Genomic DNA, 64355 nt, shown 5'->3' with positions numbered 1-64355 from the left:
CAATTGTACATTAAGAATCAGCTGTATAAATTTGATAATTAAATAATTAACCAACAAAGCCATAAGCTGCAAGGGAAAAGGCACGGGTGAAATGCTCTGAAGTCTGCTACTGGTTTGCTTCATGCATGCATGCGCGCTTTATTTATTTATTTATTTATTTATTTATTTATTTATTTATTTATTTATTTATTTATTTATTTATTTATTTATTTATTTATTTATTTATTTATTTATTTATTTATTTATTTATTTATTTATTTATTTATTAGCGTTTATATACCGCCCCCTCTCCCGAAAGGGACTCGGGGCGGTGTACAGTCCGTAACAAAATACAACAAATTAAAACATAGTAATAACTACATAAATACATGTATAAGAGGAGGATAAAATATGCCAAACTGTACGGCTAAATAAATAAATCGATACAAAATTTAAAATCCCAATGTCATATCAGGTTAATTTAAAACACTATCCCTCTAAAAACCAGTAAGAATGTGTATGCCAGGAGGTAGACGTTATAAATTATGCCAGACCAGCCAGTCGGAACAGGTGTGTCTTCAGTTTCTGTCGGAAGGAGCGGAGATCAGTAATGGTTCTAATGTCGGGGGGGGAGGTCATTCCAGAGGGTTGGGCCCATCACAGAGAAGGCCCTACTCCTCGGTGTCGCCCGTTGGCATTGCCTCGTGGACGGCACCAGGAGGAGGCCCTCCCTGTGAGAGCGAATTGGCCGCAGGGATGTATGTGGGAGGATGCGATCCCGCAGGTAACTAGGCCCTATGCCATGGAGCGCTTTAAAGATGGTGATCAGAACCTTGAAACGCACCAGAAAGACTACAGGCAGCCAGTGCAGCTCACGCAGGAGAGGTGTTACGTGGGAGTACCTAGTACTCCCCATGACTACCCGCGCGGCTGCGTTCTGGACTAGCTGCAGTCTTCGGGCACGTCCCAAGGGAAGCCCCATGTAGAGAGCGTTACAGTAGTCCAGGCGAGACGTCACCAGTGCATGAGTGACTGTGCGTAGGGCATCTCGGTCCAGAAGGGGGCGCAATTGGCGCACCAGGCGAACCTGGTGGAACGCCCCCCTTGCCACGGCTGCCACATGATCATCCATTGACAGCCGGGCATCTAGGAGGACGCCCAAATTGCGCGCCCGTTCCACAGGGGGCAATTGTTCGCCCCCTATGGCCAGTGATGGAATCAGCTGGCTGAACCGAGGTGCCGGTAGCCACAGCCACTCAGTCTTGGAGGGGTTGAGTTTGAGTCTGTTGTCCCCCATCCAGACCCCGACGGCTTCCAAACACCGGGACATCACTTCGACAGCCTCGTTGAGGTGGCTTGGGGTTGAGATGTACAGCTGAGTATCATCAGCGTACAGATGGTACTCAACCCCAAAACCACGGATGATCTCACCCAGCGGCTTCACATATGCGTTGAACAAAAGGGGTGAGAGGACCGACCCCTGCGGCACCCCACAAGAGAGTGGCCTCGGGGTCGACCTCTGCCCCCCAGTCAACACACATTGCATCCGGCCGGAGAGGTAGGAGCCGAACCACCGTAAAACGGTGCCTCCGACTCCCATCCCCTCCAGCCGGCGCAGTAGGATACCATGGTCGATGGTATCAAAAGCCGCTGAGAGGTCTAATAGGACCAGGATAGAGGAGCAACCTCTATCTCTGGCCCTCCAGAGATCATCCACCAACGCGACCAAGGCTGTCTCGGTGCTGTGCCCGGGTCGGAAGCCGGACTGGCGTGGGTCTAGATATACGGATTCGTCGAGGCGACGTGGAAATTGCTGCGCCACCACATTCTCAACAACCTTCGCTAAAAAGGGGAGGTTGGAGACTGGACGGTAATTAGCTAGCTCCGTTGGGTCAAGTGAAGGCCTCTTGAGCAGGGGCCTCACCACCGCCTCTTTCAAGGCAGCCGGTAAGGAACCCTCGCTCAATGAGGCGTTCACCAGGCCCAGAAGCCAGCCTCGCGTCACCTCCCAGGATGCCAGTACCAACCAGGAGGGGCACGGGTCCATTGAACATGTGGTGGGTCGCAGCCGTCCACGCAACCCGTCTAAATCCTCGGGGGCAACAGAGTCAAACTCCTCCCAGAGTGGGCTCACAAGACTCACTGATGACGGCTCGTCCGGTCCACTGGGGGGGGGGGCCATCCGCTCCGGATCTGAGTGACTTTGTCCTGCAGATATTCCCCAAACTCCTCTGCTCTTCCCTGCAAGGGTGCCCCCCGCGTCTCCTGCGACAGGAGAGAGCGGGTCACCCTAAACAGGCGGCAGGGCGGTTATCCGCAGACGCAATGAGAGCGGCACAATGTCTACGTTTGGCCGCTCTCAATGCCACAAGGTAGGTCCGTAAATAGGCTCTTACCTGTGTTCCGTCAGATTCGGAGCGTGAGGACCTCCACCTGCTCTCTAGACGTCTTCTATGGCGCTTCATCACTCTAAGCTCCTCGGTGTACCAGGGAGCCCGGGTGGGTCGCTGCCGTAGGAGAGGTCGCAGAGGCGCAACCCGGTCCAAGGCCCCCGCCGTCGCCCTATTCCAGGCGTCGACTAGGTCCTCCGACCGAGCGCGGGTCAGGGCTACAGGTAAAGGCCCAAGCTCCGTCTGGAACCTATCCGGTTCCATCAAGTGCTTGGGGCGGTACCAGCTTGAACAAACTGGCTCCGCCTCCTCGCGGTGGAGGGTAGCGCCAGGGAAGTCCAGCCGGAGACATGAGTGATCTGACCATGACAGGGGCGTAATCTCTAAATCCCCTATTCCCAGATCACTCGTCCACTGCTCAGATACAAAGACAAGGTCCAGTGTGTGGCCGCCTTCGTATGTGGGGCCCTGAATTAGTTGGGTCAGGCCCATGGCTGTCATGGAAGCCATGAACTCCCGAGCCACCTCGGACGCTGCTCCCGTCGACGGCAGGTTGAAATCCCCCATAACCAGAAGTTTGGGTATCTCAACCGCCGTCTCCGAGACCAGCTCGAGGAGCTCGGGCAGGGCCGCTGACGTATAGCGAGGAGCCAAGTATACAATCAGCAGACCCCACTGCCTCCCTGGGCCCCATTTCATACCCAGCGACTCACACCCGGGTATCTGAGGAACAGTGAACTCCCTCGGAGTTCTCAAGCATCCTAAGCAGCCTTTTCTCAAGCATCCTAAGCAGCCTTTTCTGAGCCTGCCAAGGTAAGTAGAACAGTGAGGTGGGGGAACACCTGTGCTGTGCCATTTTGATTTGCTAGAAAGCAGGATTTTCTGTTTTCTTGCGAATATATATTGCGTGGCACAGCTGATTGTCACACAGCTGATTGTCGGAACTTTTTAAAAACTTTTTAAAACCATTTTTTTACTACCTAACAGGTAGTAAAAATGCTTTAAAGTTTTTTAAAAGTTCCGATGATCAGCTATGACAATCAGCTGTGCCGGGCGATTTGTTGGAATCTTTTTTTTACTTTTTAAAAGCATTATTTTACTACTGGTTTGGGCGGACTGGCCTGAACCGGTAGCATTTCATCCCTGGGTAAAGACATAAATGGGTGCAAAACGTTGTGAATCAAAGCAGATGATACTAAAGCCTCGTAGCCAAAATGGGTGAATCATGTTTAATGCTAGAAGAAGACATAAGAGAAAGATGATGGCATAGAGAGAGTATTACTGGGATACAATTATTTCTAAGGATGCTTACAAATAACTGCCATTTTTTCTTCTGATTCCAATATTTTGCACTCAAAATTGAGTTGCACTCTTTTGTCTTTTTGTGGATTTATTCTTTATCTCCCTTTATTTTTCTGCATATACAGTATCCCAGGCAAACTACTCCAAAGTGGTTTCCTCCAATAATGTGATTTACTGGTCCATCCACTTTTTTATTTGATCCAAGGTTGCAACATTGATCATGTTGCCCTCTGCCCCACCAATGTTCTCGTCCCACATGCTTCCGCGCTGTGCTCCCTGGACCCCAATTTCCTCTTTGCCTGGCTGTGCTAAGCACATGATTCCCAAACCAACATAAATCTACAATCCATAAATCTAGCAGATGTTTTTTTCTTCTTCCTTTAATAGTGCTATCTGTGGTGATGGACAATTAGCTAGATGCATTTTTTATGTTTCCCTACAATTTATCAGAGAAACCTGCATCAATTGAGCAAAGGTGGTATTTCAAAATAGAGAAATATATAAAAGCCCAGCCAGTTTATTTGCAGCCTGGAAAAAACCAACACAGACCTGCCATGTTAAGCATTAAGTGTTGGAGAGGAGTGACAAGAAGATCCTTGTTGGAGAGGAACCCCAGAGACTGGCAGCAAGCCACATTGTCAGGCCTGTAGTTCTGTTCCTTTTAGGATCTTTGGCCTGCCACACTTTTTATTAATTTCTTATGCTGTTTCAATAGTGTAGTAGTTGGGAGGGGGGAATAGAAAGGAGTAGGATTGTGGAATGTATTGTTATGGATTTTCTTAGAAGCTCAAGGTCGCCTTTTGTCTCCGCACCTCGACATCTGGCCGGAAGCAGAGGGGTGTACATGCCAGCGTGGAAGATGAAGATTGGACCATGTGATGAATTATGGGGTGTGGGGATAGATGATGAACTTTCAACTGAGTGAACCCACAGGATGTACATTAGAGTTGAAATTTCATAGCATAATGCCAACATGTCTGTCTTATTAAATTGGAGTTTTAAGGATAACTTTGCTTTGGACAATGATTTAATTCTGCATGATATTTGGAACGCTGACACACATCTTTATTGAGACCTCAATACAAGTTATCTCTGGGGGGGCTCCTTTGGAATTGCATTGGGGGAGAATGTCTGGAATGTTTTTTTGGTGCTCCAGAAGAAGCTGATTTTGCACGGTAGCTATCAACCTTCTTGTGGGGGTGAAATGTTTCATGATCTGAGACTTTCATGGACATTTTTCTATGACCATGGGAGTGTCCTTGTTTTGAGTGTGTAGTAGTCACTGCATCTTTACGAAGAGAGTCTTGCTTTTGGTGCAAAATGCCTTTGGCTTGAAAACCAGAAGTAGCTGGAGGATCCACCAGAGTGGGAGAAGAATCTGCTTTCTGGAGGGATGTCCTAGAGCTCCGCTTTGTGGAAGGGGGTTCTGTCCTCCTCCGCACCTTTGCCCAAACTTTCTTGATGCATAACAAGAGCTTTTTCAGGATGTTGGGAGGCTTCTGTGGGGACTTGGGTTGGATTGCCTCTGGGGTTGGTTTTCGTGGCTGGGACTCCATTTTAGGTGAACGTGGAGAGGATCTGGGTGTTGTTGCTCTGGATGGCCTAGGACCAGCCCTGTGCCGTCTGGCTCTCAGGTCAATTGCCTCTGTAGATCGCTGCCTGGCTAGGCGAGATGGCCTCTCTGCGGCCCTTGATGGGGATGCTGCTTCATGGGCATTCCTGCTTCTGCTCCTGCTCCGGCTCCTGCTTTGACTCCTCTCTTGCTTGGAAGGATGCTCTTTGCTGTGTTGTAACTTTGATGCATCCTTTCCTTGCACCACACCCCATCTGCTGGCCTCATGCCTCTTGATCTTAAGGAGGAAGCCCAAGTTCATGTAAACCTCCCCGTCCTGTACACTTAGCCGTGGATAGACAAGGAGGCAAGGGCCGTGCTGTGGATGGGGATGAGGGCAATAAGGAGCGCAGCGGCCACATAACAAGCAAACCGGATATTCTACACTTGGCTGGCTACGCCCATTCTCCAGGCCTTTAGCCAGGCACATGTGTAGATCCCGTGTAGCTTGCTCTGTATCCAATGATTCCACAATGGCATGGGCCAGACACTGAGACTTGAGAGGGCTCTTTGCAAGTTTGAAACTTTCCTGATGCAGTTCTATTTGTGCTTTGTGAATGCAAGGCAATTCCAGTTGGTTCTGGCACATGAAAGTAGAGTCTAAAAATGATGTCTGAGCAAAGCTAGGAAGATCTCCACTCTCTTTAGGGACTTCTGTCATGTCATCAGCCCAGCTCAATCGGTGTGTCTTTCGGTCAAACATCAGGCTGATCTGAGTCTCTGCTGGTTTGCCTTTGGGACTGCCTGATCTTCCTGCGCCTTCCTTGGAGGTACTTGGTTTTTTGCTATGAACGTCTTTCTCCTTTTTCTTGGGAGTTCTGGGTCTTCCAGGCTGCTTTGTCAAAAGGCTCTTGTTTTGTGCTAGCAGGTTAAGTACCTCTGTTAACTCCTCCTCGGGGGTCATGCCACTCAGATTTCCATTTGTCGGTTCCTTGAGACTGCTGTGGCTAGTAGCCTGACAGATGATGAATGGGGGAGGCAGCAAATCTTTGGAAGAAGGTAGAGGAGTTTGAGTGCGGGGTCCGGGACTTCTTGCCCTGACAGGTGGAGGTTTGGGTGGAGTTTGACGACCTTTGGGGCTGCTTGAAGGAGGTGTGCGGCTACCTGATCTTTGACCAGTGGGGCGCTGCTGACTTACCCAATGGACCACCTCATTTTGTGGGGTGATGCCAATCTGCACATTGGTCGGTGCCTTGAGATTGCTGTGGCTAGTAGTCTGACAGATAATGAATGGGGGAGGCAGTAAATCTTTGGAAGAAGGTACAGCAGTCTGAGTGCAGTGTCCCGGGCTCCTTACCCTGACAGGTGGAGGCTTCTGGGGCGTTTGACGATGTTTGGGGCTGGTTGAAGGAGGTGTGTGGCTACGTGACCTTTGACCAATGGAGACCTGCTGACTTACCAATTGTACCACCTCATTTTGTGGGGTGATGCCAACCTGCACATTGGTCTCTCTGCTGGGCACCTGACAAAATGGTGATCCTTCTTTCTGCCATTGTAATAGTGGTGCTTCCTTCTGCCACTGTAATGGCGGTTCTTCCTTCTGCCAATATAATGGCCTTGCTTCTTTCTGCCACTGTAATGGCGGTGCTTCTTTCTGCCACTGCAATGGTGGTTCTTCCTTCTGCCAATATAATGGCCTTGCTTCTTTCTGCCACTGTAATGGTGGTGCTTCTTTCTGCCACTGCAATGGTGGTTCTTCCTTCTGCCAATATAATGGCGGTGCTTCTTTCTGCCACTGTAATGGCGGTGCTCCTTTCTGCCATTGCAATGGTGGTTCTTCCTTCTGCCAATATAATGGTGGTACTTCCTTCTGCCAGTGTAGTGGTGGAGCTTCTTTCTGCCAATGTAATGGCGGAGCTTCTTTCTCCAAATATAATGGTGGTGCTTCCTTCTGCCCATGTTTCTTGTGGATGTGCCAGTCAAGCAGCTCCTGCTCTTTGTAATCCAGAAAATAAATCCTGCCTCCAAGTCTCTGAATGTGGACAGGGCTGCTTCTGACTGTTGAAGGAATCCTTGGCGTCAGTTTGGTCAAAGATTCAGATGTTGGAGTACTTCTTCTCCGCTGCTTTGGCTTCTGGTGCAGTTGGAAGTCCATTGGGGGATAAGAAGAAGATCTTTGGCGTGACTTCCGGAAACTAGTCTTGTAGGGTCTGGTAACCTGACCCTGCCACACTGGAATTTCTTGTGAAGCAATGGGGACTGAGGAGGGAGGTGTTCTAGATCGGCTATAGCAGACATCTCTGGTTGATGAATGGGCCCAGCTGTACAGAGAGGTGATGGAATTCAAAGTGGTGTTGGATGCAGAGCGTGAGATTCTAAAAATGGGATGGGAGGCAGGAAAACAAAGAAAAATGGTCAGAGCAGCCATTTCCCATGAAGCTTAATTATATAGCACCCATCCCATCCCTTGCTACATTTTTTTTACTTTTTAAAATTTGTATCCTGCCTTTATTGTTTTTACAAATAACTTGAAATGTTGAACATGTTGAGCAGTAAATTAACCAGTTTAGCTTCCAATACCCCCAGCTATGTGAAGGATGGAGGGGTGTAAAGCTGGTAGGTACCATTCCCACATTGAAAAGAAAGACCCATATTTCTTCCAGCTAAAATGTACTGGATCCCCTACTTTTGGCAGGGCATGTTGAAGATGGGTCATTGGGAGAGCAGATCAAATGTTACTTACAATCCAAATGTTATTCTCTTCCTCTAAATCAATGGTTCTCAACCTGTGGGTCGCAACCCCTTTGGGGGTCGAACGACCTTTTCACAGGGGTCGTCTGAGACCATCGGAAAACATATGTTTTTGAAAAAATACAGAAAACATAAAATAATTTTATGGTTGGGGGTCACCACAACATGAGGAACTGTATTAAAGGGTCGCAGCATTAGGAAGGTTGACACCCACTGCACTACATAAAGCAGGATGAGCCCCTGCCTTATGTAGACGAAAGCAGTTGCCTCAGGCCACAAAAGCTAGGCGTTCAACGGTGATCTTAAATCCAGAGAACCTAAATTAAAAGTACTAGTGAGGGTGAACCTTTTTTCCCTTGGGTGCCAAAAGTGCACACCCGTAATTAAATGCTCCCCCCCGCGTTGTGCCCACCTGTGCATGAGTGCGCAACAAACACACCCGCGCATGCATGCATGGCTTTCTCGGAGCCTGAAGAGGGCAAAACAGCCTCCCCCACCTCCCAGGCCCTCTGGAGGCAGGAAATAGCCTGTTTTCCGACTTCCGGTGGGCAGGCTTCTTTCCTGAAGCCTGGGGAGGACAAAAAATGGCCCAACAGCCCTATCGGAAGTTCATTTCCAAACTTCCAGTGGGCCTGTTGGGGATGTTTTTCACCATCCACAGGCTTCAGGAGACTTTCCTGAAGCCTGGGGAGGGCACAAACTGCCTCCCCACTCCCTCCGGAAGGCCAAAAAATGGCTGGTGCACTGGAGCTCACATAGGGCAATGCCTCGCATGCCCTCAGATATGGCTCCGCGTGCCACATGTGGCATGTGTGCCTTAGGTTCGCCATCACGGGCATATAAAAATACTTACAGGCCAGAGGTTCTCTAGCTGACACATTAAAAGTGGCTGGTGACTTTGAGCCAGTCACTCTCTCTCAGCCCAATTCCCCTCATAAGGGTTTTGTGGAGAAACTATCAGGAGGAAAGAGCATTCAGCATGCTTGCCGCCTTGAGTGGTATATGAAAAGTGGATCTTTGGGTGGAGTTTTGATCCCATGTCATCATCGTGACATTTAAACTCTCCCTGCAGAACCCTGGCCTGTAATCTATGCGATACAGTATTGCTTTAAAAACTGGAAAATGGGGAGAGGTGGGTAAAGCTACCCAGGGGAGCATTTTTCCAGTTGTACTTCAGTTTTTGGACTTCCCTAATTAAAATTATGGCTTGCTTCATTCCCGGCCCTTGAATATACTGTGGATGGGTACTAAAATCAGTTACAAATAGACCTTGTGTTTGCTGCCCATATCTAATGTGGGAAGAAAGTGACTTCCATATCGCTCATGACATATTCTATGTTATTTGTGCCATGCAAATCACACACTAACCTTGGTGATGCCTGATCTCAGTAAACCCCAGGTCACAAATAAAGAAACAGAACCTTTTCTGCCCATATTGACACCTGGACTGAACTGGCTAAATGCATCTCTCACCACAAAATTGGCAAATATCAGCAACTCAATCAAAACTATAAAAAAGCCCTCAGTACATGGAAATACAAAGAGGATAAATTGGCCTAAAGTGACAGCTATTCAGGTAAACATTCCTTCCAGGACGTGAGATTACACCTATTAATCAACAAAAGATCCCGTTCTCTGATTTCCCCTTCCAGTCTCAATGTTCTAACTCCATGAGGGTGAACCTAGGGCACACGTGCCCAAAGTGGCATGTGGAGCCTTATTGCCTGGCATGTGTAATGTCGCCTGTTCCTCTACCGGGTTTCTGGCGCGCATGCGCACACAATGATCGGCCGGCCTTTGTGCGTGCGGAAGAGCTGATTGGTGTGTGCCCATGTGCGGAACCTCAGCAATTTTAAATAAATGGACTTCAATTCCTAGAATTCACCTACTCAAAAGGCTAGTTGATCTTAAAGTAGAGAAATATTGCTGTGGACGTAGGGTACAATGGTCACAAAAATGAGATTTGTTTAGCTATAGTCTCTTTTTCCTTGTTACATTTTCCCATGCTTTGAGGGAGGAATACATATGTAAAATTGGGAGGAAGGAAGCCTAAACCCACACCATCAACAGTGGCTCAATGCCATCAAAGAAGTAAGGCAGTCACTGAACACGAGTTGTAGAAAGTTAGCACCCAGACCTCTCCTAGACGTATGGAACATTTTAGGAAATATTAAAAATTAAACAATATTAAATATTGTTTAAATTTGCCATGTAAACCATCTTTTAAGGAAGTTTGTAGCTCTAGAGGACATTTTTATTGGACATGTTGTTTTGATTTGATTTTTGCTTCTTTGAAGGAAGAGTTATCTTAACATATTTTATTATTTTATTTTATTATATTTTATTAAGGTTTACATTAAATTAACATATCTGAAAGCCTTTTTTCTGGTTGGCTAGAGGAGTGTCTGTTTGCTTATTTTTTATCACAGTACCAAATGTTAATAAGAAGCAAAAGCAGAAGAAAAAAGAATGCAAATATGCCTGCTAAGAAGACTACAGCATTATCTGCTGAAAAGAGGGTCTCAAGCAAGGTGATTTTTTACTAATGTTATGTAGTTCAGAACTTTGAATTTCTTGAACAGAAAGAGATACATATCCAGCTACTTGTTCCGACTTTTTCCATCACCATCTGCTTATTCAATTAGGAAGCTTTAGCTTACTTTTATATTTTAAAAAAACACTCCATTGCTTAGTAGAAAGTGTCTCTTCTAGCCCTAACCCCCTCCCTCAGAGGTGGGTTCCAGCAGTCGCTACTGCCGGTTCTCTCGTGGCCGCGCCATGCACACGCTTTGCCCATGCTGCGCGCAAATGTGCAGTGCAATAAAAATTGCTCTGTGCATTCGCAGAACCAAAAAACAAGATGGTGGTGTCTATGGCACCACCAGGAGAACCGGTTCAGGGGTGTGGCAGGCCTGGGTCGCTGCCTGTTCCAGCGACCCAAGCTTCCAAACCACTACCGGTTCAGCCAAACCGGTTTGAACTGGTAGGAACCCACCACTGCCATCCCTGCATAGGTCTTCGCTTTCAAGAAGTTCTATCAGGGTCTTACGGTTTACTGATACGTTGCATTTGCCAGGTGAGGTACTCAATTTTCTTGTCCAAAGCACACAGAGTTCGATAGAAGTTCAAATTGTTGCAGGACCTGGCAAAAATGGAAGAGAGAGGCATATGTACATTGGGAATAATCTATCACATGCTTATAACCAGTGTCTTCTTTTCCTGTTTTTTTTTTAGGGGGAGGAGGGCGAGCTAAGGTGGCAATAGGGCATCCTTATGATATTTGATTTTTTAATTTGTTTTTATAAATAGCCTTTATCTTTTTCAGAAAGTTCATTTGGCTCCCCTTCATTACAATTATTTTACAGCTATTTTTTTGCTCTGCCTCCCCCATTATTCTGTAATTCCTATTCCCTTCCCAGAATTCATAAAACATGGAAGATCTTTCAGAGATCCTGGAGCACTGGGGAACTGCCAGATGACTGGAAAAGAGCTGATGTGGTTCCCATCTTCAAAGAAGGAAAAAAAATAGATCCAGGAAACTATAGACCTATCAGCCTGACCTAAATTCCAGGGAAGATTCTGGAAAAGATAATCAAGCAATGAATTAGCGAACACCTAGAAGTAAACAAAGTACTAGCCAAAAGCCAACATGGGCTTGTCAAAAACAGATCATGCCAGGCTAATCTTACTGCATTCTTCGACAAAGTGACAAAATTAGTGGACTAGAGGAATGCTGTCGATATAATTTACTTAGACTTCAGGAAGGCATTTGATAAAGTAGACCGTAACCTACTACTAGACAAAGTAGAAAAATGTGGGTTAGGCAGCATCACCACCAGATGGATTCGTAACTGGCTGACCAACTGCACTCAACATGTAGTCCTCAATGGAACTGCATCTACATGGAGGGAGGTATGCAGTGGAGTACCCCAAGGCTCTGTTTTAGGCCCAGTACTCTTCAATATCTTCATCAATGATCTGGATGAGGGGATAAATGGGGAACTCATCAAATTTGCAGATGACACCAAGCTGGCAGGAATAGCCAACACTCCAGAAGATAGGCTTAAGATACAGAAGGATCTTGACAAACTTGAACATTGGGCACTATCTAATAAAATGAAATTCAATGGTGAAAAAGTATGGTTCTACGTTTAGGCAACAAAAACAAAATGCACAGGTACAGTACAGGTGGTACCTTGCTCAATAGTAGTAACTGTGAAAGGGATCTTGGAGTCCTAGTGGACAATCATTTAAATATGAGCCAGCAGTGTGCAGCAGCTGCCAAAAAAACCAACACAATTCTAGGCTGCATAAACAGAAGGATAGAATCAAGATCACGTGAAGTGTTAATACCACTTTATAATCCCTTGGTAAGGGCACACCTAGAGTACTGAATTCAGTTTTGGTCGCCACGATGTAAAAAAGATGTGGAGACTGTAGAAAGAGTGCAGAGAAGAGCAACATAGATGATTAGGGGACTGGAGGCTAAAACATATCAGGAACAGTTGCAGGAACTGGGTATGTCTAGTTTAATGAAAAGAAGGACTACGGGAGACATGATAGTAATGTTCCAATATCTCAGGGGTTGCCACAAAGAAGAGGGAGTCAAACTATTCTCCAAGGCACCTGAGAGCAGAACAAGAAGCAATGGGTGGAAACTAATTAAGGAGAGAAGCAACTTAGAACTGAGGAGAAATTTCCTGACAGTGAGAACAATTAATCAGTGGAACAGCTTGCCTCCAGAAGTTGTGAATGCCCCAACACTGGAAGTCTTTAAGAAGATGTTGGATAGCCATTTGTCTGAAACAGTATAGGTTTCCTGCCTAGGCAGGGGGTTGTACTAGAAGACCTCCAAGGTCCCTTCCAACTCTGCTATTGTATTGTATTGTATAATCTTTCCTCAGTGTGAAAAAAAAATCTCTCAAGTATAATTCCTCTTGACACCTTAGCCTTTCTCTTTCCTCTGTGATCCCCTGAAGTCTCACTTTTTAAGATACCTTATATTGCACCACAATTTTGATTCAATGTTTTGGCCAAGCCCTAAATAAAACATTTCCTTAGGTGTACCTGGCAAGTATCTATGTCAGTTAAGTAAGCAAAGAAAAGGCTATAGTACCCTCTGTTCATATCCAAAGGAAAAACCATTAACCAAACTGGACATGAAACGCTATCATGCATATCCTTGTATCTTTTATGACTTTTTATCTTAATTATAGGTAGACCTTCCTTACTCACTGCCTCATACAGTATGATGGCACAGAAAAAAAAATAACTTTGCAATTAAGGTTCATGTTTATGACCTTTCTGTCTCAGTTAGGTGTTTAACATTATAGTCAGTTAGTATACATTGTCCTATGTCTGAATTTTTCTGCCCCCCCCCACAGTGAAGAGATTGGAAAGGAAGGGATTACAAGAGAGTAAGCAGGTATTCAATGGAGAATGCACATCAAAGGCTAGTACCAGCTGTTTGCCTAGAGTCTTTATGGCTGGGAGCTGCAAGCATGCTAGGTAAACAGATAGTACTAGCAGGGGTGGGTTCCTGCACCGGTTGGTAGCGGTTTGCTTTGCGCACGCTTCCTTATTAGGGAAGGTATCAAGTTAGGTTACTTACTTTTGTTCTGTGGCTGAGCTTATACCCTTTGTCCTCCCTGGAACTGTGCTTGTCATACTTATTTTTTCCAGGGATGCTGCAGTAGGAGAGATACAGAAGAAAAATTGCTGTTCCAAGACTCAACCTCCCAATTACTACAGCAATGTTTCTCACCCTTGATACATGGTAAATGTGTAGACGTCAACCCTCAGAATTCACAGCAAAAGACATGTTGGCTGGGCTTGCCAAGGCACCCCAATGCTATGGCACTAAAAAGAAAGAGGAAAGTGAAATTGTGTGCATCACTTACCTATCCATGGTACTTTGTACCTGCTCTGCTTTTTGTTGCGAGCCTGTAGAAGAAAAAGAAGAAAAGGAACACATGTAAGAAGAATTGTTCTATAGGAAACTATGAAGAATTGTTCTTTTCTGTTCCAAAGGGTAGGATTAAATATAATAATAGCAAGTAGGCGGAGCCGGAAGGTATTAGATGGTTCCGCCCCAAGCGCCTGATGGAACCAGATAGGTTTCAGACGGAGCTTGGGCCACCTCCTGTGGACCTGACCCGCCCCCGAATAGAGGACCTGGTAGACGCATGGAATAGTGCGACTGCCGGGGCCCTAGACCGGGTGGCGCCTTTGCGGCCTCTCCTGCGGCGACGAACCACCCTGGCCCCTTGGTTCACCGAGGAGCTAAGGGTGATGAAACGCCACAAGAGACGCCTAGAGAGTCGTTGGAGATCCTCCCGTTCCGAATTCGACCGAGCACAGGCACGAGCCTATTTGAGGACGTACCTTGTGGCATTAAGAGCGGCCAAACGTCAATATTGCACCGCTCTTATTGCGTCCGCAGATAACCGCCCTGCCGCCCTGTTTCGGGTGACTCGCTCCCTCTTATTTGAGAGACCGCGGGAAGCCCCTTTACAGGGCAGAGCAGAGGAGTTTGGGAAATATCTACAGGACAAAGTCGCTCAAATCCGGATGGGATGGGCCCCTTTCAGTGGTCCAGCAGAGACGCCCGTGGCGAGTCTTGAGGGACCGCTTTGGGAGGAGTTTGACTCGGTTGCCATCGAGGATTTGGACAGGTTGCATGGACGTCTGCGACCCACCACATGTTTATTGGACCCGTGTCCCTCCTGGCTTGTACTGGCATCCTGGGAGGTTACGCGCGACTGGCTCCTGGGCCTAGTGAACGCCTCGTTGGGTGAGGGGTCTCTACCGGCCGCCTTGAAAGAGGCGGTGGTGAGGCCCCTGCTCAAGAAGCCTTCCCTGGACCCAACGGACCTAGTCAATTATCGTCCTGTCTCCAACCTTCCTTTTTTAGCGAAGGTTGTAGAGAGTGTGGTGGCACAGCAGTTCCCACGCCACCTGGAGGAAAATGATTATCTAGACCCGCGCCAGTCCGGCTTCCGACCCGGGCACAGCACGGAGACGGCCTTGGTCGCATTGGTCGATGATCTCTGGAGGGCCAGAGATAGGGGTTGTTCCTCTATCCTGGTCCTATTAGACCTCTCGGCGGCGTTCGATACCATCGACCATGGTATCCTGTTGCACCGGCTAGAGGGGCTGGGAGTCAGGGGCACCGTTTTACGGTGGTTTGGCTCCTACCTCTCTGACCGGACGCAACGTGTGTTGGCAGGGGAGCAGAGTTCGACCCGGAGGTCACTCACATGTGGAGTGCCACAGGGATCGGTGCTCTCGCCTCTCCTGTTCAACACATATATGAAACCGCTGGGTGAGATCATCCGTGGTTTTGGGGTGGGATATCATCTGTATGCTGATGATACTCAGCTATACATTTCCACCCCGAACCACCCCAATGAGGCCGCCGAAATGATGTCCCGGTGTTTGGAGGCCGTACGGGTCTGGATGGATGGCAACCGACTAAAACTCAACCCTTCCAAGACGGAGTGGCTGTGGCTTCCGGCCCCCCGGTTCAACCAGGTGCTTCCATCCCTGGCCATTGGGGGCGTGCAACTAGCCCCCATGGAACAGGTGCGCAATTTGGGCGTCCTCCTAGATGCCCGGCTGTCCATGGATGACCATGTAACAGCCGTGGCGAGGGGGGCGTTCCATCAGGTCCGCCTGATGCGCCAATTGCGCCCCTTATTGGACCGGGATGCCCTACGCACAGTCACCCATGCGCTAGTGACGTCTCGCCTGGACTACTGCAATGCTCTCTACATGGGGCTTCCCTTGAGATGCACTCGGAGACTGCAGTTGGTCCAGAACGCGGCCGCGCGGGTGATTATGGGGAGGACTAGATACTCCCCTGTAACACCTCTCCTGCGCGAGCTGCACTGGCTTCCTGTAGTCTACCGAGTGCGTTTCAAGGTTTTGATTATGATCTTTAAAGCGCTTCATGGCACAGGGCCTAGTTACATGCAGGATCGCATCCTGCCCCATACATCCCTACGACCAATCCGCTCACACAGAGAGGGACTTCTTCGGGTGCCGTCTGCCAAACAGTGCCGGGGGGCGACACCCAGGAGCAGAGCCTTCTCTGTGATGGGCCCAGCCCTGTGGAATGACCTCCCCCGTGACATCAGGACTACTTCCGATCTCCGCTCCTTCCGGGTACAGCTGAAGACCCACCTCTTTCAATTATCTGGCCTGGCTCAACCGTAAACTTCTCTTACTCCTCCTGACAGTTCTTTTAAATTTTAAAAAATCTTAAATTTTAAATTGTGCTTTACAATTGGGGTATTTTTAATGGTGACTTTTAATTGTCCAATGTGATGTAATTTGGTACCTCCTCCGTGTATGTATGTCCTGTATATATGTATGTTTATGTGTTGTATATGTTTTTATATGCCCCACTGTACGCCGCCCCGAGTCCTGTCTGGAAAGGGAGCGGCTAATAAATTTAAGTTTATTATTATTATTATTATTATTATTATTATTATTATTATTATTATTATTATTATTATTATTATTATTATTATTATTATTATTATTATATTTGAAAGATACACAGGCAGAGCAAAACAGGAGTGAAGATAATTGTAAGTACAAACCTTAATTCCGGAGTAATATACTTCCCTCTGTGAAGACAAAAGGACTTAAAGATGGCGATTGAATAATAAAGGGTGTGTTGAAAGTGAAACTTAAAAGGGGCAGCATTTGTTAACTGCCTGTTAACTATGTTAAAAGACTCAAGAGTTTAAGATCAAAGAAAACAGTATTGGCTAACAAACATGGGAGAATAGGTGGACTTTTTGGACTTAATAAACTGGCCGCTGAAAAGTTTGTTTGAATATTTCAAAATGGCTTCAAAGCAAGCAAAACCAAGCGCTTCTAAGAGCACTAGAAATTCCCTAGCCCAGACACAGAGATTACAATCTTTATTACCCCCAGTAGAAACAAAAACTCTGACACTTGAAGATCTCCAAAAGGCATTAAAGGATCAAGCCATTGTCTTGCAGGAAAGGATTCCAAATGCTTTTAAAGACGTGTCTGAAGAAATGTCTGGAATTAAGGATTTAATCCAAACCCGTAATCAACAGATTAGGGAAGACATTGTAGATGCATTTAAGGGTTTACTTGGTTATGTAACATCTCTGGATGAGAAGGTGGAAGAAATTAATCAGTCTAACATCAAGTTGGAGAATAAAGTTGAGGAGGCACAAAGTAAAATTGATAAATCAGAGGTAGAAGTTACAATGATACAATATAGAACAATGGAATTTGCTTTAAGAATAAGAGGTTTGAAAGAACAGAACCAGGAAAATCTGAGAGATATTTTTGCCGAAGCTTTTGCCCAATTAACTGGTGAACCAAAGGTGGAGTGTGCCTGGCAGATCGATAAAATTTACCGTGTTAATTCATGGATTGCCAGACAGAGACAACTACCAAGAGATATTGTAATTTATTTTGTCACCAGGAAAACTAGGAATGAAATACTGCAAGCAACTTACAAAAATAAGTTACAAGTGGCAGGACAAGACGTGGTAGTATTGAAGGAAATCCCCCCAAAAATGTTGAGATCCAGAAAGGATTATGCATTTTTAGTGGATGAACTTAAAAGTCGCCAGATTCAATTTAGATGGGAGGCCCCAGTCGGATTGGTGGGGAATTATCAAGGACAAAGATATCGTCTTAACACAGTTTGGAAAGCAAGAGATTTTTATAGCAATGTATTAAAGGCTGGATGCCCCCCATCCCAGTATCTAAAGGAAGAAAAGAAGCAGGCGAGAACAGACAACAAGATATTCAGGTACAAGCGGGAGCTGCTCAAGCTCTGGACTTACCTGAGGAGATAGAAGAAATTATGAAACAAAGACAAACTCAAGCGGCCACTAAATGCAAAGAGCAAGAATTAGAGATGCAGCAAGCCCAGACAATAATCCAAGAAATTACAAATACAAACACAGAAGCTGTGGGGGGAGCAAGACCGAAGGTGAAATCCCAGCAAGATTTCCAGGCAGCTCTTAGAAAGCTTCAGGGAGCTGAAGATGACAATTAAATTTCTAACCTGGAACGTTAATGGTTTAAACTCACCACAAAAAAGGAAAAAAATATTTCACTATCTGAAACAATTTAAAAATGATGTAATTTGTTTGCAAGAAACACATATTAGAACACAGGATCAGAAATACTCGATGAACGCAAGATTGGGACCATACTTTGTGGCATCTGCTCCAGAGAAGAAAAATGGTATAGTTATATACTTAAAAAAGATTTAAAGGCTGAATTAATCAAAGCAGATCCTCAAGAATAAATGGAAAAAATTACAATTGTCCTTGTTGGGAAGGATAGCAGCAGTAAAAATGAATGTTTTGCCTAAGTTTCTATTTCTCTTTCAAATGATACCAATACTTAAAAAAGATGTAAATTTGGAAGAATGGTAGAAAGGTATTAATAACTTTGTCTGGGCGGGGAAGAAACCAGGAGTAAAACTTAAAATAATGCAAGATATAGGGAAAAGAGGAGGTCTGAAAATGCCCAATTTAAAATTGTACTATGAAGCAGTAGTTTCATCAACAATTAGTGATTGGATTAATCTAACAGAGGATAGAATATTGAATATTGAGGGATATGATTTGGTATATGGTTGGCACACTTATTTAATATATGATAAGAAGGTGGATAAGATTTTTAAAAGCCATATATTAAGGAATGCCCTATTGCGTGCCTGGAAAAAATACCAATATAGGTTAAATGATAAGATACCTATGTGGGTAGTACCCAGACACGCGATAGAGAATATAAGTATAGAACAAAAACAGGATGTAATTACAATTCTTAATATAGAGAGAAGTGTACTACAGTTAAAGCCTTTGAACGCATTAAGAGATGAAAGGGTAACTCAAACCTGGTTCCAGTATGGACAGTTACAAGCTAGATGGAAAAAAGATCAGACAATTGGTATCACGCAAAATGAGGATAGTTTGGTAAAACAAATTAGGGACCAGAGTCAAATGCATATAAAAAGGTTGTATAATATACTGATAGAAATAAATTCTGAAACAGAGTTAAAGACTGTATGATAAAATGGGCACAAAATTTCAAAGATAATGCCAATAATGATGGAAACATGGGAAAAGATTTGGGTAAGAAATGTAAAATTTACGCAAGCTCAGAATATGAGAGAGAATTTTTATAAGATGTTGTATAGATGGCATTTAGATCCCAAAAAAGTCAAAGCATTTTGGATAAAAATATGGTGGCTTATTCAAAATATATTTTAAAAAAGGATAAAGTTCACCCCCCAGATGTTTTTGTTAGGTATAATTACAAACTGTACAGTTATAGAGACTAATTTGATTTTGAACTTAACGAGGGCAGCAAGATTGTTGGTGGCGCAGTACTGGAAGAGGGAAGAATTGCCTACTATTCAAGAAAGGATGATAAAAGTAGTAAATCTAGCAGAGATGGCCAAAATTACAGCATATTTGAAGGATCATTCGGATGAGAAATATAAATTGGAATGGAGAAGATGGATTGACTATATTCAAAATAAATATCGGACTAGGAAATTTCAGTTAGCTTATGAGTGAAGGCACAAAGAATGTTACAATTTACCTAAAGTTAGCTTAACAAAAGGGGAATTAAAGCACAAGAGTAATATGGGATAGTATAATATGGGATAATAGGAATCTTAAATATATGTAACTGTCTTTATAATGGAGCATGTTAAGAGTTCTGTAATAGGAAAGCTTTAGTTTAAAGATTAAGAATTTGCAACAGGAAGTTTAGTTTGCAAGAGGAAGCTTAAATCACACCTAGCCTAACCACAATTTTGAAGACTTATCAGAAAAACCACATTTCATTTTAGCGTTGAGAGACGGAAAAGGGAGGGGGTGTGGGGAGTATGGGGGGGGGGCTTGTAAGATCTATAATAGTTTGGAAAACAAATTAAACGTTGTTCAGTCTTTGCTTTTTGTGTTGCGAACTGAACCTGCGCAATAAACCTTTTCTGTTTGATCCTGGAATTCTGTGTCAGTTCCTATATTCCATAATAAGAGGAGGTAGGATGTCAAAATCAGCTTATGTTAGCTTATGATTGTTAAATGTTTATACCCTGTATTTTGCTCTGGGAGGTGAGGGGGGGAGGGAGGGTCAGAGGGTGGGAAGGGGAAGGGGTAATATTTGTAAAATTTGTCAAAACCTTTGATAAAAAAAAACAGTCATGTTTTCCATAATCCCTTATTACGGAAGACTGCAGGGAAAATCAGTCTCCTGCACTACTTTTAAAAATGAGGAAAACTCCATAAAAATGGCTTTTTCAGATTTGCCTGGTGCTCATATGCAAAAAGAACCATGGACAGAAATTATGTTGGTTTGTTTTAATCAGCTATCATTGTGGCATTCTCTGATCATCAGCCTAGGTGAAACAAAACCAGGATATAAACCTAACCAATAATCATGTGGGCAATAGCAAAAGAGTGGATGGCACAAAAGACCTTATCCGAATAAAGATGCAGGTGTACTTTCCTCCACAAAGAAATGTGAAATGAACTTTCCCTGTGATTTGTTTTTCTCGGAACAGAGAAATATTTTTTCAAGAAAAAATGTGAAAATAGAACTTTTTACAAATATCACTGTTAGATCTGGGCAACGAGAAACAGACTGCGGACACGAAGTGACTTAACAGCTCTTTATTAGTAATAGCAGTGATCCAGCTTGCTCTGTGGTCGGAGGGTTCCCCTTTTATAGGGATCGGGTACGCCCCTCGACCAATCAGAACGATACCTGTTTCCCGCTGTAGCAGCGGACCAGAGGGGAGACTTACTCCGATATATGCTAATATCTAACACCCCTCCCCTCCTAGATGGAACGTTGCGGTAGGTAACATAGTCTTTTAGGTAGGTGGGTGTTTGTCTTGCTCGGGAGGAGCGTCGTAGTTCGGGTTGGTTAGAAGTGGTTGCAGGATCGGGTGCTTTTCCTGTTTCACGTTCGGGAGGTTTTGTGCCTTCGTTGCTAGGGCGTTCTGGAGTCTTCTCGGTTACGTTGTCTGGGGTTTGCTCTGCTTCGTGCGTTTTCTCTTGTTCCAAGCTTGGATCGCAGGTGTCGTAGTTTTCTATGATGGGGCTCTCGCGTGGCTGACTTTCTGTAGGCAGGAAAATCTCGTCTTCGTTTCGAAGGTCTGAGTGTGCTAGACGACCCCAAAGTTGATCGATGTGCCTTTTCCAGTTCCGCCCATCTTCTAATTCCAGCAGATACGATCGTGGACCCGTGATGCCAATGACCTTTGCCGGCATCCACAATGTTCCCCCTGCATAGTTGTGGGCGTATACTGAATCCCCTTTGCTGAAAGACCGAATTTTGCTTGTGGAGTCTGGGGGAGCTGTGGCAGAGTAATCTGGGTGAAGACGGTCCAGGTGAGACCGTAGACGGCGGCCCATGAGTAGTTCAGCGGAGCTCCTACCCGTCGTTGCGCTTGGGGTAATATGCTGAATTAGGAGGTAATGGTCAATGCGTGTTTGCCAATCACCTGGACCCATCCTAGCGAGGGCCTCTTTTGCGAATCGCACCATTCTCTCCACCTGTCCGTTTGATGCCGGATGGAATGGCGCGACGAGGGCATGCCGAATTCCCTGACCTGCTAAAAACGTTTCGAAATGCATGGCCGTGAATTGGGGCCCGTTATCGGAGACTAGGAGGTCGGGCAGGCCATGAGTGGCGAAAAGTCGCCGTAGAACCTTAATGACTGCCTCTGCCGTGGTTGAAGTCATTAGGACTACATCTAGCCATTTTGAGTATGCATCCACAACTATAAGGAAAGTCTGACCTTGGAATGGCCCTGCGAAGTCGATGTGTATTCGCGACCAGGGTGCTTTAGGTTTCTCCCATTCTGTGGCGGGCGCTTCTGGGGGTGCTGGTCTCGATTCCTGGCATGGGTCGCAAGTGGCCACCCACTCCTCTATTTCTTTGTCCATGTTTGGCCACCAAACGTAACTTCTTGCTAACGCCTTCATTCTAACAATCCCCGGATGACCCATATGTAAAGCATCTAATACATTCCTACGTAAAACATACGGAATAACAACTCGATCCCCCCACAATAAACAACCTTGTAACACTGAGAGTTCGTCCCGTTTTGCCCAAAACATTTTGAATTCCGGGCCCACGTTTCCCTTCGGCCACCCCCTCCAAACCCAAGTTTGAACTTGCTTTATTACATTGTCTTTAGAGGAGAACCTTGCAACGTCGTATGAAGAAACCGGTCCAGAGTCCAAACAGTCAATGAGCAATACCGGTACTTCTGGAGTGGGGTCTGGCAGAATGTCAGGTAATGGGCAACGGCTGAGTGCATCTGCGTGTCCAAGAGTGGAGCCCGGTCGATGAATCAATTTGTATGAATACGCAGCCAGAAAAACAGTCCACCTGGTCATGCGTGGAGAAAGGGAGACCGGGGTGGGGCGGTTTCCCGCCAAAAGTCCCAACAACGGTTTGTGATCTGTAATTAGTTCAAAATCGCGGCCGTAGAGGTATTCGTGGAAACGCTTTACTCCAGCTACAGCAGCCAGCGCTTCCCTGTCCATTTGGCTGTAATTCCTTTCGGCCGATGAAAGAGTTCTGGAGTAGAAAGCGATGGGTGCTTCTTTTCCGTCGGGCATCCTGTGGCTGAGGACTGCTCCAACTTCGAAGGGTGATGCGTCGCAGGTCAATACCAGCGGTAGGGTCTGGCTGTATTGGACAAGCAGTGAGTCAGTGGTGAGCAGGCGCTTTACCCCGGTGAAAGCTGCAGCTTCGGATCATCCCCATTTCCATGGTGCGTTCCTCTGGAGTAGACGGTGTAGTGGCTCAGCAACAGTCGCCTTCTGCCTCAGAAAAACGCTGTAGAAGTTAAGTAATCCGAGGAAGGCCTGCAACTCGGTCTGGTTTCGTGGTGTGGGGGGCGTCCTGGATCGCCTTAATTTTCTTTGAAGTGGGGTGTATTCCCTGACCATCGATTCTATAACCCAGGAATTCTACGCTAGGCACGTTAATTTGGCATTTTTCCTTTTTAAGGCGAAGACCCTTGTCACGATGTTAAAAAGTTTGCTAGGCCTGAACTGCCTAAACTGACATTCAAGAGTTAAACTAAGAAAGCTTTATTGCGCAGGTCATAAAACAAAATGTTATCTGAAAGTGATTTATTGCGCACGCGTTACACATTCCAAAAATTCCTCTCTTCTTTGTTCGGCAGCCAACTTGGCAAACGTAGCTTTCATTATCAAAATGTAACAATTAGTTATTTTCTGTTTCATTTACTTTTATTATTTTATTATTAAAGTTTGTTTATTAATTAGAATATTTTAAAAGACTTTTATTTTTCTCAATATCTCAAAAGATATGCGGAAGGGAATCAGCCACGGTCCATTGATCTCCAACAGGGTGTTTTTCCCCTGACAACTTGGTAGCAGAGTTTGGTTTTTTTGATGATACAAGCTGAGATGGCTACAATTTATGGCTGTATTTTCTCTTCGCGCTATCTTAAGATAACCGACTACGCTAATTAGCAATGTCGGAAAAAAAGAAAAAAGAAGAAAAATGGAAAGAGCTTTCTCTGACAAGGAGGCTCCCTCGGACACAGAGAAGCAAGATCAAAACGTGCTTCAGGAACAACAAATTCCTTCAGGTGCCGAGCCAGATATGGGAGAAGGAGCTACAGGACGCGACATCCACGAAACGAGGTCAGTGGTTCCTCCTTCTAAAATATCTCCAGGAGATTATGAATTTTTGGGGGCCAAGCCAAAACTTCCCACTCTGCCAGAGCCACTCCATTCCCAGACCCTCGCAGATTATCAAACGATTGATGAATGGCAACTGCCGGCACAGAAAAAATCCTCCCACGCAGAAAGCAGATTTTATGAAATCCCCCCAGATGATGAGCAAGAAATGCAAAGCTATCTTGATCAAATAAAGCTGTTTGAAAAATATGCTAGGGAGGCGAGAGTGTGTTTTGAAGAGATAAGGCGAAGTAGGAGAAGCTCCCCCACTCCCAAAATGTCTGAGGACGCCATCTTGTCTTCAAAACAACAGCCTAAGACACACCCCACAGAGTTCATTGGTCAATTAGAACAAAGAGACATGTACACATCACCGAGGTCACGTGGTCCCTTTGAGTCAACTGAACTTCCGCATACGTATAGAAAGGAGAGGCAGCCAAAAAGTGAAGCTGCACTGCCATCTGCTGGCGGAGAAAAATTATTACAACAAAAGATAAAGCAATTGGACCAGATTTTTAGAGATCTAGCTATGAGTTTTACAGAAGCCCAAACTTTGCCCTCAAAGGTTAAGTCTTCAACACCCCCTGGCGGCGTTGAATCCTCCCTAGATGGAAAAAGGCAAAGCCAAAGGCGAATTCGAGGAAGCCAATTTGATGTTGCCACGCAAAGGCCAATGATGCAACCCCAGCATCCCCTGGTTCAACAACCAGATTTGCAACCAGAGCAACAAATTGTTCCTCAGCAGGTATTCACAGTCACCCCCTTGACTGGTGAGTCCAAATTAAAGGAGTCAGGAGAGAATTATAAAGCCTGGGTCAATGAAATTGCGCTCTTGCTTCGAAGAGAAGGCACATATTCCATGGTTTTTAAATCTCCCCGTCAACCCTGGACACCTGCAATAAGAGACCTCGAAAACAGAGCAATCACGACTTTACTCATGTCAATGGAAATTGAGATCCAAGGTATCTTTCCACCTGATGCAACTGCCCAAGAAATATGGGCTATTTTGGAAGATTGCTACAGGCCCGTTTCAATTGAATCTTTATGTTTGCTCATGTCCGAGTTCCATGGTTCGAAGTTGAAACCTGGTGAACGAATTGGTGGACATTTGACCAAACTGAAAAGAATGAGAAGTGAATTGAGACAAAATGGCCATGTAATCGATGATATCCAAATGATTAGCATCATCATTAACTCATTGAATTATGAATGGAAAGATGCTGTTGCAAAGATTAACTACGTGCCTATTGCTCAACGCACAGTTAACCACGTTTGCAGATTTTTAGTGGAAGACGAAACTATCAGGTTAGCTACCCCACATCTGCAACGGCCTCCAGCACCAAAGGCTCCAGCCAGACGTCCCTTCCGAGGAAGAGGCTACGCTCCAAGGATGCCAAAATGCTACACCTGCAACCGTGTGGGACATGACACCCGGGATTGTCCCCAACGAGTTCCAGCTCCCGTCACGTACCAGCCCAGAGGAACAGATTCCAGAGGCAGAGGTGGAGGCGGAAGACAAGGTCGTCGTGGTCCAAGGCGTGATCCACAAGCTCCGCTTGCAACACTGGCCATAACCAACGTTCCACAACCTGATCCAAAGTTCGACAGACGTCTTTTGTGGACTTTAGATAGTGGAGCAGCTGTGCACGTTACCCACAGAAGGGAACTTTTCACAGAGATGGGCGAACCAGAGCCCGAGTATCGAGAACTGTATTCCTTCACCAACCACACTTGCAAGGTCATGGGAAAAGGAACTGTTTACATTGAAGAACTCGATACACACATCCCTGATGTTTATTACATACCTTCAGCAACCAGTAATTTGCTTAGTCAAAGTCACTTGTCTAGAGATTTAAAGTTCCAGGTTCACCACCTCGAAAAAGCAAGTTACTTAGTTAAAGATGGTGATATTGTTGCTGAAACCATGCTGATTGGTGGTGTTTATTACTTAAAGCCAAAGCCTAAAGGGCAAGCACAGGCAAGTATGCAAACTCCAAAAAGGCACAACGCAAACCCAGAGAGAGTTGTCCCAGAGAGAGAAAGCGTTACTGTGCCAAAGGCTCCTAAAGCCAACAAACAGAGAAAACAGAAACAGATTGCTCAGAGCAAGCCTGAGGGTCCTCATGAAACTGTTAATGTTGAGAATTCACTAACTGGTAAACCTTTGCATTCCAGGTGTATTCACAAGTGGCACAGAAGATTGGGGCATGCCAGTTTCCGTGTTCTTAGAAAGATGCCGGAGTTCGCAAAAGGTTTGGATCTAAAGGGGTGTAAGGTGTTTTTGGATTGTGCGGTTTGCAAAAAGGCTAAATCCAAGGCGGCTGCAATTCCCAAACATGCTACACGCCGGTCAACACGCATTTTTGATTTGGTACACACTGACATAGTGGGTCCTTTCCCACCAACACTTGGTGGCAGAAAGTATTTTTTAACAATTGTAGATAATCATTCTAGATATGGATTTGTATATCCTATGAGAGAGAAATCTGAGACCTTTCAGATCTTTAAAGACTTTGCAGCGTTTGTTTCTACACAATACCAAGTTCGCATCGCCAGAATCCAGAGTGACCGTGGTGCAGAATTCATGTCTCAGCGTTTCCAGGACTGGATGCGTAAGAATGGAATTCTTCATCAGACATCTGCTCCATATACACCGGCTCATAACGGAGTCGTAGAAAGAAGACAAGGGGTTCTACAAACCATGATGCGTTGTCTTCTAGAAGATGCCAATCTCAGTAACACATACTGGGGTGAAGCAATCAAATATGCAAATTACATTGTCAACCGTACTTGGAGCAGTGTAATCAATCAAACTCCTTTCTACATGCTGTATGGCTACAAGCCTGATCTCAAGAACCTCCATATTTTTGGTTCATATGCTATGGTGAACACTCCCTTAAGTCAAAGAAGAAAGGGAGGTACAGTAGCAAAGAGACTGAGATTTATGGGTATTGATGATAATTCAAAATGGTATAAATTCATTGATACTAAACATGTGATTGTCATTTCACAATCTGCTAATTTTGAGGAAGACATTGACTGGTCCAGGATTCATTCCAATGATCCTGAAGTTTATTTTCCTAGAGATGGTGTTCCAGATGCCACGCAGCCTGATGACAATTTGCAGGCAGATGTTCCTTCTACCAGCTCTTCACAACCTGATGTTCCGTCTTCGCAAGCCGCAGATGCTGATGCTAGCGACGAACGTGAGGACGAGGATGATGATGAAGAAGAAGAAGACTGGACTGATGTTCCTAGACGCTCCAAGAGGGCCACAAAAGGAATCCCTCCACACAACGTTATTCATGGCAACTGACAAAAACACCAGTACCTTTGATTTGCAACGTTACTCTTCCTCCAGAGACATTCAGACAAATCAAACAGCTTCCTGATTCAGAACAAGACAAATGGTATGATGCAATGCAGGATGAAATGGACAGTTTGAAGAAACTTAATGTATTCACACCTGCAAAACCTCCAGCAAACAAGAAAGTAATTGGCACCCGATGGGTCTACAGAATCAAGAAGAAACCGAATGGTGAGTCTTTATACAAAGCCAGACTTGTAGCTCAGGGTTTCGCTCAACGTTATCCTGAGGACTACACAAACACTTACTCACCAACAGTCAGAACTGAAAGTGTAAAAATTGCTTTAACCACTGCAACTATTCTTGGTTTAGAAGTTTTTCAATTTGATGTGGACACAGCTTATCTACATGCAGACCTAGATGAAGAGATCTAAGTGAGAAGCCCTCCAGGATTCCGAAAGCAAGAAGGGGATACCTGGTTCCTGAACAAAAGTCTTTATGGTCTGAAACAGTCAGGTTTAATGTGGTATTTATGTCTTACTGACAAACTAAATTCAATGGGCTTTATTAAGTCCGAAACTGATGAATGCGTGTTCACAAAAAGATCTAACAATGCATATGAGATAATTCTTGTTTATGTTGATGATATTGTTTATATTGGTCCAAATAAGAAAATGAGTGAGATTTTTGCCAAAAGTTTGCAGAGATACTTCACACTAAAATCTTTAGGACACATTAGCACTTATTTAGGTGTTCAAATTGAAAAGACACAGAAGGGGTTCAGTCTTTCACAAGAGGAGAAAATTGACCACATCATTGCAACATGAAAGATGCTAGCACAACAAAGACACCCATGCAAACAGATTTTCACAACTTAACACATGAACCAAGTCCTGAGTTCGAGGATCAAACACTCTATCGTTCAGTCATTGGTTCACTATTATACATTAGTAGTTGGACCAGACCTGACATCGCACTTAGTGTTAATCTTTTATCACGACACGTAGGTAAGGCAACACAATTTCATTGGTCATGCATTAAGAAGTTGTTGAAATACCTGAAACACACTAAGCACATGAAGTTATTGCTAGAACCAACACACACTGATCAACCAAAGTTGATTTGTTTTGTTGATTCCGACTGGGCGAGCGACAAGAAGTCACGCAAAAGCACTTCTAGTTACATGATGTTCCTAAATGGTTGTCCTGTTTACTGGCAAGTGAGAAAACAGAGTTTTGTTTCATGTTCATCTACTGAAGCTGAATATGCTTGTGTTTCAGATGCTTGTAATTCTCTAACGTGGTTTGATGCTTTGATCACAGATATCTGGACACGTCCGATTCGACCAATCACCGTGATGGAAGATAATGTATCTGTTGTTTATATTTCTGAGTCACATTTTACAGGTTCTAGGTCCAGACACATTGACATTCGTTATCAAAACACAAAGCAATTAGTTAAGCAAGGTTTTGTTAAATTGCAATATGTTTCTACACATGATCAGATTGCAGACATGCTTAACAAACCACTCGCCGCAAATCAACACGAGTATCTGCGAAAGAAGATGTGCCTTAATTGATGATTTGATGATGTCAGCCCAGACTAGCAAAAGAAGGGGTGTCACGATGTTAAAAAGTTTGCTAGGCCTGAACTGCCTAAACTGACATTCAAGAGTTAAACTAAGAAAGCTTTATTGCGCAGGTCATAAAACAAAATGTTATCTGAAAGTGATTTATTGCGCACGCGTTACACATTCCAAAAATTCCTCTCTTCTTTGTTCGGCAGCCAACTTGGCAAACGTAGCTTTCATTATCAAAATGTAACAATTAGTTATTTTCTGTTTCATTTACTTTTATTATTTTATTATTAAAGTTTGTTTATTAATTAGAATATTTTAAAAGACTTTTATTTTTCTCAATATCTCAAAAGATATGCGGAAGGGAATCAGCCACGGTCCATTGATCTCCAACAGGGTGTTTTTCCTCTGACAACCCTTTTCTCTGATTCTGGCCAAAACAGTTCTGACTCTTTTATTTAATTGCTCCTCGTTTGCAGCGGACACCAAGATGTCGTCAAAATAGGGGACGATTCCCGGTATCCCTTGCAAAAGTCGTTCCATGACGCTCTGGAACAATCCTGGGGCAATACTCACACCGAATTGTAGCCGGTTGCATTTGAATGCTCCTCTATGCGTCACTATAGTCTGGGCCTCCGCTGTGGCGCTATCAACTGGCAGTTGCTGGTAAGCTTGTGCCATGTCTAACTTAGCAAATACCTTTCCTGGCCCCAACGAGTGCAATAAGTGCTGTACTACAGGCACAGGATATGCGCTCTGTTGTAGCGCGACATTAATTGTGCATTTATAGTCCGCACAGATGCGGACTGATCCATCTGGTTTGACTGGGGTCACGATGGGTGTTTCCCAGCGCGCGTGATCTACCGGCTCAAGGATTCCTTGCTCCACTAACTTATCTATTTCCTTATCTATTTTTGGGCGGAGTGCAAAAGGCACTCGTCTCGGTTTAAGTCGGATTGGTGCCACCTTGGGGTCTAAATTGAATGATATTGGTTTACCCACATACTTACCTAGACCGGGGCTGAACACATCCTCGAACTCCTTAAAAATCTGTTCAGCGCTGCTGTTTCTCACGGCGTTGATTCCGGTGACTTCTAACCCCAGGGCTTCAAACCAATCAAGCCCCAGAAGGTTCTGCAATGGCGCGCTGGCGATGGTCACGGGCAGCTGGGCTTCGATGTCCTTGAAACGGATGTGGAATGTGCCTTGGCCCACGATGGGGACTTGGTTCCCCTGGTAGTCTCGTAGCAGGACGTCTGGAGCGCGTAGTTGGCTCTTTCTGAGGCTAGGGATAGCCTGTTTCATGGATGCCCATGAAATAATCGTCAGGGTCGATCCTGTGTCAACTTCTAGCTCGCAGGGTGAGCCCTCCAAGAGGACTGTGACTCTCAGCCTTTTTGGCCGCTTAGGGCGGACCTGATGTATTGTGGTGAGATACGTTCGCAACTCTTCTCTCTGGGTCAACTCTATCTCATCGTCTACATCCTGAAAATACTCTCGTTGAGCGTCTTGATAGAACGCTCTTTCAGCTCTTTGTGTGTATTCTCTCTGGGGATACGCTCGCTCAGCTCCTTGTGAGTAATCTCTCTGGGGATACGCTCGTTCAGCTCTTTGGAAATTTTCTCTCTGGGTAAACACTTGTGGATTTCTCTCTGGGCGCCCTTTTTGATTTCGCCAAGCCCCTGGGTTGGGCTTCTGTTGGCGGTACATGGGTGGCTGCCGTGTGGCAGGGACTCCGCTCCGGCACACTCGTGCGATGTGCCCAAGTTTGTTGCAATGCGAACAAACAACGTTCCTGAACCTACAAGTAGACCTGGGGTGATTCCCTCCGCAGCTTGCGCAGGGCGGCAAACAGAATCCGGGTCTCCCCCCAGGCCTCAAGTGACTGCTCTGCATCAGGTGACTGTCCTCGAACTCGGGATTCTCGTAGTCGGGGCTTGTGTCCTCGTAGTGTACTCTGGTTTGTCTTGGTGCTGGCTGGTTTACATTGGCCCCTCGTTGTATGGTCACCGATGATTTCTCCGCTGACTCTGACGCTCTTGCTTCGTTTAGCGCTATCTGTAGGGTTAAATTCGGGTGTGCCAACAGCTTCTTTTGTAGCGAAATGTCTCTTAACCCACAGATGAGCTGCGCTAAGATGTGCTCGTCCAGATCCCTGAACTCGCAGTGAGTTGCTGCTTTTCGTAGAGCTGCAACATATTGATTTATGGATTCTCCCGCCTTCTGGTTCCTCGTGTTGAATTCCTTGCGGCAGACATGGCGGGAAGGTTTTGGCGCGTAATGAGTTTGCAGAGCCTGTTGCAACGCCATCCACGATACTGCCTGTATTGGAGTAGGCGCGGTGAGGTCTCTGGCCGTATTGAAGACTTCCTTTCCGCAGTAGCCGAGGAAGATGTTTTTCTTCCTCGCGTCGGTGATCCCCGTGTATTCGTTCGCTTCGAGGAAACACTCGAAACGAATCATGAAGGCTTCCCATTCGTCGTTTGCTGGGTCGAAAGGAGCGGGGGGAGCATGCATCGCCATCTTCTCTGTTTGAATTTGCCACGCTGCGGTGATCTGAGATGGCTGCCGGAATTTCTGCCGAATTCCTGGGCTGGATCAAATCCGGAGATTCTGGAGGTAGCGTTCTTCGTCCTATCTGCCTCTCGATCCCACCTTCGTCGCCAATGTTAGATCTGGGCAACGAGAGACAGACTGCGGACACGAAGTGACTTAACAGCTCTTTATTAGTAATAGCAGTGATCCAGCTTGCTCTGTGGTCGGAGGGTTCCCCTTTTATAGGGATCGGGTACGCCCCTCGACCAATCAGAACGATACCTGTTTCCCGCTGTAGCAGCGGACCAGAGGGGAGACTTACTCCGATATATGCTAATATCTAACAATCACTTCTTGACTTTTTTTTTTGTAGTCAAATTATTCCCAACTTTTTTTAAAAAAAAGCTAAAGTCACAAAAATAGAATCAAGCTCTCTCTCTTCCCCCCCCACCGCTTCCCAAATAATTCCACAACTTTACATTACACAAAATATTTTTAATAATTGGTTAATATGTTATTGATCCAGTCATCAAACATGAATAAAAGAGACTCCACTATATCCATAAAACAGGTACATAGTCTCATGAGATAAGCCTTTGCTTTCTGTCAGATAGATAATGATCTGGGAAGTTATAGCTGAGGTTGAAGAGCCATATGACAACAGCTTGTCATATCTAGTATTTAGTAACAGCCCTTCTTCACAACCAGAACCAGGACCAGAAATTTAAGCAACTTCCAATGAAGAATTTGATCTTACCTGTATTTTTTTCACCTTTTTGAACGCCCAGATAGTAGCAGGCACAAATATAATGGCAACTAGCAGAAATAGCAGCAGGTGGCAGCAGTCTGAGATGACATTCTGCAGGATTGTCAGCATGGTGCTGGGGCCCAGCAGCTGCTCTGTCAGCCTCTAGGCTACAATTTCTTAGGACTTCCCATCTGAGGTCATGCTTGCATCACAAATGTCTTTTGCAGCCCATTTTGCTTGACTGAAGCCTTTTCTCTGATCAGCAGACATCAAAATTAACTACATTCAGCCCACTCAACTTATAAACAGCAAAGATATTAGGTATAAACACTAGTGCTGCTTATAGTCATTTGCTTGTTTATTCACTCGTTATTTTGACCTCACTTTTTTGCTATAAAATTCTAAGGCATCTCACTGTAAACATGAACCCAATTCAGGTAAGAATTCAAAGCTGAGAATAAAACAGATGTGTGTTAATTATTTACTCAAGTCTAGCCAATACTGTTTAAAAACCATTTTCAAATGACACTTGTATTAGAGACCTATAAAGTTTCACAAGAAAGAATGCAAACTTTTTGATTTACAAGGATTCCCTACCCCCACTCCGCAATTATTACTACGAAATACAGAAACAGAAGACAACAGAACTAGTTTGGTCTAGTGGTTAAGATATTAGATCACAAACCTGGAGATCATGAATTCTAGTTCCACTTCAGGCATGAAAGCTAGTTTTCCAGAAAATAGGAGGAAGAATGAGTATTAGGTATGTTTGCTGCCGTGAATTATTTACAAAAATAATAAAGGTGGGAAATAAAATATTGTATTAAATATGTAGATCAGCTTTTTCCAGCTTTGTAGAACCAGCCTGGCCACATTTATTGCGGATAATGGGATTTTTTTTTTAAAAAAATAGCAAAATACAAAACAACTAGCACTGACAGAAAGAAAAATAGAGAAATGGTTGTTAGATATTAGCATATATCGCAGCAAGTCTCCTCTCTGGTCCGCCGCTACGGCGGGAAACAGGTATCGCTCTGATTGGTCGAGAGGCGTACCCGATTCCTATAAAAGGGGAACCCTCCGATCACAGAGCAAGCTGGATCACTTCTACTACTAATAAAGAGCTGATAAGTCACTACGTGTCCGCAGTCTGTTCTCTCGTTGCCCGAATCTAACATTGGCGACGAGGGTGGGATCGAGAGACAGATAGGACGAAGAAAGCTACTTCAGAATCTCAGGATTCGATCCAGCCCAGGAATTCGGCAGAAATTCCGGCAGCCATCTCAGGGCACCGCAGCGCGGCAAATTCAAACGAAGAGAAGATGGCGATGCACACTCCCCCCGCTCCATTCGACCCGACAAACGACGAATGGGAGGCTTTCATGATTCGTTTCGAGTGTTTTCTCGAAGCGAACGAATACACGGGGATAACTGATGCCCGAAAGAAAAACATCTTCCTTGGCTACTGTGGGCGAGAAGTTTTCAACACGGCCAGAGACCTCTCAGCGCCTACTCCGATACAAGCGGTATCATGGACGGCGCTGCAACAGACTCTACAGACTCATTACGCGCCAAAACCTTCCCGCCACGTTTCCCGCCAGGAATTCAACACGCGGAACCAGAAGGCGGGAGAATCAATCAACCAATATGTTGCAGCCCTACGTAAAGCAGCAACTCACTGCGAGTTCAGGGATCTGGACGAGCATATCCTGGCAAGATTTATTTGTGGGTTAAGGGACATTTCGCTACAAAAAAGGCTGTTGGCAAACCCAAATTTAACCCTACAAATAGCGCTAAACGAAGCAAGGGCATCCGAATCAGCGGAGAAATCATCGGAAACCATACAACGCGGATTCAACGTAAGCCAGCCAGCACCCAGACACACCAGAGTCCACTACGAGGACACCAACCCCGACTATGAGGATTCCGAGTTCGAGGACAGTCACCTGATGAGGAGCAGTCACATGAGGCCTGGGGGGAGACCCGGATTCCGTTTGCCACCCTGCGCAAGCTGCGGAGGGAATCACCCCCGGTCTACCTGTCAGTTCAGGAACGTTGTTTGTTCACACTGCAACAAACTTGGGCACATTGCACGAGTGTGCCGGAAACGAAGTCCCTGCCTCAAGGCAGCCGCCTACGTACCGCCAACAGAAGCCCAACCCAGGGGTTTGGCGAAATCATAAAGGGCGCCCAGAGAGAAATCCACAAGTGTTTACCCAGAGAGACAATTCCCATAGAGCTGAAAGGGCGTATTCCCAGAGAGATTATACACAAAGAGCTGAGAGAGCGTTCTACCAAGACGCTCAACAAGAGTATTTTCAGGATACAGACGCTGAGATAGAGTTGACCCAGAGAGAGGAATTGCGAACGTATCTCACCACAATAAGTCAGGTCCGCACCAAGCGGCCTAAAAAGCTGAAAGTCACAGTCCTCTTGGAGGGATCCCCTTGCGAGCTGGAAGTTGACACAGGATCGTCCGTGACGATCATTTCATGGTCCTCCATGAAAAAGGCTATCCCTAGCCTCAAAAAGAGCCAACTAAGCGCACCAGACATCCTGCTACACGACTACCAGGGGAATCGAGTCCCCATCGTAGGCCAAGGCACGTTCCAAATTCGCTTCAAGGACATCGTAGCCCAGCTGCCCGTGACCGTCGCCAGCGCTCCGTTACAGAACCTTCTAGGACTAGATTGGTTTGAAGCCTTGGGGTTAGAAGTCACCGGGATCAACACCGTGGAGAACAGCAGCGCTGAACAGATTTTTAAGGAGTTCGAGGATGTGTTCAGCCCCGGTCTTGGTAAGTATGTGGGTAAACCAATCTCATTCAATTTAGACCCCAAAGTGGCGCCAATCTGACTTAAACCGAGACGAGTGCCTTTTGCACTCCGCCCAAAAATAGATAAGGAGATAGATAAGTTAGTTGAGCAAGGAATCCTTGAGCCGGTGGATCACGCGCGCTGGGAAACTCCCATTGTGACCCCAGTCAAGCCAGACGGGTCAGTCTGCATCTGCGCGGACTATAAATGCACAATTAATGTCGCGCTACAACAAAGCGCATATCCTGTGCCAGTAGTACAACACTTATTGCACTCGTTGGGGCCAGGAAAGATATTTGCTAAATTAGACATGGCACAAGCTTACCAGCAGTTGCCCGTGGATAGCGCCACAGCGGAGGCCCAAACTATAGTGACGCATAGAGGAGCATTCAAATGCAACCGGCTACAATTCGGTGTAAGTATTGCTCCACGTCTGTTCCAGAGCGTCATGGAACGGCTTTTGCAAGGGATACCGGGAGTCGTCCCCTATTTCGACGACATCTTGGTGTCCGCTGCAAACGAGGAGCAACTATTAAAAAGAGTCAGATCTGTTTTGGCCAGAATCAGAGAAAAGGGTCTCCGCCTCAAAAAGGAGAAATGCCAAATTAATGTGCCTAGCGTAGAATTCCTGGGATATAGAATTGATGGTCAGGGAATACACCCCACTTCAAAGAAAATTAAGGCGATCCAGGACGCCCCCACACCACGAAATCAGACCGAGTTGCAGGCTTTCCTCGGACTACTTAACTTCTACAGCGTTTTTCTGAGACAAAAGGCGACCGTTGCTGAGCCATTACATCGACTACTCCAGAGGAACGCAACATGGAGATGGGGACGATCCGAAGCAGCAGCTTTTGCCGCAGTAAAGCGTTTGCTCACCACTGACTCGCTGCTAGTACAATACAGCCAGACGCTACCGCTGGTATTGACCTGCGACGCATCACCATTTGGAGTCGGCGCAGTCCTTAGCCACAGGATGCCAAACGGGAACGAAGCACCCATCGCTTTCTACTCCAGGACTCTTTCATCAGCCAAAAGGAATTACAGCCAGATGGACAGGGAAGCGTTAGCTGCTGTAGCTGGAGTGAAACGTTTCCACGAATACCTCTACGGCCGAGAATTTGAACTAATTACAGATCACAAACCGCTGTTGGGACTTTTGGCGGGAAATCGCCCTACACCAGTCTCCCTTTCTCCACGCATGACCAGGTGGACTGTTTTCCTGGCTGCGTACTCTTACAAGCTAATTCATTGACCGGGCTCCACTCTAGGACATGCAGACGCGCTCAGCCGTTGCCCACTTCCGGATCTCTTGCCAGACCCCACTCCCGAGGTACCGGTGTTGTTAATTGACTGTTTGGATTCAGGACTGGTTTCTTCCTGCGACGTTGCCAGATTCTCTGCTAGGGACAATATAATAAAGCAAGTTCAAACCTGGGTTTGGAGGGGGTGGCCGAAGGGAAACGTGGGCCCGGAATTCAAGTTGTTTTGGGGGAAACGCGATGAGCTTTCAGTATTGCAAAGTTGTTTATTGTGGGGGGATCGAGTTGTTATTCCGTATGTGTTACGTAGAAATGTATTAGAGGCATTACATGTGGGGCATCCGGGGATCGTTAGAATGAAGGCGTTAGCAAGAAGTTACGTTTGGTGGCCCAACATGGACAAAGAAATAGAGGAATGGGTGGCCACTTGCGATCCATGCCAGGAATCGAGACCAGCACCCCCGGAAGCGCCCGCCACAGAATGGGAGAAGCCTAAAGCACCCTGGTCGCGAATACACATCGATTTCGCAGGGCCAGTCCAAGGTCAGACTTTCCTTATAGTTGTGGATGCATACTCCAAATGGCTAGAAGTAGTCCTAATGACTTCAACCACGGCAGAGGCAGTCATTAAGGTTCTACGGCGACTTTTCGCCACTCATGGCCTGCCCGACCTACTGGTCTCCGATAATGGGCCCCAGTTCACGGCCATGCAATTTGAAACGTACTTAGCAGGTCAGGGAATTCGGCATGCCCTCGTCGCGCCATTCCATCCGGCATCAAATGGACAGGCGGAGAGAATGGTGCGATCTGCAAAAGAGGCCCTCGCTAGGATGGGTCCAGGTGATTGGCAAACACGCATTGACCATTACCTACTAATTCAATATATTACCCCCAGCGCAACGACAGGTAGGAGCCCCGCTGAACTACTCATGGGCCGCCGTCTACGGTCTCACCTGGACCGTCTTCACCCCAATTACTCTGCCACAGCGCCCCCAGACTCTACAAGCAAAATTCGGAATTTTAGCATAGGGGATTCAGTATACGCCCACAACTATGCAGGGGGAACATTGTGGATGCCGGCAAGGGTCATTGGCATCACGGGTCCACGATCGTATCTGTTAGAGCTTGAAGATGGACGGAATTGGAAAAGGCACATCGATCAACTACGGGGTCGCCTGGCACACTCAGACCTGCGGGCTGACGATGGAAACTACCTGCCAGCACAAAGTCAGCCACTCGAGACCCCCGACACAGAGAACCACGACACCTACGAGCCCAGGGTAGAACAAGAGGTTGAAAGAGAACCCGAACAACGCCAAAGCAAAGAAAGTCTGCAGACCCCCGAACGCGAAGCAGAGAAAGCAACCGATCCTGAAACCACTCCAGATCAACCAGAACTGCGACGTTCTACCCGTGTAAGGCAAACACCAACATATCTTAAGGACTATGTAACCAACCGTAATGCGTCGTCTAAGAGGGGAGGGGTGTTAGATATTAGGATATATCGCAGCAAGTCTCCTCTCTGGTCCGCCGCTACGGCGGGAAACAGGTATCGCTCTGATTGGTCGAGAGGCGTACCTGATTCCTATAAAAGGGGAACCCTCCGACCACAGAGCAAGCTGGATCACTTCTACTACTAATAAAGAGCTGATAAGTCACTACGTGTCCGCAGTCTGTTCTCTCGTTGCCCGAATCTAACAATGGTGATTATTGATCAGTTTAAAAAAACCTAGAAAATATTATTTAAATGAGCACGACTAAAAAAGCAAAAGCTAATTAACAGAAAGAAAAGATCCATATAGTAATTAGTGATATACCATTCATTAAATCCTTAACTGATCCAGCATGTTGCTTTATATCTTCATTCTTAAAACACAGTAACTTTTTGATAAATAGATCCATATCCTGGATCCATTCCTTGAAATCATGAAAGTAAGTTTATTTCGTAAGAAACTTTCCTGATCCATTGGGTGAACATTAGCCTCTGGAAGGCTGCTAATTCTCTCTGCCTCCCCAGAAGCAGAAAATTCTGCCCTACTGGCATAGAGGGCTGCTGCAACGCTTAAAATAAAGAATGCACATTTGCAGGTTATCACTAAAGGCGAAAACTATCACATAGGCAAGGATGTCTCCAGCCCGATTCAGTGGGCATGGCTAGTCTAATGAAGAGAAGGGCCTGGGGAGACATGATAGCACTGTTCCAATATTTGAGGGGCTGCCACAGAGAGGAAGGGGTCAAGCTATTTTCCAAAGCACCTGAAGGCCAGACAAGGAATAATGGATAGAAACTGATCAAGGAGAGATTCACCCTAGAAATGAAGAGGAACTTTCTGACAGTGAGAACAATCAGGCAATGGAACAGCTTTTCTTCGGAAGTTGTGGGAGCTTCATCAAGTTGTGGGAGCTTCATCTCAAGAAGAGACTGGACTGCCATTTGTCAGAAATGGTGTAGGGTCTCCTGCTTGAGCGGGGTGGTGGTGGGTGTTGGACTAGATGACCTATAAGGTCTCTTCCAACTCTCTTAATCTGATCTGATCTAAATTAGTGGCGCTTAAACCAGCCTGAGCTCACCCATTTCTATATGTCCCCTTAAAAAGTAAAGAAACATTTTTTTCTCGTTAAGGCGTAAGATTTATATAAAACTGCCCAATAGAAAGTTGTTCCGTTTAAGGAAGCAGCGCGTCCACAGGCAACGAGGAAACGTGGCTGAGGGTCCCTGTACCTATCTCTAAGCCTGTAGAGGGGGTGAAACACACCGTTGGCAAATTAACCTCTCTGTTCTGCTTCTATCAATTATTACCTCTATGGGAACTATTAACTGACGTCATTTCCTGAGAGCCGCCTCGCAAGAACCGGAAGGCGCTGGCCGTTTGCGAATCTTTCGGAGCGGGTGGGAAGGAGCTCCCGTGGTGTGTGTGTGTGTGTGTGTTGCCATGGTTTTTTATTTCACGTCCAACGGTAAGAGTGGCCTGGCCACAAAGCTCACAACTCTTCTCAGATATAAGTGGATGCTTCTATCTGGAACTGCTTTTCCTCAGTTGATATTACGGATTACGACTCTGGTTATCGCCAGCCACTAATGTTTCGGTTGGCGGATGACGGATTTTTGTGTAGTTATTGGTCCAACCTAGGGGTCCCCCAAACTTGGCCCCTTTAAGAGCTGGGGAATTCTGGGAGTTGAAGTCCACAAGTCTTAAAGGGGCCAAGTTTGGAGACTCCTGGTCCAACCCATCCAGTGGCCTCTGCAAGATGTTCTGTTATCCCCGAACAACCCAGCCGGGGCAAGTTAGCCGTGCTAAATAAGGTGGAGGTAACTTCCCCACTCCAGAAAAAAATTAGGAGATTTTTACAGAAGGCAAATGGAAATGGGTGATGAAACTAGAAACATCTTCGCTCAGATTTGTGTGGTGGGTCCATGAAAAAGTGATCTTGATTTTATGTCAGTTATGCTCTACTTTCATCATAAAATTTTATTTACTCAACAATGCATTTTCAGCACCGTATTTGTACAAAACATTCTATAAACTCAAAAGTCTATTTTCATTATACATGTAGAGTTTTCTCTCTATAAGAAAAGGTACAATACATTGTATCACCTTTGTATATTTTTTGGAGAACTGCTGTAGTGCAAACCCCTTTCCCCACATTTTGCTCATTCTCACATATACTATGCTTTCAATCAGAATTCAAACACTTTCTAAGACTAGCAGGCAAGTTCCCTTTTTGTATTATTATTAATCTTTCTCTTTGAAGAAGGGAACATTAATGGATTTCCTCATACATATGTTATACACTACCATTTCATAAATAAACCACGTCCATATGTTATCGTTTCTTCAACTGTCGTGGTTATATCTGTAGTCTTACCATATCCAGCATTCTCAGAGCATATATTCTCTTCTGTTAGCTTTTTCTTAAACACTAACTTTTATGGAATTCTATCTGGCATAGTACTATAATTTCTAAAGTATTATTCCAGCATTTCCTCACTTCAAACATAATATAATGAAGATTCATTTTAATACCATTCATTCATTGTTTAGCACTTTTCACCCATTTCTAAAATAGTGTTCTTTACGTCTTGTAACCTTAACCGTTCCTTGCTCTCTTTAACCACATTTTTTCCACATTTTTAAAGAACTTTCATTTTCTCCCTATATGTATCATAATATATATTTCAGAGCCTATCTGAAAATAATACTGGGGCAACTGATGTTTTTAGAACACAATTAGTTATTTCTCAGCTTAGGAAAACATATAGTGATTCTGACATTGGGATATGAATAGGCTTAATAGTTTTGATATAGCTAAATGTTTTGTATCTGTTTATCTATGTAGAGATAAACCTTGCATATCTGTGCATACTTTTTTCTTTTCTATCCTTCAGTTGTTCCTTCTGTTTATACAATTTATATGGGAAAAGACAAGTATGAAAGTAAGTAAAACATTCCTTTGATTTGCATCAAAGAGATGTGATCTATTGACAATTCATGCATCTTCTATAACAATTCTTTTTTTAGCTTCCAATTGCTTGGGAATTCACTCTCCCCTTCTTTTGGATATCAGCATTTTTTAGAATGGCGGGATGGTTATTAGTTTTAGGAAATGAGTACCCAAATCAATATTGATAAAATGTTGGATAAAAATATAAGCAGACCATCAGGATGATACAAGAGTTGAGATAAATTTTATAGTTGTGAAGACAAATGATTTAAAAAAGTGAAATTTGGACAGAAAGAAGAAACTGATTAGGTAGATTGATGGTGAAGAAGTGAAAGAAGACAAAGTTGCAGAAAAGCCAATTGAATTAGTTTGTCAGTAGAAACTATTTAGAGCAGCGATGGCAAACCTTTTTTGGCTTGCGTGCCATAAGTGGGGGGGCGCAGGGGGGTAGTGTGGGGGCGTGCCGCGCCCATAATGCAATGTGCGACCCCCCAGTGCACATGCGCACACTACAGGCGCGACCCTCCCATTTTTTGCATGCTTTTTTTGCCCTCCCCAGGCTCCAGAGGCTTTATAGGAGCCTGGGGAGGGCAAAAACAGCCTCCCCCCCCCCCCCGGAAGCCCTCCGGAGGCTTGAGGGACCTTCAGGACGCTTCCCTGAAGCCTCCAGAGCAGTCAAAACGAACCTCCGAGCAAACCGGAAGTGACCTCCGGTTTGCTCGGAGGGTCATTTTGAGCTCTCCGAAGGCTTGAGGGACCTTCAGGATGCTTCCCTGAAGCCTCTGGAGCAGTCAAAACGACCCTCCGAGCAAACCGGAAGTCCGTTCCTGAACTTCCGGTTTGCCCGTAGGGCCGTTTTTTTGTGCTCCGGAGGCTTCAGGGAAGCTCATGAAGCCTCTGGAGGGCCTTAGGGCAGGGCGGGGGAGGCTCTTTTCGCCTTCCCCAGGCTCCTATAAAGCCTCTGGAGCCTGGGGAGGGCGGAAAATGGCTTTAAAAAAGGGTGAACTCAGCTGGCCAGCGTGCGCATGCTCGCTGGCCAGCTAACAGGGCAGCGCCTTGCGTGCCCTGACAAATGGCTCCGTGTGCCACCTGTGGCATGCGTGCCACAAGTTCGCCATCACTGATTTAGAGCTTTACTTTACAATTCCTCACACTCGTTAAGATTCTTCTTCTAAAACAAAAGTTTAGCCAGATATTTGCTTGTTTTGTTTTGGGTATAGAGCAAATATCTGGCTAATTTTGTATTCTTAGAAGAGGAATCTTAAGAACTGAGAGAAATTAGTGACCAAAGTAAAGTTCTAAATACATGTAGTCCTCCGCTTACAATCACAATTGAGCCTAAAATTTATGTTGCAAAGTGAGGCAGTCGTTAAGTGAATTTTGCCACATTTTGCAACCTTTCTTGCCACAGTTGTTAAGTGAATCTGGCTTCCCCATTGACTTTAATTGTCAGAAGGCCCTAACAGGTGAACACATGAAGCCTGGGACACTGCAAATGTCATAAACGTGAGTCAGCTGCCAAGCGTCTGAATTTTGATCACATGACTATGGGGATGCTGCAATGGTTGTAAGTGTGAAAAACGGCCATAAGTCACTTTTTTCAGTACTGTTGTAACTTTGAATAGTCCTTAAATGAACTGTTGTAAGTCAAGGATTACCTGTAGTTTCTGTGGACAAATTAATTGCAGCAAATTACTACAGTATTGATTCCTGCATTCCTAAGAGTTCACTCTGAAACTCTGAACCTGCTGACTTAACAGAAATATGTAAAATGTTTTTAAGATTGACCTTTCATCATAGGACCTGGAAATAGCCAATATAGCTCCAGTTTTTGCAAAGAACGTTTGCATGTGGAATTAAGAATTGATGGGAACCTAGAAAATGATTAATTAACATTTCTTACAGGTATTACAATGAGTGTGTTCAATAAAACCGCCAAAAAGTAAATTTCTTTTTGGGAATCATTAAAATTGAATTAAAAATAATTGTCAAAATTGCATTGCCTTTCTACCAATCTTTATAATATAACCATTTTTGAATCTTATTACTTCTAATCATCAGGCTTCTAATAAGATTAAAGGATGCAGGAAAGAGGATCCAAAAATAAGCAAGTAAAATAACTCACCTGTGAGGGAAAACTGTGGGTTTTTTTAATTTATAAAAAAGTAGCAGGGCACGATAATATGTGGATAAAATTATCCATGGTATGGAAAAGTGGAGAGTAGCTATTTTTTCCTTTACTTATACAGGCAGGATCCTTTTGTAATATTCAAATATTGTAGAATCCAATGGAAGAGATTAAGAACTGATAAAAGGAAGGGTTTTTTTTAACTATGGCATTTGTTACCAAGATATAGTTGCCAATGTAGATGGTTTTAAAGAGTGATTAAACAAATTATTAGAGGATTAAAATGCAAGGTCTGCTACTTATGATGACAACTTATTGCCTCCATTATGAGAGCTGTGCTGGGAGAGAAAATACCCCTGTGCTTATGTTTTACTTCCTAGTGACATTTATATGGCCATCTTGGTCTAGAATGGTTTGAATCAGTAGGATTATTTATTTATTTGGTTCTTTTGAGTCAGCGTTAGCACCTGGCAACTGTTTGGACAAGTCCTTGCAGGTTTTTTGGCAAGAGTGCAGAAGAGGCTTGCAGAAGATAATGGTTTTATTATCTTCAAGTAGGTAGAATCATATTCAAGGATTGCAGAAATAAGGAGAATACAGTATTGAGAAGTTGGAAAAATCTTATCATTTGGAATATTTGTTAAACCATATTTATAGATTGCTGGTGAAATAGAATCTGGAAAGGTCAAAGACATGATTAAATGGATACAAATTTTGAATGTAATAATAAAGATTTAATAGTAGGAACTTCAAAGGAAGAACATAAAATTTACTCTGAACATTTATTTGGAGTAAATTGGTATAAGATGTTTTGTGGTTGGTACATTACTCCAGTTTTGCTAGAGTGGATAAATCAAATTCAAAAAAATATTGTTGGCAGGGTGGTTCATTGCAGTTTTATTTCTGTAAGTCGCCCAGAATTATGGTGAGAGAGTTGGGTGGCCATATAAATATTTTCAACAAATAAATTAAAGAAGTTTTGAGAATATGCTCTGGCATCTGGAATAGCTTTGTATCTTAAAAGTAAATCAGACACAGGTTTCAACTCAAACCGGAAACCATTCTTAGATTATTATATACATGGATTAGTTGCATGTGAAAAACGTGGATTTATTTGTCCATAGAAATTACATGTAATTTTGTGAAGGAGATGCTTGAATCGGAATAGATTTTTCATAATATGGAGTAATCTTAACACAATGTTAATTACATTTCCTAAGTTATATTGTGTTAACCAAGATTCTTGATATGGTACTTGATGTACAGTTGATATAGTCTATATATGGTACTTGATATAGTCACCACTTAATGAGATGGACAGGAAACAAATTTAATAATAAATTAAAATGAAATAATATCATACCCTTTGCCTAATTCAGTGACACACTCCCCTGACCCCACCCTTCTCAATTCTCAACCTTTATCTTTAAACAGGTGGAACATTTCTTTTGTTCCGCGGCAAATGTAGTAATTGTGAGTGTAGTGTACAGTTTAAATTACATTGTGTCGCTTTTGTAGACAATCAACTAAAAAGATAATGTAATTGATAAGTTGGAGCAAGAAATCTTCCTCACCCACCAATGTTTTCACGATTGCTTTTATTTATTTATTTATATTTATTTATATTTGGTGCTTCTAGACCGCCCCCTCTCCCAGAAGGGACTCGGGGCGGTGTACAGTCCATAGAGAATATCACAAAGTACAATAAAAAATTAAATATGTACAGTTTGGAGGAGGTTAAAATGCAATTAAAAGAACTGTACAAAGCTAATATAAATATAAGTTTTAAATCCCTAAAACAGACACAACAAATTGAAAAACCCCTAAGATAACCAGATAATAATACATTTGCCAGGAGGGACAGTTGTAATTATGCCAGGCCTGCTAATCGGAACAGGTGAGTCTTCAATTTTTGCCGGAAGGAGCGGAGGTCAGAAGTGGTTCTAATGTCGGGGGGGAGGTCATTCCAGAGGGTTGGGCCCATCACAGAGAAGGCCCTACTGCTTGGTGTCGCCCGTTGGCATTGCCTAGTGGACGGCACCAGGAGAAGTCCCTCCCTGTGTGAGCGAATTGGCCGCAGGGATGTATGTGGGAGGATGCGATCCCGCAAGTAACTAGGTCCCGTGCCATGGAGCGCTTTAAAGATGGTAATTAGCACCTTGAAACGCACCCGAAAAACCACAGGTAGCCAGTGCAGCTCGCGCAGGAGAGGTGTTACGTGGGAGTACCTTGTACTCCCCATCACAGCCCGCGCGGCTGCGTTCTGAACTAACTGCAGTCTCCGGGCGCGTCCCAAGGGCAGCCCCATGTAGAGGGCGTTGCAGTAATCCAGGCGGGACGTCACCAGCGCATGAGTGACCGTGCGTAGGGCATCCCGGTCCAGTAGGGGGCGCAATTGGCGCACCAGGCGAACCTGGTGGAACGCCCCCCTCGCCACGGCTGCCACATGGTCATCCATTGACAGCCGGGCATCAAGGAGGACGCCCAAATTGCGCGTCTGTTCCACAGGGGGCAATTGTTCGCCCCCTATGGCCAGCGATGGAATCAGCTGGCTGAACCGAGGTGCCGGTAGCCACAGCCACTCGGTCTTGGAGGGGTTGAGTCTAAGTCTGTTGTCCCCCATCCAGACCCCGACGGCTTCCAAGCACCGGGACATCACTTCGACAGCCTCGTTGGGGTGGTTTGGGGTTGAAATATACAGCTGAGTATCATCAGCGTAGAGGTGATACTCAACCCCAAAACCACGGATGATCTCACCCAGCGGCTTCACATATGTGTTGAACAGGAGAGGCGAGAGGACCGACCCCTGTGCACTCCACAAGTGATCAAATAGATGTTGTAAAATAGATTAAGTTATCAAATAGATGTTGTAAAATTCATTTTGAAAAGTGAAATTGCACCGTATGCTTTGTGCAGCGTTAAAATACTTGCTATGTAAAATAAGCTGTATTCCCATTCATCTAAATTTGGTATTTGTAATAAAGAAGATGCTAATATACAAATTAATATTTAATTGAGTGATAAATCAGTTGGGCTTCTGTAACCCTGGTGGACAAAATGTTTTTGTTAAGAACTACTTTTTCTCATGAGTTGTAAGCTAAATGATGAGTATGATTGTCATATGCACTGGGTGAAGCCACAACGTAAAGTAGTCATACTTTTTTCTCTCTGACATTCTGTAACATTTCTCTCTTTCTCTTTCTAAGTAGTAATTTACAAGAAACTACCAGACAACTATTATTGATATTTATACTGTACTGATGATATTTATATCTTATAACTTATGTCACTGAAACTACTGTACATTAAAATAACCTGAAGATTGCAAATGACTTATGCTTGTTCCCTAGTATTATTTTTTACTAAAGAACAAAAAATTTAAAAAATATGTTATCTCAGAAACGGGCATAATATATTCTTTGTCTTCTGTTTGAAAAGAAAAAGAAAAAACAATTTATGTGAACACGATTAGAGTTCTAATCAATTTTGCTTTGCCTTTTCTTTTAGATGAAGATCTAATAAAATATGGTTGGCTAGAAGATATTTGGTAAGTACTTAAAAGAGCCTACTTTTGTATAATGAAATCCTTTTTCATATGAAACAATCTTTCTCCTCCCTAATAATTAGTTGTTAGCATCCTTTCTGGACTCAGACTTAAAATATGAGATGAAATCCTATTTCTGATATTATGCCATACCCAAAAAAGTGAGATTCTTTCCCTACCTCTCAAATGTAAAAGTGTTCTGGCATATCAGTTGCCAATTTTCTAGTTCTCTGCATAAACAAATGCTGCTTTTTTTTTTTTTTAAAAAAAGAGTTCATTTCCTGTTATCTTTTTCTGCTTTTGGAGGGTTTTCCCCCAGTTTCCAGTAATAAGTTTCCAACCTCCTAGTTCCATTTTTGTAGTCTTCCCAAACAAGTATATTCTGTCAAAATGTTTTTCCTGTTGTTTTCATGCCTGTTTAAAGACTTGACTGCAAGAATCACAAGAGTACTGGGAAATAAATATAATTTTAACTCAGCATCAAAATTGACGACATTTTATATCATCTCATATGCAAATAAAATTAACATGACCATGCTTAATTGTAATGCAATTTCTTTGTTTTTTTACTGTGTTATCTGAACCAAATTGTTGTAGTATGTAGAGTATGGTTTATAATCTAACAGAAAGTATGTTTTATCCAAAACAATCATAGCTAAGCAACTCATGACTTATTAAGTGTGTGTATGTGTAATTAATTATAGTTACTATGTAATTATGGTTATATATATTTTATATATAATATTATATATTTTATATACAATTTAATTATATTATAAGCATATGTAAATATTCTCTTCCATAGAGATAATTAAAAATATTCAAATAGTAACAGATTTCTTAAAAGTTTCACAAAAACTGCCAGGCTTCATACAAGCCACTCAAAGCTCATATTGCATTTTCCCTTCACGCTCTCTTATATCCCAAGGACTCAGAGGCGTTCTTACTTAGCAACTACAATTGCGACTGCCAACTCTATTTTTAAGTACCACATTCATAAGTGGAAAATCCTGTGACAGTGATAGGTTTATAACATCACTTCAAGTTCATTAAGTGAATCACCATGGTCGTTAAATGAGATATCATGCAACTGCTACTTGAGATTCTACTTCCATATATAAAATATTTATATTTTGCCTCTTCATACAGATTTTGTAAGACAGCAAACTATGTAGGCTGGAAATGAGGTGCACTATTTAAAGCCAATTATTATTTAATACAGCAGCATTAAATCACTAACATTGCTAGTCAATAATATGACTGATTTGGAATGAATTTCAGCTTATCGGCCATCACCCATCCTGTTACTGATTCCAGACATCTGTTTTTAATGAAACAGTTTCAGGATTTGATATTAGTTTTAGTAAGTAAAATTGGTGCTTTATGGTCCTTCGAGTTGAAAAGCATGATAAAAATGAAAAATATATAGTAAGACTTTGGCACTTCTACATATGTATGTATTTCCTGAAGAGCAGAATTCCCCAGTCTTGACAAAAACAGATGTGTGGATGTGAACTCCCAGAATTTTCAACTTCAACTGTGCTGGCTGAAGAATGCTGGGAGTTGGAGACCACACATCTGGAAGTTGACAGTGATGGGAAACTGCTATAGATCTTTTGGGCTTAGCTCTTAAAGCCTGTGTTTTGCAATTGCTGTGGAAAGCAGTTTGTGAATCCTAAAGGGGAGACTTGTCAGCTGGACGCTTTTGTGTTATTATACAAGTGTTGTATGAGAAGTAAATTCTCCACCTCTATAACATTAGTTTAAATAATAATATTTTAAGAAATGAAATAGGAAAATAACCCTTGAAATGAGTTCTTACCTCTATTTACTTCTTTGTGTAATCACCATTTACTACATATTACTCCAATGATGGCCAAGCTTCATAAATCTATCACAAAGTCCTCCACATAATGTCTCTTCATCCAGTCCTTTCCACCACTTGAGTCAAATGCATGCCCAGCAAGGTATATATTTTGGAGTCGGACAGGCCCATGTACGTACAGGCAAACAAATAAATAAATTCAGTGTTGGGAAAAGAGAGAACTAAATGGCACCAAATCTGGACTACATATGGTGGACAGAGAGTAAGCTAGGGAAATCCATCTTTGCAATTGCTTCTTCAAGAGGTCTGAGGCCATTTGAAATGTTACAGAGAAAGTTCCTTCTTGTCCTTTTGAATTCTAATTAATTATTGTTTTAAAGTGACAAATGTAGAAGAGGTGGAAAGACCCTCAAATATGGAATTCTGTGATGGGCTTTGATAAATTTGTTCATTGTCCAAATTTATAGCAAATAGTGGTAATTATGTGGAGAAGTAAATGCAGATAATTAAGGCATCATTTTAAGAATTATTATTTTTATTTCATTTATTAACTTTTATCTAAATTAAAGCTATGAAGGTGGAGGTATTGCTTTTTATTCAAACCTTGTTAGAGTGGAATGACCCTCCCAGCTTCAGCTACAAGAGGTAGTAAGTCTCCTAAATACTGATTGCCAAGGGCAACCATGATGTGATAAGTGTTCCTTTCATGTTTTTTAATGCCTTTTGGAAGGGCTTGCAAGAATATGATGAGAACTAAAGTGCTGGAATGTTTGTATCTTAGGTGTCATTTCCACTTTTTTCCCTCCCCAAATACTTATTTATAAATATTTTGTCTCACTTTGATACTGGTGCCCAAGAAATCCATTAAAGAATAGATAGTTGAATAACAGAGCCAATTATTCACATCTATTAAGTTCTGGCCTCTGGAAGATACTAAAACTCTAAGCATCTATTTGAGATGATTTATGAATTTGCCTTATTCATTGGTGGAGAAATGGCCTTGGCAAGGTTAAGCACCGGATTTTATTTGCCAATTTCCAGTGCTGTTTTCATCTGAATCACTGGAGGGAGTATTTGACCTTATGTCAATATTTTTCACCATAGATTTTCCTCTTTTGGTTTCCTTTTCTTTGGATTCTCAGTCCTCACTCAGAGATTTAACATGTTAAGACAGAATTCTTCTCCATACTATTAAGTGACAGACACCACATGATAACAATATCTAGATGTATTATGTCTGTGGGAAGGATACTGAATCATAATTCCTATCAAACCTTTGCACTTTGTCTAGGTTTCATGTGGACAAGCTCTCCTCAGCACATGTCTACCTCCGGCTACATAAGGTAACTGGCCAGCTTTGCTTGTTTTGTTTCATGCATCCATGAAAAGTTGCGGGATGGTGCTTTCATAGCTACATAACAACAATGCACAAAATTATGCAGAGTTGTACACCAATAACTATGTACAAAATCTCCCTTTTCTAGCGGCAGAAATTTGTAGTTTCCCAAAAACATTGGTGTTCAAGAACGGCCCGATTGAACATTTGCGACGGTGGTTTGATTTTTTAAAAAATGTATGGACCATGTCTAGAATTCTACTTTCAGTGTTGGAAGACTTCCAGAAATTTATCAAACTAAAATTCTTTTTGGATTCAGCTGAGCATAATTTTCATACTAGGCATAGTAATCTATGAGGAATAAGAACTGAAAAAATATACTTGTTTACATCCTTATGCCTTAAAAACAAAGTCATCCAAAGGAGTCTAATCAAATAGTGCTCCGGACTCATCAGTTTAGATAGCCAAAACTCTGGGATTTCAATCATGGAACATACGATCAGTTTTATTCTCAAAACATCTAAGCAAGATGTGATAGTGAGCTATATGGTTTTCTTGCTTTTGATTTGTACCATGCATCATCTTAACAATTATGGCTTGCATGATATGCTTGTATGGCTTATGGCAGTTAGTGAACCCAGAGTAATTGTATCTTTGTCTACAAACCACGATTTAAAAATGAATGGCTTGGTATGACATGTGAAATCTGTCATAAACTGATTTAATTGTGTGCAAGAAAGATCAAGGTAGACTTAAAAAAAACAATGCTAAGTAAAATTGTTCATCACAATAGCAGCAAATAATCTTGTAACATTATATAGAACAACACAATTTTAATGATGCAGTACTTTAAGTTTCCAGTCCAGTGCATAATTTGCATGAAATGAGTTCTAGTCCAGGAAAGCTTATATCATACTGTTACTCCTTTTAAGCCATTGGCATTTTTGCTTATGTATCTATAAGTTGAGTGCAAGGGACTGTGAAATTTTTCACAGCATGTTCTCTGCATTCTCACACCTAGGATGCTCATATCCACCTTGATTTATTTTAGGGGCAAACAGTGGATGATATTCCTAAGGAGGTTTTGATAGATTGTGCACAGCTTGTGAAGGCCAACAGCATTCAAGGTAAAATTTTGCCTATATGAGAAAGTGAGTCAAAAAATATTACAAGGATTTTGAGTGGGGAGTCAAGGAGGAAGGCTTTTGAATGTGGGATTAACAAAGAATACCTAAGCTTCAGAGCCTAGAACAATAGGAATCATTTGGACATTTCAAAATATGAAAAAGATTGTCCTAGCAAAAGCATAAGGTTTAATGGTAATTATGGTAGTTTCAGCCAGGTAGATGTCAAATTGTAACTGAAGACAGGATAGAGTGTAGCACAGAAATAGGGAATGTTGTAGTTGTGGGTTCAAGTAACTTCCAGATAATTCCTTAGTGCTCACGAAGTTCCTTATCCTATTTAGTTTTTATTAAAAGACTTTGCTACAAGGTAAAACTCAACCATCATACTGTATTTACACACAAGAATGTCGTTGGCTCCTCAGAGTTCCTCCCGAGACAGTAAAGAATTTCTAGATTAGTTTGCATTGTGATAAAATTTATGTTTTGTGATCAGTCATGTCTCCCATAACAATCATTTCTGTGAACATCTATGCCTACCTTAAGCGTGCCTACTACATGCTCTTTAAATTCCAGGTGTACCCTGTCCCCAACAGATTGCTTTGATCTAGCATCTGCCCATCTGATATACCAGTGTGTTGAACAGAGAAAAGCCACTCTTATACATGGGTCAATATTCGAGTTAATATTCAAGTAGTTGCCTCTGTAAGCCATCTTCTTCTCCTACTTCAGATCTCATCAGGTGCCCATGGGGATCTCCCTCCCTCCCTCCCTCGCTCCCTCCCTGTGTTATTTTATGCTCCCTCTCTTCTACCTAATCCAGAAGTTCTTGGGTTTCTGGAATGCTTCTATTTTTCTGGTTTGCTCAAAATTCCAGACCTAGAACTTTACAACTGCTGGGTTTGCCTGCTTGCCCTCTAGGAGATATGAGCAATGGAAAATTGAGGTTTGTACTCTGTTCTGTTTTATATCAAGGGGGATACTGCATGAAACCTATAACAAATTGAGCCGAATGCTTATAAAGTACGATCTCTTATACCATAGGCCACCAAGCAACTCTTAAGAGATGTTTTTTAGTCTTGAAAACCAGATCTGTGCCTTAGATTCTACAAACTTTTCTTGAGGAAATATTAGGGCACCATGGGCATAAGATAAAAAAAAAAGCCTCAGTGTAATCTCATAAATTTTAACGTTTTTATCCTGCTGTATCTGCCATTGACTTGGACCATATCTCAATAACTGGAGAGGGCATTCTAGGCAGATACAAAATGGGTTACAGCAGGGGTGTCCAAACTTGGGAACTTTAAGACTTGTGGACTTCAACTCCCAGAATTCCCCAGCCAGCCATGCTGGCTGGGGAATTCTGGGAGTTGAAGTCTACAAGTCTTAAAGTTCCCAAGTTTGGACACTCCTGGGTTACAGAGTAAGTGTTCAAAAAGGCCCAATACAATATTAGGGAATCAAACACAAAACTGAAATTTCAGAGTCCCAGTTTCAAAGCATCATTCAAAAATTTCATGGACCAAATCATAATTTGGGTATTTGAGGGCTAAGTACAAATTTATTGTTGAGCTTTTGGGAGGGAATGTGGATAAAACTAAAATTATAAAATAGTAAAGAATGTGGAGCCTTTTAATCCAATTCCTGTCAGAGTAAAACAGTCTGAAATCCCCAAAGAGCTTGCATGCAGCCTCCCAGATGGCTCCAAAATTGCCATCAAATTGTATAGTGATTTTTAATAGGATAGAACAGTGGTTCTCAACCTATGGTCTGTGGACCCCTGGAGAGACCAGGATGTCACAGGGAGTCTGTGAATATTTGATACAGTCTAGTGCTTTAAATCTTGACTTAAGTCTTGGTGGTCTGAGGCCACGCTGCATGACCACAAAAAGTATTTAAAGGGGGTCTGTGATAAAGAAAAAGGTTGAGTACCACTGGGATAGAAGAAAAATGTTCAATAATTTAAATTAAACCTAGCCTTTGTCCTGCAGTCATTTTTGAAATGCAGCCTTTGGTATGCTACTCAAAGTCTTAAGTATGTCCTCAAAAAATGGATGTGTGTGGAACAATAAATGTTGCATTAGCCAGAGTTCTTTTCAATTTATGTCAGTTTTGAATAAACAAACTCCATGCTTCAAAGCTAAAGAATAATAGCAAAATGTGTAGGGCTATATGCGGAGGATTATAACTGTTGAATTATGACTTGTATTTAGATACTCCTTTCGTGCCTTGACTATATCATGGGAAGCAGATGGTTTGTTCAGTTGTTGTCTTTCAAAACTTCATCCCGAGAATCTTGGAACTTCTCTTTAATTCTTGGCATTGCTTCCCTGTTCCTGCAGGAGTTAGACAGATGAACGATTGAGAGTCTCTAACTAGTACCTTTCTGGGGAAAACTGGAGCTAGGAGTCAGTTGTTCTGAGTCTCAATTTTTAGCAGATGTGATATAGCATAATTGGGTAGTATTGTGGGAGCTGATGAGATCTCCCACTCTTTCTGCCTCTTTTACATAATTGGAAACACAGAAGGTATTTCATGTTTCTTGGAAAATAGCTTAGCTGTAGATACTGTATTCGTACTATGTAAATGTTTTTGATCCTAATTAAGGTATTGAGAAAGATGCCCAGAAATGGGCATAATTACTCTTCTTCTGTATAATTACTCTCTTTTTTAGGCTGCAAAATGAATAATGTCAATATAGTGTACACCCCATGGGCCAACCTAAAGAAAACAGCAGACATGGATGTGGGCCAGATTGGTTTTCATAGACAAAAGGATGTAAGTATCTTATTCCTTCCCTGATCTCTCCAAAGGTTTCAAGCTACTTTCATCCAGCAGACCAAGAAGCTAATGGGAGACTTTGCTAATCGCATGTAAAATGCAGAAAGAGTATGTGGGAAAGCAGAAGCATCTTTGGCTTCTTCTCTCACCAGTAAAGTTAAAGCTGGTCTAGCCCATGAAAAGCCTGGGGCTGCATGGAGATCTGATACTGTTTGGAACCTTTGCAAGTTGCAATGCAAAGGGGTCAACAACATTGCCCCACTGTTAATTATTCAGTTCCCTAATATGATGCTCAGGTAAACTCCCATTGAATAACACTGTGTGAGAAACATTACCAATGTTTAAACTATGATGCCTTTTGTAGCAACTGGTTATACATGGCTTCCCTTTATTTCTAGTAACTTGATTGCAAGATTATTGACTTGACTTCTAATATTCCCATCTGCAGTTCCTGTGTTTAGAACATATCATGCATATGTTCTTGAAAGGACAGAATAAACAGCCATGTTAAGGGTACCAACAAGAGTTGACCAATGAAGCTCCATTCCAATCATCTTTGGCTAATAGCTATATTTGCTGTTATAATCTATATAGTTTCAGAAGGTTATCCACAACTGCTGGGATCAGTGCTCTCAATGGATTGTTATGATCACCTTTGTATACCTGGGAGAGGAGAAGTGCTTTGGTAGGAAAACATATGATACAAGGTCTTCCATCAACTTCTGCCTTCCTAGATTTAAAAAAATACCCCATAGAATTAGGTCTGGGAAAGGCTTCTGTTTTACTCCCCCAGCATGACTTATGGACCAGTGAAATGATTTGATTTAAATTGGTATTTTCACTGTTTTTCTTTGCCTTTAGAGACTTAGAAATATAATTTTAAGAGAGAATGGAGAATAAAAGCATGAAAGAAATTTGGAGAAATATCTCCAGCAACCTTAGTAAAATAAATGCCATACAATAATTAGAAAAAAATAGCAAGTATCTTTCAAATAGGAAGACTCATGCCTTTATGTTTGCTGTTTCTCCTTCAACTGAAATTTCCAAGCTCTTTTTAAAAAAATCTTTACAATGTATGTGATCTATCACCTTTTGAAGCTTTTATTTCTACATATTTATTTCTCTTGATAGAAATCCAGTCGCTGAATTATTCTTAGCCAACCTTTGGGAGAACCACGGCCTGGTTGACTGAGAATCTCCATAGACTCTTAGCCAACTCATTTTAGGAAAGCTAAGAGCATTGCTGAAGGACTTGGTTTTACCACTGATTTTTTTTTTAAAGGCAGAAGGACCTGAGAAATCCAATGAAAAAAATTCCATTGAGAGCCAGCCATTACAGAACATTATAAAGAACATAATACAGAAGTATAATGTTTATTATTTCCTTGAGAATAAATCTGGAGTTAAAATAGTTGTCAATTGCATGAATATGTGAAATTTGGCTGAAACCACACAGAAATTCTGCTGCTTCTTCCCACCTATTTTGAAACTATCAGCAATTATAGGAGTACAACTAACAAAGTTTACGAAGCTTCAATCCAGCATCTCTCCACAGGGCCTAACATGTGCATGTGACTTCAATCCAGGGTCATTTAGATTCCAATGAAGGGGTCACGGGGGCTAAGGACAGCAAGTATTCTTTTTTCCAAATGGGAACATACATGCTGGCTATTTGGCATGTTGGCTACTTTGAAGGCTTCCTACATTATTTTCAGCAGAGTGATCTAATATCCTGAGCCTGGAAAAATAAGTCCTTTCCAGTGACATCAGAGGGCTGTGAATGAAAGATGGGAGGCCCCTGCATTTTTTCAAAATGTATTTTTAACCAAGTGAAAGCAGAAAGTTACTGCCTTAATGTTTTTATTTGGTGAACTAGGTCAGTGTTTCTCAAACTTGGCAACTTTAAGTCCTGTGGACTTCAACTCCCAGAATTCCCCAGCCAGCTATTAAAGTCGCCAAGTTTGAGAAACACTGAACTAGGTGAACCTCAGGATAGTGTCCCGCTGTTCCAAAAGAACATCTGTCACTAACATTTAGAAGTGAATTCAGGACAATCAGAATATTCTGGTCAATATGACCAGGGGTTCTCTCCCTTTTTTAAGGCCTCACAGTAGAACAGCCTTCAGAAATTTTCTTTCTGCATTGACTTTATGGGGTTTGAGTATGTAACAGTATTTGGAAGGAATGGTGGTTTCCTGCCTGCCTGTACTTCGATAACTAATAGTGTGCAACCAAAGGAGCTCATAAAGTTTCAGAATTTTCTCTTCTTTAATTGGATTTCCTACATTAGCAATTGCTCTCCAGTGTTCCAAAGCTCTACTTTGAAAGGCAGAAACAAATCTTATGGATGCTATTTTCAGAGGGTTTCTGACAGTGGCTTCTGGAAGCATTGAAAACCCGATCTAAGTTTCCTTATCCCAATCTCAAATTCTCATGATTCTTTTCTTTTCCTTTATTTTGCAGTATGGATAGAAAATATGTCAGTGTCCTTGACACCCATCCTATATCTGTGGTGCCAAATACAATTTTAATCCATAGTCTGAGAATCAAAAAATTGCAGAGTTAGAAGTAACTATTTAAATCATCAAATCAAAGTTCTCTGAATGATTGCTTTACTTTGGTGACTTGGTGCCCGTAACAGTCATAGTAAAAACAAACATGGTGACAGGTGTGACCTTTCTGTAGTAATTTTTGTAGTAATCTTAATTGTATAAGCACTTAAGCAAGCAATAAGCACTTAGATTTACATACCGCTTCATAGTTCTTTTACAGCCCTCTCTAAACGGTTAACAGAGTTAGCATATTGCCCCAAACAATCTGGGTCCTCATTTTACTGACCTTGGAAGGATGGAAGCTGAGTCAATCTTGTGCCAGTGAGATTTGAACTGCCGAACTGCAGCTAGCAATCAGCTGAAGTAGCCTGCAGTACTGTATTCTAATCACTGCGTCACCTTGGCTCAATATCTCTTAAATGTCCACTTTCTTATTACATGTAAAAGTATTGGCTCTCCAAGTACATGACCATTTGAGTTGCTTCTACATCAGTGTTGCCTCAAGGAATAGAAATCTTAGTGTTATTCAAAATTAATTCCAACTACATTTTTTATAAGAATTACAGTTCTTTCCTGTCCCAAGGTGAAGATAGTGACAGTGGAGAAGAAGATAAATGAGGTTTTGAACCGATTGGAAAAGACCAAAGTGGAACGATTCCCAGACCTGGCTGCAGAGAAAGAAGCCCGTGATAGGGAGGAGAGGAATGAGAAGAAGGCCCAGATCCAAGAGATAAAACGGAAGGAGAAGGAAGAAACGAAAAAGAAAAAGGAACTGGAAGAGCTTAGGTGAGTGAGGAAACAGGTTCCTTCCTGCTATCCCTAGAATGGGCAGCTATGGAAGATCTGATGCACAGACAGTACCCATAAGTTTGGATGTTCAGTAGGTCATGGAAGAGTTTTGTTTTAAATTGTGAATGGAGGTGATGTGGCTTCTTCAACGTCTTGCTTGGATCTCAGCCCAAATCTTACTTGATTTCTCTCCTGTGCCCCTAAAGTTCCAAATAACTTTAAATAAAACTTTCTAATAATGGTAGTTAATGCCAAGATTTCAGCTTCTTTCTAATGATTCTGGAGGTCGTTTGTGCTGTACAATCAGCAAAATGCTCACATGCAACCTTGTTACAAATGTACGTTTTAATGGAAGAAATGTAAGAACTAGGTAATTAATTTCCTAGGGGGGAATGGATTGCAGCCTGCCCTACCCATATAGTCTGCTAATCAAAATATTCTCCTTTGCTTCTTCCTCCCTTTTTCTTTTTTGATGTTCCTTACAGACAACCAGGGTGGCCAGTTTCTGTAACTGCGCAGTATGTAGAATGGTACTGGTCCAATTTGATATTTTCTTGCTGGTCAACTACATTCTGCTATTTCAGAATAGTTGTCTCAAAATGTATCCTATCTGAGAAATTGTCAGTCCTTCAACAAAGGGCAGGACTGGTCAGGAAACATATGACACAATGATTCTAACTCTCGCTTATTTGTGTATCGTATAATAACAGTATATTGGAAGCCTAACTTTTTTATGCCCAAGAGAAAAATCCTGAAGATTTCAGCTCCATTCCTGCAGCCCCACAAAGAACTTCCCTTCCATGCCAGAGGGGAGCTGAAATCCTTTGACAGACTACAGAATGTTTAAGAGTGAAACGGGTACCAGCTGGGAGAGTTTCAGCTCTGTGTGGAGCTGAAATCCTTTGGCAGGCAGCTCTTTCATTCTGTCTGCTTAATGATCCAGGAGATCACTTAACAAGGGTAACCAGGAGTGCTGGGATTGTGATTGCTGAGCAAAGCGGTTACGTGCGGATTTCACTTAACGACTTCTTCGCTCAATAACTGAGATTCTGGTGCCAATTGTGGTCATCAAGCAAGGACTACCTGTAGTTTGTTTTTCTGTATTGCAGCTTTGTGCCTTTAGAGTTTACAGGAATCTTTTCAGGTTGTTTTGTTTGAGAGATTTTGAAGGTAAATTCAGCAAGAGCTGATATTGGTATGTGGTTCAATCAAAGGAAACTCCCAGTATTAGTTTCTAATTGGCCATATTACAAGTAAAGTTTTAAAGTTCAGTAAATAAGCATGCCAGCATCTTACTCTCCATTGTATAAGTCTTATGCTTAGCATTGAAGCCAAACCACTTTCGGATTTGTAGAAACTGAAATTTGAAATCTAGTCATGAATTCTAATTGTCACAATTTTATTCTACACTTAGACTTTTACCTTATAATTTACAATCTTACTTTTTTCTGTTATTGTCACTCACATTGAGTCTTATGTCACTGGCAAAATTCCCATTTATATTTATTATTTAACCTTAATAATGAAAATCTGTTTTCTTTTTACAGAAGTTACTCTTCCTTAATGAAAGCAGAGAATATGACTTCTAACCAGGTGTGTTTTTGATGCAGTCCATCATTCTCTTCCCATAGTTAAGTCTTGGCTAAGTCATGCATAGCCATTATATCTAATAGTAATTGATAGCATTACACTCCATATAATTTTCTAAAGGATCAATTACTCTTTTGAAAACAAATGCCAGCTTACCAATGTACTTGATTAAAAAAAGTATTATCTTTTATTTGTCCTGAATTTCCTCTAATTAGCTTCCTTGGACAATCCACAAATGCCCTTATTATAAGTCAAGGAAATAAACTTTTTTCTATCCACTTTTCCACATCATTTATAATTTTATACAGCTTTGCAGACAAGAAGACACCTTTTAGGTGTCTTCTTGTCTGCACTAAAACGTTTCAGGTATTGCACTAAAACGTTTCAGGTATTGCAGCCAGAGTTGGGTTGTTCCTGGTTCGGCCCAGATTGGGCGAACCGGTAGTAGTGGCGGTAGGTTTTGCATGCACGAGCAAACCAGTAGTAATAAAAATGGAAACCCACCACTGATTACACCCTTTCCATACAAAGAATGCCTCCAATAAATTGACATTTGGGACGCCATTTCTGCATGTGATGTGTGCTGTGAGATGAAAATGTTTGCAAACCTTTGGGATCATAGGAATGGAAGAATGTGTTTTCAATATTTCTTTCTCTGAGAAAGTTACAACAGTTAACTGGAAGAAAAAGAGGGAAAAGTGTTCTGATGTTAAATCTGTGGTGCTGAGTGGCCTAAAATGTTAAAATCATAAAATATCCCTTCTGACACATTTTTTGTCTTTCCTTTCACAGGATGGCAATGACTCCGATGACTTCATGTAAATCTAGGCACCCTCCTTGTGGACGATGAAGATGAATTGTGACATCTTAGCCTTTTGCTCAGGGTGCCAAACATAAGCAAATGAAATTGGGAGTCTCTTTACTTGTTTTATTGTGAGCAGAGAGTATCTGTTCGTTTTCCTGGGCAGATCATTCCAGTTAAAGTTCTGAAATCATCAGTTGTGACTCCAGAGCTATTAGGATGTCTTACTTCCTGGAGAGGCTGGATTTCGGGGTGTCTATATTTCCAGGATAGTTTGAGGAGAAGGCTACACTCAAGAGGCTTTGAGCCAGAAAATCAGTTTCTGCCTTAAATTTTCCTGGGGAGCAGATCTGGAATGTTTTGCCATTATCTTTTAAATATGCGTCATTGGGCTCAGAAATATTTTTATCTCACAGTGTTGGAGTTTGATTTTTTTTTGTTGTTTCCTTGGTTGTTTGGGTACCTGGTTGCACCAATTACAATTTGATACCTCTCATCCCTTAGAAATCTGAATTCAGAACAGCTGTGTTTCCATGGTTATTATACTTGGCTAGAATCCAAAACATCTTTCACCCAACAATCAGCATTGCTCTGCATTTGTAGCACATTGCAAAACCTGGTGCCGTCTTTGAGGAAAGAAGAATTCACTTTTGGGCTGCTTTTGTTATGTTTGGGTTCCTTGTGATCCTGATGCAGAACTTTATGTGGGTTGGGGTTTTTTTTGTTTTCGTTTTGCCTGCCCAGAGTTTGCATTGGAATAGTAGAGGAGCAAGGAAAGCTGCCACTGTTGATTTGCCATTCAAGAGGGCATTCAGAAGGTCTACCTCTTAGGTTCTTTTCTGACTAGCAGCGTGTAATAGTTCTTTGCGGTGAACATCAACCTCCCCACCGCTCCCCTGTAAAAAGCGAAAATTAAAAAAACAACAAAAGGTGGTAAGCTGCTTTCTCAATGTAGCATCTTAGTTTGGCATTACCCACTTTTTTCTTGCTTGGGGGATTTTGTCTGTTTTCTGTCTTGTGGCAATACCAGGGCATCTTCTGAAATGTAATAGCTATTGCATATGAAGTCAGGATCCTTAGATATGAAAACTGTTTGCTTAGCCTCAATAGGGAAAAAGACAAGGAAGAACTTCTTTATCTGAACAAGTGCCTCAGTATAAAAAAAAATTATGAGGGAAAATGGTATTGGCTACAATCTCTATAGAGTCCACAATCTCTAAACTAGAGAGCTTCTGGCAGGATGTTGGAGAAAAAAATTAGGTTTGTTCAGTTACCATATTTTACTGTATTTGCTTGTTTTCTGCGGTGTTATCACAGAACATGCAGAAAAAGTTAAAGGCTGGCCTTAACTTTTCCAAAGGCTTAAAGTTCTTAAATAATCCTAGAAAATGCCTTCAAAGTAGTTCAAGGTTCAGCATTAAAATTCTGTCACATTAGAAGTTACAGATGCTCAATAGGAACCTCCAAAATTAATTTTTTTAAAAAAAACCACATACAAAACTACACTGAAATTTGGTTCTGTATGCTTGTGTAGGGTTCCATGCCTTCCTGAAATCTTCTACAATGGTTTCTCCAACTCTCTGAAGCAGCATTTTTGAGTATGCAGGAAGAGAAAATAGTGCTAACAGAAATCTAGTTATGCAGCATTGGATCTTGGACCTTACTTCCAAGATGTATTGGGTCTGCAGATGAGGTTTCATCATCTTGTTAAAGAAAGATACATGCTAGTCAGTGTGTTTACACTAAAAAAAATCCCCAGAAAGTAAGCTGATTTATGAGAAGAGTAATACTGCATACACTAAACATAATACTTTTATTGGCAACTTTGTCTTACTACAAATTACTCAGAACAAAGACTATTTTTTCCCACCAAGAAACAAATACATGTATCTAATCATTGATTTCACAGAATGTAACTGATTTTCAGCAGGTTGAAATTGCTGAATATTACATTTTCAGTAAAAACTTGGCAGACTTCTATTGCAAATATAGTTTGTTTCCTTCTGAGACTTTACACAAAATTTGGCTCGACATTGCTGTTCTCATTCTCCTATAAAATCATTCATTTTTAAAGAGTTGCAAACAGCATATTGATTAATATTAACCTAGATAATTGACAAATGTCTATATATATATAAAAGCCAAGCTAAATAGTTCCTAACACAGCATCATGCCCCAGTTGTATTGTCTCAGATGGTCTGGCTGTTTAATACTATTTTTGGAAGATGAGACCTAGTGTAAAGAGCACTTATCTCCCTCCAGGAAGTTCAGTATTTTTAAAAGGTGGCTTCTTTAGGTTTCTAACCATTTGGGCTTTGTAAGAGTGATAATCTTTTACTGCTTGTAAAATGACTACTTTGATTTTGGAGACTAGCATAATCAGGATTTCAATGCAATGCAATCTGGGATCTTTTCCTTTCTCTTTGCTTTGGAACAAGGGTTTCCTTCCTTGTTCTCATTGACTTTGGGAAAGTGAGAGGATGAACAAAGTGGGAGAAATGATTCTAAATAAATTCTAAACATTCAGTATAAATATTTCATTTTTATTAAATATTACTTTAAACTTCAGGAAATATCAACTTCTCTGCAAAATAATTTTAAGAGGTGACTCAAGGGATTCTTCTGAATAATAGAACATCTTTAACCAATTAGAGGACATGTGTATTTTTTGTTTTTAATGTACTATGTTGTTGGCTTTGGGTTATATCCTGCAACTAAATTGTTGAGCTGTTGTTACCCTTACATAAATGTTCATTGCTGAGACTGCTGTTATTTTCTCACTGAAAGTCATCCAGTTTCCCCAAGTTCAGTGATTTTGTTCTGAAGGATTCAACCATCTGTATATAACTGTCTTCTGTCTTCACCTGAATCTTGTTCTAACTGACACATAAAACTATTTAAACCTATGATTGTCTATGGGTTTTTTAAATTTTAGATAATTTGGATTCCTCTTACATAGCTGAGACACGTGGACCAATTATGATCTTCAATGTTTCTCTGCATGTATTGGCAGAAATTTGTGCTATTATTCCCCTTAAATAATGCATTCTCTGTTTTCCCCTTTCCCCATCTTTTTAGTCATAAGATATTGGGTTGGACATTGTAAGATCTGTTTAAGCAGCCACACATGTAGGAGTGCAGAGAGAGAGACAGGAGTGATGAGAAATTGCTTAATTGATGCTTAAATTGCATCAAGTGATCATCCGGTCAATTGCATAACTTTCTTGCCTTCTCTGAACAGTATCAACCTTTCTCAAAGGTGTTGAAGAAGGTAATTTCAAGATAGTGAATTGGGATAAATTCTACTTTTAGGTATCTTTTTATTACATACTAGCTGATAACCCGGCATTGCTCAGGTATTTATTTATCCTAATCCTGTAGTAGAAAGGAAAAGCCCTGATTTTGGCGACAATTAAATTAGTTACAAATGTTTCCCTGCGCCCCCAGAAGCGTCAAGAAAAGTGATACCACCTTGTTGTTTTGCTAGCTGATCCATGATCATTTGGTATGCTTTTTTTCTGATCTTGATTTAGAAGTGGCTTCTTGTCTGTGATATTTGCACTAAGCAGTTCGCATTAGTCCTCACAAATAATCAGTCATGTTGAAAATGTAATTTTTAGTGTTGGATTTTCCCCCTTACCAGAAGGAGCCCCCATGTGGAGTACTGTGAAGCCATTACCATGGCAACTCTACTGCGCTGTACAGTAGAAACCATTTTACGGCAGTCCGGTAGAAGCCATTTTAAGGCACAACAGGCTGTATCTTAACAGAACACACATCCCAAGGGACGTTAGGGGTATCTTATCCCCACAGTATTTTCTTCCAGAGAGTAAGTCATCTGTGTACCAAGTTTGGTTGAAATTGCTTTCCAGGGATACATTGAAACATTTTAGATTTAAGATTAAAGTTTTGAATTTTTGAAATTGGATTAAAATCCCATGGCAAATCTTGAATCCATTTTTTTAAAAAAACCTGTTGATTATTAGATTGTGAATGATTTATTATGATTTATATTTGGCTGGAGCTAAATAAATAAAAGAGAGTGTGATGTCTCAGCATTAAAGACACCGAGCTTGTCAGCAGGAAAGCTGACACTCTGGGTTTAAGACCCCGGGTGCCACTAAACGGCATGAACTTCAGTTACTTGCCCCATGAAAGCATGCAAATGCAAGTAGATAAATAGGTACCACTTGGTGGGCTGATAACAGCGTTCCATGTACCTCTATGCATAGTCATGCTGGCCATATGACTACAGAAATGTCTTCGGACAACACTGGCTCCCTTGACTAAGGTGAGCACCGCCCCTAGAGTTGGACATGACTGGACAGGGAAACCTTTAAAGAAATAAATTTCAGTCAAAATCAGTAGCTGACATCTGCATAACCTGTTTGAAGGCTGGGTCATTCAGGTGGCTTGGTGAGATGGAGGTTGGTCATTTGTCAGATCAGAAACATTGCAACACGAGAGTGAAAACTTATTTAATGTAGCTGCAGCTGCTCAAGTCTTCCAAGGGTTGTCTCAGAAGAAAGAAAAGAACAATTCTCTGCTGGGATTGCATCTTGAAAGTCACAAACCTGCACAAAAATAGATTTCATCTGAACTTTTAAGAGTGGCCCAATTGCGGTTCAACCCACGCTGTCTCAAAATGCATAAGGCTAAAATATTTGGGCCCCCTTTTTAAGGTGGGGAACGTAAGGGATGAATTAGATACCTTAATCCTTATAGAGATTTGACTCTGATTACTCATTTGAATACCAAGCCCCATAAACTAGATTGGGTTTTTTGTTATCTTTTTATATAGTTTATAGATAAAGACCTTGCCTCTTAAAACCTCCCATCCCCAAAGCTCATAAAACTCCCACTTTCCACTACCTCGTTTTTTTTAAAGCTGTTGTGTTTTGCTTTTATAGACAGAGGGAGCTGTAATGCTGAGAAACATTTCAGTATCTCTCATAAATGAGAGGAATGAATGATAGCCGCTCCTGGCCTACTTAAAGCTTGGAAGCTCCACAGTGTCAAACTTGGCTAGTATTTGAATGGAGGACCATCCACAATACCCCAGAAGATAGCCACAGCAAAACACTTCCATAGCTAAACAAAGTTCATGGATGTGCCAACCAACCAAGAACTCATTATAATCATCTATAATGAATATTCTGAATGCCCTTTTATTCTATTGTTCTGCCTCAGATCTTTCTATGCTTGAAACTGCCTAATGGCTGAATTCATTCATAATATCTTTCCTATCTTTGCTTTTTAATTTGGAACACAAGTATATATTTAGTCAAGGTATTTAGTGCAATAAATTTTCGTCACTAAACTTCCAAATTGGAATATATTAAAACAATTCACTGGTCCCAGTAATGCATCTCATTCTAAACAGATTCTCTCATATACTCAACCTGCTGCTTTCCAGTTCCCAGAAACCCCATCTAACATGTCCCCCATGGGAATTTTGAGTACCACAGCACTAAACA

General features: G+C 42.5%; 2 protein-coding genes across 2 annotated transcripts; one reads left to right on the top strand and one right to left on the bottom strand.

Annotated features, from left to right (window-relative positions):
* Window positions 1–4737: 4737 nt before the first annotated feature.
* On the bottom strand, window positions 4738–38798 carry LOC309386892 (uncharacterized protein). Its single transcript, XM_081942797.1, has 6 exons — window positions 38765–38798; window positions 31896–32141; window positions 13875–13917; window positions 13586–13661; window positions 11024–11116; window positions 4738–7598 (listed from the first exon to the last, which is right to left on the bottom strand). The coding sequence occupies exons 2-6, from the start codon at window positions 32013–32015 to the stop codon at window positions 4748–4750; spliced, it is 3183 nt and encodes a 1060-aa protein (XP_081798923.1). The 5' UTR covers window positions 32016–32141; window positions 38765–38798; the 3' UTR covers window positions 4738–4747.
* On the top strand, window positions 38769–61784 carry CCDC25 (coiled-coil domain containing 25). The gene is made up of 9 exons (XM_081942798.1): window positions 38769–38922; window positions 40352–40399; window positions 46043–46082; window positions 49196–49247; window positions 50292–50367; window positions 53039–53142; window positions 56281–56483; window positions 58034–58079; window positions 58869–61784. Exons 1-9 carry the CDS (start codon window positions 38898–38900, stop codon window positions 58896–58898), a joined length of 624 nt encoding a protein of 207 aa, XP_081798924.1. The 5' UTR covers window positions 38769–38897; the 3' UTR covers window positions 58899–61784.
* The last annotated feature ends 2571 nt before the right edge of the window (window positions 61785–64355 follow it).

Source organism: Natrix helvetica (genome assembly GCF_964273705.1).
Source record: "Natrix helvetica genome assembly, chromosome: 2".
NCBI classification, from domain to species: domain Eukaryota; kingdom Metazoa; phylum Chordata; class Lepidosauria; order Squamata; family Natricidae; genus Natrix; species Natrix helvetica.
Note: the sequence above shows the minus strand (reverse complement) of the source record. Positions and strands in the feature narration are given on the sequence as shown.

Coding starts and splice junctions, on each gene's coding strand:
- LOC309386892 (XM_081942797.1), bottom strand. CDS start 32,015: ATGCTGACAATCCTGCAGAATGTCATCTCAGACTGCTGCCACCTGCTG. Junction 13,662..13,874: donor GTACAAAGTACCATGGATAG/GTAAGTGATGCA, acceptor CTCCTACTGCAG/CATCCCTGGAAAAAATAAGT. Junction 7,599..11,023: donor ATGCAACGTATCAGTAAACC/GTAAGACCCTGA, acceptor TCCCATTTTTAG/AATCTCACGCTCTGCATCCA.
- CCDC25 (XM_081942798.1), top strand. CDS start 38,898: ATGGTTTTTTATTTCACGTCCAACG. Junction 40,400..46,042: donor GGGAAAAGACAAGTATGAAA/GTAAGTAAAACA, acceptor CTTTTCTTTTAG/ATGAAGATCTAATAAAATAT. Junction 46,083..49,195: donor GGTTGGCTAGAAGATATTTG/GTAAGTACTTAA, acceptor CACTTTGTCTAG/GTTTCATGTGGACAAGCTCT.